The 72,089-nt window shown below is 37.5% G+C and overlaps 1 protein-coding gene across 1 annotated transcript; it reads left to right on the forward strand.

Moving 5' to 3' along the window:
- Positions 1 to 12,122: 12,122 nt before the first annotated feature.
- LOC128661651 (homeobox protein 2-like) lies at positions 12,123 to 40,212 on the forward strand. Its single transcript, XM_053715881.1, has 4 exons — positions 12,123 to 12,315; positions 17,126 to 17,196; positions 30,407 to 30,518; positions 39,425 to 40,212. The coding sequence occupies exons 1-4, from the start codon at positions 12,123 to 12,125 to the stop codon at positions 40,210 to 40,212; spliced, it is 1,164 nt and encodes a 387-aa protein (XP_053571856.1).
- The last annotated feature ends 31,877 nt before the right edge of the window (positions 40,213 to 72,089 follow it).

Here is a 72,089-nt window from a genome sequence, read left to right on the forward strand (position 1 = left end):
TAAAATGTACCCTTTTCTAAATCAGATTTTTTTTTTTTAAATGTATGTATGCGGGTATATCAGGTGGAAAGAGACTGGTTCTTAACCGGTACTCATCGGGTGTAGCGGTTCTTAAGTCTACTAATAAATAACCATATGGTAATCGAGTGGCATCTTCAAAAGCTTCTAAAAAGAAATGTGACTTACCCGGATACATTTGTTTTGCCAAAGTGTTGATTTGTAACTTATCCCGTGGGTTTTTAAAGAGAACCGTTTGTGTTTAGTGTGATAGTTCTGTTTTTTTACCCTGGCAAAGCAGATTTTGTACAAGATACATAATACTCAGATTTCTGTGATGTACGTATTTTATAAAAGCTTTTTCAATTTCACAACTATCACTGGCTACCTCTATCAGATCATCAACAATTGTTAAATTAATTTTACTAGGTGGAAATAAATCATCAACAAATGTATTTGGTAGACCCTCTATAAATTTTATATATGGAAAAGACTTTATTAGTTCACCATACAATCTCTGCCAACAGGCATAAAACCAAACAATATTATCAGGTCTGTGAGACAGAAGCGTGTCAGAGTGATGTAACAGTTGTCTAACAAAATAACTTTTTCCAGAATTTGAAGGACCCGCTAAAATACAGGAAAAGGGATGTTGCAAACGTGTGTCCATGATTCTCAATTAGTAACCAAAAGGTAGTGTTGTAAAGTCCTGTGATAATAGTCTCTTTGTGTAAACACACTTTTGTGTTTTCCTCAGCGGGTGTGTCTCAACTTGCCAGTATTGTTTGTTTCTGACAATAGACTTCTGCTCGATGAAAAGTTTCTTTTGTGTGTCTACTCGAGAATTTGAAGGGTAATCCAACACTAGATCTTTTAAACTCTCAAAATTGATTATGTTGGTGTTAGCAGAGTTTAGAGTTATACCCTTTACTTTTAAATTTGTTTTTCCATTATTAAGTTTGTACCTGTAAGTTTTGGGGCCGGCAGATACAAACTCTGTGATGTCTGTACCTGGTGGTAGTTCGCTAGTTAATTCACCTAGATAGTCACCTAAAGTTGGATTCCTATCACCTTCCTTGCTAACAAAAATGACAGAGTCTGTGTCGTGGTAGAGACACCTCTCCTGCAGTCCATCCAAAACTCTGTACAATTCAAGTCTGGCATAAGCTGTAGTAAAACAAGCGATAAAGATGTTAGTATTGTTGCTAACTGTATAACATTCTTTAGAGTACTTCCAGCTAAGCATAGCTGTTTCATCATCTAGGAAATATAAAGCAGAGACTTCATAATAAGATAGAAAAACATACTTGAATAATTCATCAGGGTCTGTCACTATTCTGGTGTTGGGTAAATTACTCCTTTGACCAAATTTGCCACACAAAGAATTAAGAAACAATTTAGAGATCTGTCTTTTTGCAGGATTTACCGCTATCTGATTGGATCGCAATTCTACATCCTGTTTTTCTTTGTAATCTCTAATGTATTGGCTTTTTTATCATCATCTGTACACCAATCTGGATACCCAGAGGCTTCCTTTTTATTCCTCAGATGTACCTTAATGTAATCTTCAAACAAGTTCATTTTGTAGTTGTCAAAATGCAAAATTTCATAGATTTTAGAAATTTTGTACCCCTTTTCTACAGCTACCTGAATTTCATTCGTACACCATGTATCCGTCAGCACACGCTGTTCATCGCTATGTTCGCATTGCACCGTGTTGTTATCGTGGCGCAGGTCAGACATAGCGGGAACATGAGTTTACAGTTTAATTTCAAAGGTAGAACAGGAAAAAACAAACCTTTGGGCGGAATCATTTGTACTTTAGCAATACCAAAGTAAAAATTAATGTTCCTGAAATTCTCATAAATGATTTGTTTACAAATGGGTATAAACTGGTAAAATCATAGTGCATGCTTTCACCCGGCTCTGTTTTGTGGTACAGTTTAATTGCATTTGTGCACCCACCGTAAAGAGCGTCTCTGGGGTCCAGGGGTTGTGGGAACTGCTTTTTAATGAGAAAAGCATACAGTTCAGTGTCTGAGGATAACATATCTTTCCACTCGTGTTCCCAAAGCTCGCGGACCTCAAAGCCGCATGACAGTAAGAAGTGTTTTTAATGAGTTGTTTGTAATATAATTGTCTGTAGGTGGTACCTGTGACATCGTTTACATCATTTTTGTTGTAACAAACAGGACAACTGTGGTAAAAACATCCCTGAAATTCAAATGCCGTAGGGATGTTGTTTATCATTCTGTACCCGTCCAAATAGTATTTACCCACTTTTCGTTCACCCCTATGTAAAGCGTGTTGTATATTAATATTTTCCTTATGTGAGATGTACATAAGCCACTGTATGGAAGATGTAGATTACCGTTTTTGTGTCTTGTGATAATTATCACAAGGGACTATGGCGATGGTGTTTTCAGGTAAAAAGTTGAACCTGTACATAGTCATGCATACAGATGCTAGTGTAGTGAGTTAGAAAGGGTCAATACAGTTCACAACAAACTCCTGCTCACCATTTTCTTTGTAAATAACATCTTCTTTCAGCGTCATATCCTTGACGCTGTTTCTAAAACATACACAAGCAAATCTTAAAACCTCTACATCCTGCTTACAATATGTTTTAAGCTCATTCTGAAAATCAAATGTTTTATGTTTGTTCTCATCGTACCATTTCAAAAAATCTGATTTCTCTTCAGGCAACATGTATTCAACACCGTACTGATCTACATCGGGCATAGGGCCTGTATAGTTCTGATTCTCAACTGTGTAAAAAAATGAGGAAAATAACCTTTAGATTCTTTAAAACCTAAGACTTTTGGTAGCTTTCTCAGTTTCATTGGCGAAAAATTTAGAGAATCTATAAAACGTATGTGTAAGTCAAACACTGTTACGCACAGCAGTTTACCGCCTTGCGCCAACAACTTGACATCTACTCTCTCTTTTATCAGCTGTTGCACCACAAAATAAGAATCATACCTACCACCGTCATGCGCTATAAACGTGTGTTTAGAAAATTTGCTTCTAATGAAATGTCTGACAAATCTTGCACACAATCAGCACCTTGAAACTCCCACGCTAATGCACCATCTATCGAACTAGCGTAAACATAATTTGGTTTGTGTACACCTGTTTCTTGCGTACATTTAAAATCATAAACTATGGAAGTAGTGTTTGATGTTGGGGGTTTGTAAGGCCTTATGTAACACAGGTGGGTGTCAAGCTCATCAATCTTACAACGGCAAACTTTACAGGTTGGCGGCACACATTTGTGACCATCTTTCCTAACATAACCACAAAATTTCTCACAACATTCTTTGGCAACACAATCTACCTTACCCTCTTTTGCTAATTCAACGTGCAAAGTCAAACACATCTGCGAACGAACAAAAACACGACAACTGGCACAGCGATCTATTTCAGATGTAATGTCAACACAATTCTTTCTGTGACAAGCCCTACAAAAGTATCTACATGTGTGTTTGTTCTTGTGATGAAAAACATAGTGACAATACTGACAGAAGAAATCATGACCGATAAATGATTTAATGTTTTTAATACCGTAGTAATGTTTATCATGGTACAGAATAAATAATACTTTATCGTCACAGTGCTCACTTGTACAAAAATACTGCCAGGAACCCTGATTGTGATAAAGTATTTTTATTGTAACATTCAAATGCTTTTCAAAAGCGTGAATATCACTAAAAGTAACAAGTCTATCATCCGGTATGTGAAGCATTTTGTGCATCTCTCTGGCTTGTTTGATTAGTACGGCGTCAGTAGTGACAGTTTTGTCCTCTAAAAGAGCTTTGAGACTGGCTGCCAGACACAAATTATTGTCATAGTTGTTAAAATTAAACAAATATTGTCTTTTTGTATTTAAGATGGTGCTATAGGTAATGGAACGCAACTTTCTACGTCTCAAAATACCCCCTGCTCTATTTCTAACAATAATGACAACAAGCCTTAAAGGGACAGTCTAGTCAAAATTAAACTTTCATGATTCAGATAGGGCATGCAATTTTAAACAACTTTCCAATTTACTTCTATTATCTAATTTGCTCAATTCTTTAGCTATCCTTTGTTGAAGAAATAGCAATGCACATGTGTGAGCCAATCACACAAGGCCTTTGTGTGCAGCAACCAATCAGCAGCTACTGAGCATATCTAGATATGCTTCTCAGCAAGTGATATCAAGAGAATGAAGTAAATTAGATAATAAAAGTAAATTAGAAAGTTGTTTAAAATGATATGCTCTTTCTAAATCACGAAAGAAAAAAATTAGGTTTCATGTCCCTTTAAACAGTCATTACCGATACACTCGGCATTACTCTTCAACAACCCTGCAACATGACTTAAAAAAGAATCAGCATTTAGACAATCCACATCCCTTCTCAAAGAATACAAAGGTCTCTCCAGTTCATCACCTTCTAACCGCAACTGCACTAGATCACCAGCCCTTATTTCAGTAAGGATCTTACTCATTATATTTTCTACCGCATCATACACAATCTGTACAGCCTCTTCAAATGAATTTAACCTGTCCAGGTTAATAAATCTGAAATGTTCATAAAACATGGTTGTACGAAAATTATTAAGCTGTCTTTCATAGCTGGCTATGTGTTCTAAAAAAACAACATCATGATTCTGTTCAGGGGAGTGTTCAACATCTGGTTCTGTAAGAGCTTGACTATGTACGGATTCTGGCTGAAGCTGTGAATGTGTTTCTAATACTCTATGTGTATTGTGACATTTTGGCTCACCTACAGAATCTTGTTGTATGGGTAATTGATTAGTGTTATTCCTTGATGGTGTAGATCACCGCAGATGGCGCACCCTTCTCAACATCTTTATTGCTTTTTTCATACTTATTACCCTGTATGATCTTTATAGTCTTTTTAGTTGTCTAGCTGTCCTATAGTTCAACCCGTATCCAACCATTGATAGTCACGCGGCCCCGGTCTTATGATCTTCCTCTTTCTGCTGAAAATCTACATCAACATTGTTCATGACATTAAAAGAGGTAAAATAGTGAAAGAAACAATTTATGAAATTGCACTGAAAGTTATCAAAATTATGTTGTAATGTGTTCAAGTCCTTTCTTAAGCCGGCGCAGTTTAAACACTGCTTATCCGTTAAACACTCATCATTTTCTGAATTGTGTGTGGTGTGTGTGAGACTCTGCAAGGGCATTCTACGTTTTGTCACTTTAGAAATGTTATTGTCTGTTCTTGGCTTTTTTCTTGGTCTATTTTCATCTGGACGCTTCATTTTGTCTCTTTGACTCTCAGTTGTTGGCTCTTCACACTCCTCTATTATCACTATTGCATCGGCTGATGAATCTAATAGAGCAAATAAAAATATTTCTAAATATTTGTGTAAATACATAGACATAATTCAAAGTTTTTTTGTTTTTGTTTTTAAAAATCAAACTTACTTTTTAATTTTTTTCGTCTTTTCTTTTACATTTTCTTTGGTCTGTGGTACGTGTACGTCCGCTGTTACAGTGATTTTTTTCGTTCGCTTAGGTGTTTCTGAAAAAAAAAAGGATATTTAGAATAGTATTTTACAGTAATATTAAGAGAGATATTCGCTTAGGTCGCTTTAAACTGACCATTTATTACAAGAGACTGCGTCTCCTCATCATCCCACACTATCTGTTTTATGTTGGTCTTAAAATCCATTTTCCTTTTCATAACATTTTTACGAGGTGCTGGTGGCGGTACACACGCTTTCATATTATTAACATACGGCGTTGTAAACAGGTCTGTATCATCAGAAATGTATGCACCTATTAAAATCAATATAAAGCTATGTATATATAGAGGCTTAACAACATAAACACATGAAAAACTGGTTTGCATAGCTTAAAACATACAGATTAGCAAAACAAATCTTACCTTTACTGTTATAATCATAGGACTGTTTTGATGTCACCACAGCATAAGTAGTAAGGTCTTGTAATTTCTCTGTTTCTTCGACCGCAGCCAAAAATCTTGCATCAGACATAGCTTCTGTAAAGTTAAAACAAGCAGTTTTAAAGTTCTGTTTTTACAATTTACAGAAGTTAAACACATATTTTAGTAGGGTTACCATCTGTACTAAAATATTTTGTGCTGTCTATTTCTCCAGCGATTGCAAGCAGTTCGGCTAAAGCATTTTCATTTGTTATATTCAGGATATGAGACTCTGTCATGTAACCTGTCAACATAAATTATCTTGTCATTTCTTAAATTATTGTAATTAGCTGTACATATAGAAATAAAAGTTTAAAATGACTTACAGGCTTGAGTAAAGGGTTGAACGATAGATTCTTCAAAACTCTGTTGCATGTTGTAAGCCTAAAATCATGGGAAAATAAATAGAATAACAAGATTTAAAGATATGTGTTTTACTGTTAAATCATAATTAATAAGATAAATAAATACACACGCTATGACACAGACATACATATGCTATGACAACATGATAACATATATAAGTAACATTCATTACTTATTCTAGAATTAAATAATAAAAAAAAAAGTTGTTGTTGCATGTATTGCCATACCAGTAGGGTTGATAAAATTAGAAGCTTTTATAAACTAAAGGATAGAAAATATTTTACTAGTAAATCATAATTAATAAGATAAAGAAATGCACACGCTATGACACAGATATGCTATGACAACATGAAAAAAATATATAAGTAACATTCATTACTTAAATAACAATATAGTGATAGGGGAACAGCACCAAAAGCTATAAAATAGTGTACAGGCTCACCCCCAATAAATTTGTACAATTGCCTAAAAAAATTGTACAGAGAGATATAGTAATAAAGAGGTGGGAAGGAGCGCCCAAACCAAGGGCTTAAGTACACAACAGGAAAAAAGCGTGAAAGTGAGTACACGCTTATAATGGGCCTCACACTTATTAGTAGCGCAAAGGACAAGAGAACACAAACAAAACAATAATTAAACAATAATTAACCGCAAAGAGAAAGGCCAAAAGATATTGCTATATAAAGTCTCTCTATAGGGTAACTTTTAGGGTAGATAAGATCCAATAATGGGTAGGTGTAACTGACATGTGGTATATATGATAATCTAGTTGAATGTCAGCATCAACCATTTCACTGTGCCTTTAAGTCAAGTTCTCCTCCCCTCAGGTAGACTATTTAAACACACTTTACCCATAAGACATTGCTTGATTATTAAAGAGTGTTTTGAGACAGCATCTTGTCTCCTTATATCTTAAAGAATAATTAGCCTTGAGCATTCCTTAATATTGGAGGATAATTTCAACCTCTCACTTTCTAAAACTTTGCTCACTTTTTGGCCTTTATTTTGATGGCTTTAACTTTTCGCTATAACTTGATTTACTAAGTTGAATGGGAAATCAATTTCACTTATTCTTTTGCACCTGTGTCAAGCTGCATCTCTCTTCGTTACCAGTATTCAAACGGACGCTCAGACTATTGCTGACGTCACCTCCGACTCTCAGTATTCACTGCGCAGCACGCCGGAGTTGCTCACACGCTGCAGGCATCAGACGCTGCTCTCCTGTCTCCTTAGACCAGGGGTGTCCAAACTTTGCTCTCCAGAGGTTTTGGAACTACATTTCCCATGATGCTCAGCTAGATAAAATGCTGGCTGAGCATCATCGGAAATGTAGTTCCAAAACCTCTGGAGAGCAAAGTTTGGACATCCCTGCCTTAGACATTGAACTAAACACCATATCCAAGTAAGACACGCTGTATCTGAAACTAATTTCACTTATTCAAGGTATGTGCACCATCGATAAAGTATATAAGCATGCTAGGACAACTTTATAAAGGGTAATGCATTACTGAAATTCCTATGTTTATATATTTGGAAATCGTCAGCCTTCACTGCTCAATTTCTATTATGTGTCATATCAAACTTATTACTTATATCGAATCTTCAAATCTTAACCTACTTTCTGAGAAGTTCATTCATAACATTCATATCTCAATATATAAATTATCTTTGTCTATAAATAATTCATATGAGTCAGTCACAACTACAGAGAATCATAGTTGTGTCATTAAATACTAAATCCACCATTAAAACTGAATACACACAGGAACCTTATACCTAAGTAATGGTATTAAGGAGATTGTGTATTCATACAAAACCTTTATCTGGTAAACTTCAATTACTTACTGATAATATTATTAAAAACAAAACTGTATCCTCACAGAATAATCAAGCCTTAAAAATATATTTAAATTCACACACATATTTCTAGGTACAACATGGATCCTATTGAAATGGCTAATCAGATCACCACACTAAATCAAAAGGTGGAAATATTGGCACAAGGACTAACCGAATTGAAAAATGAAAATAGTAGTCTTAAGCAAGTAATAAATGAATTTATTAGTCAAAAAACTAATGAGACACCTGAACCACAGGTTAATCCCCCAACTCCTTTTTCTGGTGATCGCACGAAATTTCGTGAATATAAAAATGCATGTTTATTACTTTTTACCTTAAAACCACGAACCTACAGATCAGAAAAGATTAAAGTATATACAGCAATATCCTACCTAACTGGAGAACCCAGAGCATGGGCAGATAGATTCCTAGAGTCAGAAGATCCTATTTTAAATTCTCTTGAGAATTTCTTCCAAACTATGGCAATACTATACGATGACATTAATAAGCAACAAACTGCAGAAAATAGATTAAGATCCCTTAAACAGGGAAAAAGGCCCGTGGAAGATTACATTTCAGATTTTCAACTATGGGCAACAGACTCAGAGTGGAATACAGTAAGTCTGAAAAATCAATTTCGCCTAGGTTTGTCAGAACACTTGAAGGATGAATTATCTAGAGTGGATTTTCCTGAAAGTTTGGATGCTTTGATTAAGTTATGTATTGCTATGGATAGAAGGTACCGGGAAAGGAAGACTGAAAAACATTTCTTCGAAAGTACTCCCAAAAGAAATTTCCAATCTTATCAAGAAAAAACCCAAATAAATCCCATACCAATGGAAATAGGTACCATACGTGGTCCTCTAAGTTTAGAAGAAAAACAAAGAAGAAGATTAGGCAATCTCTGCCTTTACTGCGGAAATAAAGACCATGATGTTTCCACATGTCCTATACTTTCCCGTCAAAAGAAGGGTAAGTTATTAAATAATTGTTCATGTGAAAAATCTAAAAATATACCCTACCTGTCATTAATATTGTCTTTACAGTGGGACAGCCAACAACTACAGAACGAAGCCATTATTGATTCTGGAGCTGAAGGCTTATTTCTTGTTGAATCTTTAGTTAAACAAAATAAAATACCAATACTGCAGAAATCTTCTCCTGTTTTTGTTAGGGTAATTGACGGATCTCAAATTTTAAAGGGTCCTATCACACACCATACAATACCCTTATTAACCATCACACCTGATGGGCACAAAGAGTTTCTAACATTTGACATTATTCCCACTTCAATTCACCCTATAGTACTAGGTATACCTGGTTACAAAAACATAATCCAACCATAGATTGGTCACAAAATAAAATCACTTTCACATCACAATACTGTCAAAAAACATGTTTCCCATATGTCAATATTGCACATATAAGTTCCACATTACCTCAAGAATATCATGATTTCAATGATGTTTTTAATCTTAAGAATGCTGAAACTCTCCCACCTCATAGGCATTTTGATTGCCCAATTGACACTAAACCAGGAAAAGAGGATACCATCTCCGGTATATAAACCCCGAGATATGGTATGGTTATCAACTAAAAATATCAGGTTACCTGTACCCAGTAAAAAAACTTGCTGATCAATTTATAGGACCTTTCCCTATACTCAGGGTAATAAATGACAATGCGGTGACTTTGAAATTACCGGCCACAATGAGAATACATCCCTCGTTCCATGTGTCCTTGGTGAAACCCTATCTGGGAACAACACCTCCGTCCTCTGATCTTTCCATTCTCCCTATACCTGATCCACTGGATTATGAAGTAGATGGGATTTTGGATTCTAGGTATCGTAGAAGAACCCTTGAATACTTGGTACATTGGAAGGACTATGGGGATGATGAAAATTCCTGGGTCCCTCTCCGTGATTTAAATGCACCTGACTTGCTGAAGGACTTTCATGTTCGCTTTCCCTTTAAGCCGGGCCCTCGGACTGCTGGGAGGCCCTCTTGAATGGGGGGATCTGTCAGCATCAACCATTTCACTGTGCCTTTAAGTCAAGTTCTCCTCCCCTCAGGTAGACTATTTAAACACACTTTACCCATAAGACATTGCTTGATTATTAAAGAGTGTTTTGAGACAGCATCTTGTCTCCTTATATCTTAAAGAATAATTAGCCTTGAGCATTCCTTAATATTGGAGGATAATTTCAACCTCTCACTTTCTAAAACTTTGCTCACTTTTTGGCCTTTATTTTGATGGCTTTAACTTTTCGCTATAACTTGATTTACTAAGTTGAATGGGAAATCAATTTCACTTATTCTTTTGCACCTGTGTCAAGCTGCATCTCTCTTCGTTACCAGTATTCAAACGGACGCTCAGACTATTGCTGACGTCACCTCCGACTCTCAGTATTCACTGCGCAGCACGCCGGAGTTGCTCACACGCTGCAGGCATCAGACGCTGCTCTCCTGTCTCCTTAGACATTGAACTAAACACCATATCCAAGTAAGACACGCTGTATCTGAAACTAATTTCACTTATTCAAGGTATGTGCACCATCGATAAAGTATATAAGCATGCTAGGACAACTTTATAAAGGGTAATGCATTACTGAAATTCCTATGTTTATATATTTGGAAATCGTCAGCCTTCACTGCTCAATTTCTATTATGTGTCATATCAAACTTATTACTTATATCGAATCTCCAAATCTTAACCTACTTTCTGAGAAGTTCATTCATAACATTCATATCTCAATATATAAATTATCTTTGTCTATAAATAATTCATATGAGTCAGTCACAACTACAGAGAATCATAGTTGTGTCATTAAATACTAAATCCACCATTAAAACTGAATACACACAGGAACCTTATACCTAAGTAATGGTATTAAGGAGATTGTGTATTCATACAAAACCTTTATCTGGTAAACTTCAATTACTTACTGATAATATTATTAAAAACAAAACTGTATCCTCACATTGAAACAGTAAAGGAGACTGTGTGACAACTTGCAGGATAAATAGCAACAAATAGTGACGGGTTAAAAGGTGCTATACGAAGCCAAGAATCAAATATCTAAAAATGAATGAATTCTGATAAATTTGGAGCAAGTCGGTAATATCCGATGGAATAAATTTAATGGAATAAATCTTAAACTAATCTCTGTGAGAAATTAAAGCTTAAAAGGAAGCTAAACAATGGGAGAAGCTATGTATAAAAGCTATCTACGTAAAATAGCGACTTCAAAGGGGTGAAGGTAATGTATATAAAATATACAATGAAATATATAGTGAAATAAATGTAGTAAAAAATGTGCACGAGATGTACATGAACAAAAACAAATGCGGAGCAGATGTGAAACAGATATAACGCTGAAGTAGTAAATTAAACAAATAGTGTAAAGAAACAAATTAACGTGTATGTGTGTATATTTCCACTATAATAGAGTGATACAGGGTATCAAAAGTTACGTGCAAGAGAAAAATAAACAAGTACTTGCGTGCAAAGTGTGCGTTCCCAGTGAAACACAGAATCAAGTAGTTGCGTGCGATATGTAAAAGCTCCCATTAAATAGTAATATATATATATATTTATATATAAATGGGGCAGATTATAAATTTTATTTGGGAGTGAATATGCAAAAATTAACAATTGATATGTAAAAATTAACAATTGATATGCAAAAATTAACAATTGATGTTGAGAGAAAAATAAGCAAAAATTATAACATTTAATAATAATTAGACAAATAAAGCACCGGATAAACAAATAAGCAGACTAAAACAAAAAATAGAGGCAAAAAATAGAAAATAGTGTCCGTGGCACAACTAAAGACAGAATTGGCCAATCTGAAAACTTTAAAAAGGAGCATCGCAGTAATTGAATGAAAAAAATATATAAAAGGTATTGGATTAAAAAAATATGTAGAAAAATAAGTCTATAGCTGTCCAAATGAATAGTCCAGTATTAGGGATATATCCAAGTGGGGAAACGAAGGAAACCCAATGTCAACATGGAGATCCTGGTGGAAATCCTAGCGGAAAAAAATCTGTAGGAAAAAGCAAAAAACTGTTGCACAAACCATCTATCAAAAATAGCTCTAAAAGAAATGCGCTCACCGTTAACAAATTGATATTTCGGGCTGGTATGTCGGATAGGAGCAAAGGTCAACGCGTTTCAGCCTACAACAAGGCCTTTATCAAGACTATACCAGCAGAGGAAATACAAGATATTTAAAGGCTGTTTAACCTATCAGAAAAGGGGGGGGGGGTTGTTATGATAGCGAATCACACCCAATCTATTATGTGAAAGTTTATAAATTTATAGGTAAACAATATTTACAGAGTTCTGATTCAGCCATATTGGAAGTGGGCAATCCATTATCTGCTACTGGTTAATGTACTAAACTTATAGTAGGTTATAAAAAAGGATTAGAGATCTAGCAGAGTAGCATTAGCATATTTCTAAGGGTATGTAAAACATTAAATCAAGAAATATGGTGGAAAGTAGTCCTGAAAGTCCAGGTTACACTATTAAATCAAAAAAGGTCTTAACGACTATAGTTGTATTGTTTTATCCTATTGAGAAAATAACAGATTACATTGCAAATTGAACTGGGGAGGATAGGGTAATTGGATACAGATGTTGACAACAAAAAAACTAACATAATATTGTACATAAGTTTGCATAATCAAAATAAAGAAAAATAGTAAAATAGTGAACTAATTATTACAAAAATATTGAGACTATAGTCAATAGTAGATATAAAAAATACGTTATAGCATAAAATACAGTAATAATTAAAATTACAAAGTGGTCTGAAAATGTACATATTAAAAAATAAGTAAAGAATAAATGTCTTAAAATTGTACACTACAGCTAGATGGAGTTTATATTCGAAAATACAATACCTACAAATGACTTAAGTACTAAAAACATAACAGTTAATAAAGCTGTAGGTAGCTTGAATCATTAGATATAAAAGGAATGTGAAATACATAGATAAACCTTATAGGTAATTGTTTGAATATACAAAAATGGGTGTTATATATAAAATCAATAATCAATGGCCTTAAATCCATAATAATAAGCTAAAATATTAAAAGACATAATAAATAAATAATACATGATAAAAATAAACGTTATAAAAATAAACGTTATTAAAATTGTGTAATGACATACCCGCCCAAGATAAGGTGAAACGCATAGATAAAATATAGAGTATATCAAAAGTGGTAGTTATGACTCATTACATAGAGGAGAATGATGGTGACAGATCGATAAAGAATATCATTAGAAAATACGTGTATACATATAGATGTACATATGAGTATAAATATCTACATATATGTAAACCACATTAGAACCAGTTGAGACCATAAAAATAACATAAAATATGTGTCTAAGGTCGTATTTATATCATCTAAAAAGTAAGAGATAATGTGTATAATATGCATAGTGTGTCAATCGTATCTGAGGATGGGCTTAAATAAGATGTGCAATTTCAAAATCAGCATTGAGGCCATTGGGATATATACTGTCAAGCTCAAAGATCCACTTGTATTCGGCACGGAGGAGATTTTTTTCATAATTCCCTCCTCTCCAAACTTTCTGTATTTTTTGTAGGCTCATAAATTTAAGAGTTTTTGGATCTCCCTTGTGTTTTTCTTTAAAATGTTTATACAATGGTGTATCCTCAGCATTTCCTTCTACTTTGAGAAGGTGTTCTCTAATACAATCTTTTATGTGTCTACTTGTTTGACCTACATATTGGAGGCCGCATGTACATTCTAATAGATATATTACACCTTTGTCAATGCATCGGATACATTGATTCACTTTAAACTTTTCTTTGGTGATGTATGATTCAAAAAAATTCTTTTTTTGACCATGTTTACAGGCTTTACACTTAAAGCAAGAAACAACCCTTTTAGTTTATCACCTTGGATTCCTTTTATCCCAGTGGCCCTTCTTTTCAAAACAGTAGGTGCCAGAATGGTCTTAAAGTTCTTTGTCCTTTTATATATGAAATGTGGTTTAACATTCAAATTTTCCCCTATTATATTATCTTCCTTAAGAATATGCCAGTGTCTTCTAATAATTCTTTCGATTTTATGTTTATCTTGGCTATATTCTGTTATAAAGGGAACGTCAATATTCATTTCCAGAGTGGATTTAATTTTAATGTTGTGGTTGAGTAGTGTACTTCTTCAATGTTATTCACTTCTTCGATTGCATTAGTTATAACATTGGTGTTGTAGCCTCTTTCTTTGAAGCGTTCCATAAGTATTTTGGATTGTGTGTCCCATTTTTCTGGTTGGGAACAATTTTTCTTAACCCTCATGAATTGACCCTTAGGTATATTGTTTATCTAATTCTTATGGTGACATCTTTTTTGATGAAGATAGTTATTGCTATCTACTGTCTTGAAGAATGTTGAAGTATTGATAACTCCTTCACGTGAGTCTATCTTGAGATCCAAAAAATGTATTTAATATTTTGAGTATTGATATGTAAATTTTAAATTAACTTTATTGTTATTCATTATGTCTAGAGTATGTTTTAAGTCTTCTAGACTCCCCTTCCATATAGCTAAAATATCATCAATGTATCTATGATAGAGGACCAAGTCCGCACTAGCTGGGCAGGAATCCCAGAATATAGATTCCCATCTGCCCATATATAGATTTGCGTAACTAGGTGCGAACTTGGTCCCCATCGCGGTACCACACTTTTGATTGTAAAATGTTCCATTAAAATTTAAATAATTATGGGTAAGAATATTAATTAGTTAATTCTATCGAGTATAAACTCTTTCTGTGATGGGGGCATGGTAAGATCTTTGTCTAGATAATACTCGACCACTTTTAAGCCTTCAGAGTGAGGGATATATGTATAGAGTGACGTTACGTCACAGGTCACCTGATGTACTCTTTTTTCCAAGTAATTTTGTTTTAAAAAATTATATAATTTTTGCTTATTTTTCTCTCAACATCAATTGTTAATTTTTGCATATCAATTGTTAATTTTTGCATATTCACTCCCAAATAATATTTATAATCTGCCCCATTTATATATAAATATATATATATTACTTTGTCTATTTAATGGGAGCTTTTACACATCGCACGCAACTACTTGATTCTGTGTTTCACTGGGAACGCACACTTTGCACGCAAGTACCTGTTTATTTTTCTCTTGCGCGTAACTTTTGATACCCTGTATCACTCTATTATAGTGGAAATATACACACATACACGTTAATTTGTTTCTTTATACTATTTGTTTAATTTACTACTTCACATCAGTGTTATATCTGTTTCACATCTGCTCTGCATTTGTTTTTGTTCATCTACATCTCGCGTACATTTTTTACTATATTTGTTTCACTACAGTATATATTTCATTGTATATTTTATATACATTATCTTCACCCCTTTGAAGTCGCTATTTTACGTAGATAGCTTTTATACATAGCTTTTTTTTGTTAAATTGCTTCTGAATTCAAATGACATCTCAGAGTAATATGATGATTTTAGTAATTTAACAAATGACTTAGTCAAAAATTTGTATTTAATTGTGTGATCAGCTGTGTAAAGTCATGTGTGAATAAAATAATATGCTGACTTAATGGCAAGATACTTTTTTTAATCAATGACTTAACCTTGTGTAAAAGTTATGTGTGAATGTTTATTTATTTTTAATCAATGACTTAACCTTGTGTAAAGTTATGTGTATTTTTTTTGCTCTGTTGCAAGATAGTATTTTAATCAAATACATTTATAACACTTTATATAGATATATCTTATTTTAATTCTTATGAAAGTTTTTTTTTTTTATAAAAGATAAGAGAGTTTGCTTTACATGATATGATGACTTAACCTTGCAACATATAAGTAGCCTGTTCATACAGTGTGCTGGCATGAAGACAGAGAAGATATGATAATGTGCAATAAATCTTATAACAAATGTTAACAATCATTATCAAAATTATACTTTATCCACTTTTTTATTTTTTTTATTTTTTATAACCTCCTAATAAAAGAAAATATCAAAACAATTGAGTTTTCTACACTCTTATATACTCTTATGCCCCCTTTTAATCCTATTACATTTTATATCCTTTTTCATAGCAAGCCCTGACATGCCTTATTAAACCTGTTGAACATTATAGAGAATATATATTAAGATTTTTATAATTTTAATAGAATACAATATCAAAGTATAATTTACACATTTTTTAATTAAATAACATTAAACATTTATAGTCTTTTATAAATCTCCTAATCAACAATATCAAAATAAGCTTAAGCTTAATACCCCCCTCTTAAAACCTTTTAATCCAAATCCTAATTAAAAAATATGTATATCAATTTGATATCAAATTCGTAATAAAAACACTTTTTTAATATCAATTTAATATCAAATTCATATAAAAAATCCTTTTTACAATTTTATATCAATTTGATATCAAATTCGTATTAAAAACACTTTTTAATATCAATTTAATATCAAATTCATATCAAAAACCCCTTTTTATATCAATTTGATATCAAATTGATATTAAAAAGGGGCGTAAAAGTGGGAATGGAAAGGGGTGGGGTTAGGGGAGGAGAAAGGGGCATGTCCCCCTGTCAAAATGAGTTTGACATAACCTCCATACTCTTACTACTCATGTCAGGTTAGCACACTTGAGTATATGTGATCAGGTTTGAGCGTGAGTAGGGAGTTATAGGGTTTTGTTTTCCACTCTTTTTGCTACATTGACTTCTATGGGGGAATATGTGAATGCAATAATCTAAATTTGGCTTTTTACGCTTGTTGGGTTAGCGCTTATGCAAAAACTTTCAACTATAAACCACAATGTGACATGAGCAAGAAACTTACTTTTAGCGCAGTTAATGCTCAATCTCTTTAATATGAGACCTGTGATGGTGAACATCTGTGTTCTGCAGGTGACATAGTCATGCTTCCTCAGTATCAAGAATATCTACTACTTGTGTTTCCCTTCCCCTCAACTTCCCATGTATGTCCTCTAGAATGCAAGCTCATAAGTCCACTTGTCCTGTTGATCAGATGGTTTATAGCTTACATTGACCTTAGGGCAGAGCACTCTACCCTTATGATTTATTAAAGCACTTCTGATTATTTTACACTATGAGTGTACTTAATACTACAGCGCTACATAATATGTTGGCACTTTATAAATAAACAATATTAATAACCATCACCAAGATTACAAGTTGTGCGCTAAACCCTGTGTGTAAATAACACAAAAAAAATAGCGTTAACGCACTCTCCATAGCACTGATATTACAAGTTACTGAAAAATCTTTTTTTGTTGTGCAGTATGGTGCGATATGCCCCATAACGCACAAAACCCAAGGCCTGACTTGAAGTGCTCGTTCACATTTTCCCCCATAGACATCAATGGAGAGAAAGTGTTAGAAAAAAACGAACACCTGAGATCGCAAAATGCCGATCGCTGTAACTCAATCCTATTGATCTATATGGGGAAAATAAAGTTATATATTTATCTACCACCTTAACATAAACCCCTAGTCTAAATACCCCTAATCCGCCACCCCCCGACATCGCCGACATTAATTAAAGTTATTAACCACTAAATCGCAGCCCTCTGACATCGCAGACACTAAATAAACATTTTAAACCCTAAACCACCGCCCCCACATCACTACTAATAAAATAAAGTTATTAACCCCTAAGCTGCCAGCCCCCCACATCACTACTAATAAAATAAAGTTATTAACCCCTAAGCTGCCAGCCCTCGACATCGCTACTAATAAAATAAAGTTATTAACCCCTAAACTGCCGACCCCCCACATCGCCAACACTAAATAAAGCTATTAACCCCTAAACCGCCAGCCCCCCACACTAAACTAAACTTATTAACCTCTAAACCGCCGGCCCCACACATTGCAAAACACTAAATTAAACTATTAACCCCTAAAGCTAACACCCCCTAACTTTAAATTTAACTTACAATATAACTATCTTAAAATAAATAAAAACTTACCTGTGGAAAAAAAATCCCCGAAGATTAAACTATAAATTAACCTAAAATTACTATTTAAATTTGTTTTTACAAAAAAAAAACTCTCATTACGGAAAATAAAAAAAATCTAAGATTAGAAAAAATAATAAACAAAATTATCCAAAATAATAAAAAATAAACCTAATCTAATAGCCATATAAAAACAAAAAAGCCACCCCAAAATAAAAACACCCCCTAATCTATCAATAAACTACCAATAGCCCTTAAAAGGGCCTTTTGCAGGGCATTTCCCTAAGTTAAACAGCTTTTACCTACAAAAATTATAAAGTCCCCCCTAAAAGTAAACCCCCCCACCCAACCAACCCCCCAAAAATAAAAAACCTAAGTCTAAAAAAAACCTAAGCTACCCATTGCCCCTAAAGGGGCATTTGCATGGGCATTGCCCTTAAAGGGGCAATCAGCTCTTTTGTGCCCATTAAAATAAAAAAATGCCCTAATCTAAAAAAAAAAAACCACCCCCCAAAAAACAACAAAAAACCTAACACTAACACCAGAAAATCTACTCACCGTTCCTGAAATCCTATTGGCTGATTGGATCAGCCAATAGGATGAAAGCTCAATCCTATTGCTGATTGCAACCGCCAATAGTATTTTTTCCCCTTTAATTCCTATTGGCTGATAGAAATATTTCAGCCAATAGGAATGTAAGGGACGCCATCTTGGATGACGTCACTTAAAGGGAAGCTTAAGTTTACGCCGATGACCATAAGAAGAGGATGATCCGTGCCAGATGTCTTGAAGATGGACCCGCTCCGCGCCGGATGGATGAAGATAGAAGATGTCGTCTGGATGAAGACTTCTTTCTGCTTGGATGAAGACTTTGCCGGCTGGATGAAGATCGAAGAGGCCTCCTGGATGAAGACTTCTTTCCACTTGGATAAGGACTTCGCAGGCTGAATGAGGATGGATGTCCAGACTTCAGTAACTGTAAGTGGATCATCGGGGGGTTAGTGTTAGGTTTTTTTAAGGGTTTTTTGGGTGTTTTTTTTTTAGCTTAGGGTTTGGGCAATTCCTAAAAGAGCTGATTGCCTTTTCAGGGCATCGCAAAAGAGCTAAATGCCCTTTTAAGGGCAATGCCCATCCAAATGCCCTTTTTAGGGCAATGGTTAGCTTGGTTTATTTAGATAGGTTTTTATTTGGGGGGTTTGGTTGGGTGGGTGGTGTGTTTTACTGTTGGGGGGTGTTTGTATTTTTTTTACAGGTAAAAAAGCTGACTTCTTTGGGGCAATGCCCGCAAAAGGGCCTTTTAAGGGCCATTGGCAGTTTAGTGTAGGCTAGGGTTTTTTTTATTTTTTGGGGGGGGGTTTATTTTGATAGGGCTATTAGATTAGGAGTAATTCATTTTTATTTTTGATAATTTCGTTTTTTATTTTTTGTAATTTAGTGGGTTTTTTGGAATTTAGAAAATTGTATTTTAATAACTTAATTTATTTTATTGTAAAGTTAGTTCTTATACCCTGTTCCAAATTATTATGCAAATTCTATTTCAATGTCACAAAGATTAATTTTTTTTTTTTTCAGTTTAACTCATGGATGGCATTGTGCCTCAGGGCTCTTTTGATCACTGAAAACAATCTCGGACACCTGTGATAATTAGATTGCCAGGTGAGTCCAATTAAAGGAAAAACTACTAAAGGAGGGTGTTCCACATTATTAAGCAGAGCACCATTTTCAAGCAATATGGGGAAGAAAAAGGATCTCTATGCTGCCGAAAAGAGTGAAAAAGTTCAATGCCTTGGATGAGGTATGAAAACATTAGATATTTCACGAAAACTTAAGCGTGATCATCGCACTATTAAGAGATTTGTGGCTGATTCAGAACACAGACGGGTTTGTGCAGATAAAGGCACATTGAGGAAGATTTCTGCCAGATCCATGCATCGGATTAAGAGAGCAGCTGCTAAAATACCATTACATAGCAGCAAACAGATATTTGAAGCTGCTGGTGCCTCTGGAGTCCCACGGACATCAAGGTGTAGAGTCCTCCAGAGTCTTGCAACTGTGCAAAAACCTTCCATTCGTCCACCACTAACCAATGCTCATAAGCAGAAACAGCTGCATTGTGCAGAAAAATACATGAAGACTAATTTTCAAACAGTCCTGTTCACTGATAAGTGCCGTGCAACCCTGGATTGTCCAGATGGATGGAGTAGTGGATGGTTGGTGGACGGCCACCCTGTTCCAACAAGGCTGCGATGTCAGCAAGGTGGTGGTGGACTCATGTTTTAGGCCGGAATCATGGGAAGAGAGCTGGTCGGCCCCTTTAGGGTCACCGAAGGTGTAAAGATGACCTCTGCAAAGTATGTGGAGTTCCTGACTGACCACTTCCTTCCCTGGTACAGAAGAAAGAACTATGCTTTTCGTAATAAACTCATCTTCATGCATGACAATGCACCATCTCATGCTGCAAAGAATACCTCTGCATCAATGGGTGCTATGGTGATAAAAGGAGAGAAAGTCATGGTGTGGCCTCCATCCTCCCCTGACCTCAATCCTATTGAGAACCTGTGGAGCATCCTCAAGCAAAATATCTATGAGGGTGGGAGGCAGTTTACATCCAAACAGCAGCTCTGGGAGGCTATTCTGACATTTTGCAAACAAATTCAAGCAGAAACTGTCCAAAAACTCACAAGTTCAATGGTTGCAAGACTTGTGAAGCTGCTATCAAATAAGGGGTCCTATGTTAAAATGTAACGTGACCTGAACATTAAAATGTTTAAGAAGTTAAAATGTTGTTAAAAGTTTGATTGAAATAGCTTTTGATTTCAGTAAATATGCTGCAAACACAACAAATGACAATTTTCAGTTATTTACAACCTATAAAGTGTTTTGAAACTTACTGTGCATAATAATTTGGAACAGTGCATTGTAACGGCTAGATTTAGAGTTCTGCGGCCTAAGGGGTGCTTTAGCTACGCATGCTTTTTTTCCCCCGCACCTTTTAAATACCGCTGGTATTTAGAGTTCACAGAATGGCTGCGTTAGGCTCCAAAAAAGGAGCGTAGAGCATAATTTAACGCCACTGCAACTCTCGATACCAGCGGTGCTTACGGACGCGGCCAGCTTCAAAAACGTGCTCGTGCACGATTCCTCCATAGAAAACAATGGGGCAGTTTGAGCTGAAAAAAAACCTAACACCTGCAAAAAAGCAGCGTTAAGCTCCTAACGCAGACCCATTGTTTGCTATGGGGAAACACTTCCTAAGTCTGTACCTAACACCCTAACATGTACCCCGAGTCTAAACACCCCTAACCTTACACTTATTAACCCCTAATCTGCCGCCCCCACTACCGCTGACCCCTGCATATTATTATTAACCCCTAATCTGCTGCTCCGTACACCACCGCAAGCTACATTATAGCTATGTAATTATAGCTATCTAATCTGCTGCCCCTAACACCGCCGACCCCTATATTATATTTATTAACCCCTAATCTGCCCCGCTCAACGTTGCCTCCACCTGTCTACACTTATTAACCCCTAATCTGCCGAGTGGACCGCACCGCTACTATAATAAAGTTATTAACCCCTAATCCGCCTCACTCCCGCCTCAATAACCCTATAATAAATAGTATTAACCCCTAATCTGCCCTCCCTAACATCGCCGAAACCTAACTTCAAGTATTAACCTCTAATCTGCCGATCGAAGCTCACCGCTACTCTAATACATTTTTTAACCCCTAAAGATAATTCTAACCCTAACACCCCCCTAAGTTAAATATAATTTTATTCTAACGAAATAAATTAACTCTTATTAAATAAATTATTCCTATTTAAATCTAAATACTTACCTGTAAAATAAACCCTAATATAGCTACAATATAAATAATAATTGTATTGTAGCTATTTTAGGATTAATATTTATTTTACAGGCAACTTTGTATTTATTTTAACCAGGTACAATAGCTATTAAATAGTTAAGAACTATTTCATAGTTATCTAGTTAAAATAATTACAAAATTACCTGTAAAATAAATCCTAACCTAAGTTACAATTAAACCTAACACTACACTATCAATAAATAAATTAAATAAACTACCTACAATTATCTACAATTAAACCTAACACTACACTATCAATAAATTAATTAAATACAATACCTACAATTACCTACAATTAAACCTAACACTAATCAGCCAATCAGAATATTCCTACCTTAATTCCGATTGGCTGATAGAATCCTATCAGCCAATCAGAATTCGAGGGACGCCATCTTGGATGACGTCATTTAAAGGAACCTTCATTCGGCGAGTAGGCATCGCTTGAAGAGGTTGGATCCGCGTCGGCTGGGAAGAAGATGGCTCCGCTCCGCTCCGGAAGAAAGAAGATTGAAGATGCGGCTTGATAGAAGGCTTCATCCCGATGATGGACTTCCGACTTCAGCCCGATGATGGAGTTCTTCAGCCGCCGCTTGGATCAGGACTTCGGACCCTCTTCTGGACCGATTGCTGAACCCGGTGAGGTGAAGACAAGGTAGGGAGATCTTCAGGGGCTTAGTGTTAGGTTTATTTAAGGGGGGTTTGGGTTAGATTAGGGGTATGTGGGTGGTGGGTTGTAATGTTGGGGGGGGGGTATTGTATGTTTTTTTTTTACAGGCAAAAGAGCTGAATTCTTTGGGGCATGCCCCGCAAAGGGCCCTTTTCAGGGCTGGTAAGGTAAAAAGAGCTTTGAACTTTTTAAATTTAGAATAGGGTAGGGCATTTTTTTATTTTGGGGGTCTTTGTTATTTTATTAGGGGGTTTAGAGTAGGTGTAATTAGTTTAAAATTGTTGTAATATTTTTCTAATGTTTGTAAATATTTTTTTATTTTTTGTAACTTAGTTCTTTTTTATTTTTTGTACTTTAGTTAGCTTATTTCATTTTAGTTATTTGTAGGTATTTTATTTAATTAATTTATTGATAGTGTAGTGTTAGGTTTAATTGTAGGTAATTGTAGGTAGTTTATTTAATTAATTTATTGATAGTGTAGTGTTAGGTTTAATTGTAACTTAGGTTAGGATTTATTTTACAGGTAATTTTGTAATTATTTTAACTAGGTAGCTATTAAATAGTTATGAATTATTTAATAGCTATTGTACCTGGTTAAAATAATTACAAAGTTGCCTGTAAATTAAATATTAATCCTAAAATAGCTACAATATAATTATAATTTATATTGTAGCTATATTATGATTTATTTTACAGGTAAGTATTTAGCTTTAAATAGGAATAATTTATTTAATAAGAGTTAATTTATTTTGTTAGATAAAAATTATATTTAATTTAGGGGGATGTTAGGGTTAGGGTTAGAATTAGCTTTAGGGGTTAAAAAATGTATTATAGTAGCGGTGAGCTCCGGTCGGCAGATTAGGGGTTAATGCTTGAAGTTAGGTGTCGGCGATGTTAGGGAGGGCAGATTAGGGGTTAATACTATTTATTATAGGGTTATTGAGGCGGGAGTGAGGCGGATTAGGGGTTAATAACTTTATTATAGTAGCGGTGCGGTCCGCTCAGCAGATTAGGGGTTAATAAGTGTAGGTAGGTGGCGGCGACGTTGGGGGGGGCAGATTAGGGGTTAATAAATATAATATAGGTGTCGGCGGTATTAGGGGCAGCAGATTAGGGGTACATAGGGATAACTTAGCTGGCGGCGGTGTACGGAGCGGCAGATTAGGGGTTAAAAAATTTAATAGAGTGGCGGCGATGTGGGGGGACCTCGGTTTAGGGGTACATAGGTAGTTTATGGGTGTTAGTGTACTTTAGAGCACAGTAGTTAAGAGCTTTATAAACCGGCGTTAGCCCAGAAAGCTCTTAACTACTGACTTTTTTCTGCAGCTGGAGTTTTGTCGTTAGATTTCTAACGCTCACTTCAGCCACGACTCTAAATACCGGCGTTAGAAAGATCCCATTGAAAAGATAGGATACGCAAATGGCGTAGGGGATCTGCGGTATGGAAAAGTCGCGGCTGTAAAGTGAGCGTTAGACCCTTTCCTGACTGACTCCAAATACCAGAGGGCGGTAAAAACCAGCGTTAGGAGCCTCTAACGCTGGTTTTGACGGCTACCGCCCAACTCTAAATCTAGCCGTAAGTTTTTATTTTGAAAAAATACTGTTATCATTAGGAGGTTCGTTCAATAAAATTTGAATTGTACTCTTAATAGTTGATAACATGAGAATTATGCTGGCTGTTGTTTACATCAATTATTTAGGTAAATGAGAAAGATATCATTGGCATAATAATTTGGAACAGGGTGTAGTGCAAGGCAGGTTAGGTTTTATTTTACAGGTAACTTTGTATTTATTTTAACTAGGTAGTTAGTAAATAGTTAATAACTATTTACTAACTAGTCTACCTAGTTAAAATAAATACAAACTTACCTGTGAAATAAAAATAAAACCTAAGATAGCTACAATATAACTATTAGTTATATTGTAGCAAGCTTAGGCTTTATTTCACACGTAAGTTTGTATTTAGTTTTAAATAGGTTTATTTAGTTAATAATTGTAAGGTTTATTTAGATTTATTTTAATTATATTTAAGTTAGAGGATGTTAGACTTAGGGTTACGTTAGGGTTAAATTTAGGGTTAGGGTTAAGTTAGGGTTAGGATTATGGGTTAATATATTTATTTAGAGTTAGTTATGTGGGAGGTCAGAGGTTTAGGGGTTAATAATTTATTTTAGTATATTTCTTTGTGGGGGCTTGCGGTTTAGTGGTTAATAGGTTTATTAAAGCGGCGGGGTGGGCGGACGGCAGGTTAGGGTTTAATAATATTTAAATAGTGTTTGCGATGCGGGACAGTGGCGTTTTAAGGGTTAATAGGTTTATTATAGTGGTGACGATGTCGGGGAGCAGCGGAATAGGGGTTAATACATTTTAATAGTGGCGGTGAGGTCCGGAGCAGCAGATTAGGGGTTAATACATTTATTATAGTGTTTGTGGTGCGGGAGGGCCTTGGTTTATGGGAAAATAGGTATTTTATGGGTGTTTAGTGTACTTTTTAACACTTTAGCTATGAGTTTTATGTTACAGCTTTGTAACGTAAAACTCATAACTACTGACTTTAGATGGCGGTACAGATCTTGTCAGTTATAGGGTGTACCGCTCACTTTTTGGCCTCCCAGGCAAACTCGTAATATCGGCGCTATGGAAGTCCCATTGAAAAAAGACTTTTAAAAAAGTGCGGTACTGACGTTGCGTGACGGCTAAAAAGGTGTGCGGTACAGCTATACCTACAAGACTTGTAATAGCGGCGTTAGGGAAAAAGCAGCGTTATGAAGCATAACGCTGCTTTTGCACTCATAACGCAAAACTCATAATCTATCTGAATGTAAGGTTAATTTACAGTTTAATCTTAGGTTGTTTTTTTCACAGGTAAGTTTTTAATTATTTTAAGATAGTTATATTGTAAGTTTAATTTAAAGTTAGGGGGTGTTATGTTTAGGGGTTAATAGCTTAATTTAGTGTTTTGCTATGTGGGGGGCCAGGAGTTTAGGTGTTAATAGGTTTAGTTTAGTGTTGACGATGTGGGGGGGCGGCGGTTTAGGGGTTAATAGGTTTTTATAGTATTAGCGATGTGGGGGGCTGGCGGTTTAGGGGTTAATAGGTTTATGTAGTGTTGGCGATGTGGGTGGTCGACAGTTTAGGGGTTAATATGTTTATTTAGTGTTGGCTATATGGGTGAGCGGCGTTTTAGGAGTTAATAAGTTTAATAAAGTATTTTGCGTTGAGGTGGGATGGCGTTTTAGGGGTTAATATTGTAGTTTATGGGGTGTACTATGTAACATTTTTGTTTCGCAAAATCCATAAATACGGCGGTATAAGCTATAACGCTAGTGTTATAGCCGGGCCGCATAACCTGTAATACGGGAGACCTAAAAATTCCACACTCAAAAGTCATTTTTTTGAGTGCGGAATGTAGAGTTGCATAAGGCTAAAATGCTAGCAGTATAGCTGTCCTGCCGCAACTTGTAATACAGGAGACATGCATATTCCACGCGCAATGGCCAATTTTTCAGCGGTATAGCCATAACGCAAAACTTGAAATCTTGCTGAATATCAGCTATGTTAATCATCTTGATATTCTCTTCCCAGCATTAGCAAGAAAGGGCCCAAATATGCGGTGGCCCCACTAATGTTGTGCTTATGCATGCTGGGAATATCTTCAAGACCCTGAAAATCATCATATCTGGGCATGTACAGGGGTCATCAGAATATATCCCGAATACAGAGAAATCCAATACTTCAATTTATTTATTTTTTGCTTTGTTTTATTAAAGGGAAGGATAGATACTGCATTTTGTAGTGCTTAGAGTTTGCAACAGTTGGGGCTATAACATCCAATATATACTGTTTCATGAAGGCATTCTTTGAAGACAACACACAGCTGTTTTGCGTAGCATCTCTTGCTTAAGAGAAAGATTGTTAAATGAGTAATGTGAGGGTAACAGACAGGTTATACGATTGGTGCTTGAATCTCCATGTAATACTAATGTATGAATAATATTTAATTTGATAAAGGTATCCCAAAAATACTGTAGCCTTTCCAATTTAATTCATAGAATAAGTCCTGAAAAAAACAGCAATGTAGATGTAAGTTCTAAAAGGAGAAATAAGCTACGTAACATTTTAAAATGCGACTATTATTATTAAAGGGACACTGAACCCAATTTTTTTCTTTTGTAATTCAGAAAGAGCATGCAATTTTAAGCAACTTTCTAATTTGCTCCTATTATCAAATTTTCTTCATTCTCTTGCTATCTTTATTTGAAAAAGAAGGCATCTAAGCTTTTTTTGGTTTCAGTACTCTGGACAGCACTTTTTTATTGGTGGATGAATTTATCCACCAATCAGCAAGGACATCCAGGATGTTAACCAAAAATGGGCCGGCATCTAAACTTACATTCGTGCATTTCAAATAAAGATACCAAGAGAATGAAGAAAATTTGATAATAGTAAATTAGAAAGTTGCTTAAAATTTCATGCTCAATCTGAATCACGAAAAAAATGTTTTGGGTACAGTGTCCCTTTAATAATAATAATAATAATAATAATAATAATGATACAATCCCAATTTATCATCAAAATTCAGCATCAGAGAAAACAAGATCAGAAATGAACACAATCCCTTAAACCAGAGATCCGTTAAAACTACTTCATATTCCAATAGAGAACAAATAATTAAAGGGACATGAAACCCAAAAACATAATTTACGTAAGAACTTACCTGATAAATTAATTTATTTTGTGGTGGCGAGAGTCCACAAGCTAGTTACTGATGGGATATACATTCCTACCAGGAGGGGGCAAAGTTTCCCAAACCTCAAATGCCTATAAATACACCTCCCACCTCACTCATACATCAGTTTAACGTATAGCCAAGTTAGTGAGGTGTATAAGGAGTAAAAGCATAAAAAATAGGAACAGGATAAATAATGTGCTTTATACAAAAAAATCATAACACCCCAAAAAATGGGTGGGTCTCATGGACTCTCGCCACCATGAAATTCATGAGGTAAATTCTTACATAAATTATGTATTCTTTCATATAGGTGGCGATAGTCCACGAGCTAGTTACTGATTGGATATAATATCCAAGATGTGGAAGTCCACTGTAACTATAGAGGGAAGGATAAAAACATAATTTATGGAGTGGCGGAGCCGGCCATGGACCAGCATGGCCGCAAAAATTTAGTGCTCCGAGTAGCCGACTCCTGCTGCATTATTTAACGGCTCTCCAGGAGTAGAATTACACTTCTAAAGCTGAGTAGGCGAAGGAGGAACAGCTAGGGACCATAATCTTGTCATGAGAGAGACCGACACTTAACCGGAGGCAAGCACATCAGCCCTACATTATTAACACCCGGACTCAGTGACGTCTCGTCTATGGCGCGAATCGCCATTACCGCCGGAGCTGAACAGTAAAGAGGGGAGAAGAGAGGTGCGGGTCCGACCTCACCCGAGACTTAACAGCAGACTGTGTAACATCACGGTTCCGGTGGAGAAGGGTGACTGCTTTGACAGTCTCTAACACACTGCTTTATGAGGTACGGTGAAGGGAGGGGGGAGGCCCACCACTATAAGCTGGCAGACAGACCAGAAGTTATGGCACCGGATACAAAGGAGGCATAAACAGAGTTAGAGGCGAGACCTTTTATTGCAAGTTACTGCTCTGCTCATGGTATACATGGGAATATCAGGTGCCTAAGCTGCGGGCTGCAATACAGAGACGACCACTTCAATATCACATAGTTTAAAATAAAACTTTGCAGCTACGCAGGAGGGAGTAAAGCTATCAGCAGGACAAATGACATTCCCAATAATTACACATTAAAGAATGATGTGCTTGACAACTAAGTAAAGACAGCCCTGGGAATAACCATAGCTGCATACCATTCCTTTGCTCACAGTTTTATCTGGGAATATTGAGAAACTACGCAGTGTGCTGCAACACAGTGTCTATTACATATACATAACCCAGACAAGCTAGCAGTCAATGGTAGTCACACTACACCCTGTCAGAATAGAGAGACACCTACAGCAATTAAGCATCAACGGAAGAGGTGAGGTGTATGCAAACACAATAATAACAGCCTCAGGAAGTACTTTATTTACGATACGAACTCTTATGATCAGAGAGGTGTAATTCATCTAAACAGCTGTACTTAATAAAATAATACATCACTGGTTATTATACCATTCTGAGCATTCACACAAAATGGAGTCCAGAAGAAAGCAAAGAACGGATAAGCCTCAAAAGCCAGCAAACCTAGCAGGCTCCAAGATGAACTCTTTCTTTAAAACGGTAGTCACACCTAGTGTGGCTTCACCGGCCTCTCCCGTCTCTGAAACGGAGGAGGGTAGTGTAGATGATATCTCCCCTGAAGAGGACTCCCCCTCACTAGAGCAGATCTAAGTGCATTACCCTCTAAGGAGGACTTTACAACCTTTATGTAACAGGTCAGCCAAATAATACGGGACGGTCTAGCTGAAGTGAAAAAAGACATAATCAAATTGGGGAACAGAGTGGTACAGCTTGAGGAATATGCCGAAGAAGTGTCGGAATCCACAAATCTTACAACAATGCAACTTCAACACCAAGCCACAGAGATCACACCGCTGCAAAACCAGATTGAAGATCTGGACAACAGGGGCCGCAGACAGAACTTAAGAATAAGGGGAATCCCATAAACCATCCTTCCCGCAGCACTACCACAATACTTGCAAACCTTGTTTAGTTCTCTGCTTGACACAGACCCAGACAAGGAAATATTACTGGACAGAGCCCACAGGGCGCTGAGGCCAAAACCACAGCCCTCGGCACCGCCTAGAGATGTTATCTTAAAATGCCATTATTTTCAAGACAAGGAGAACATTCTGACAGCAGCAAGAAAAAAGTCTCCTGTCTGCCACTTGGACACTGCTCTTCAAATATATGCGGATTTAAGCCCCTTCACCCTATCGAAACGCCGAGAGGTGGGATTTCTAACAACACATCTGAGAGAGTTGGGGATACCATATCGGTGGGGATTCCCCTTCTCCCTGAGAGCATTGAAGGATAATAAGGAAGCCATTAGATCTGGAAGACTTAGACGCCTTCTGTACGAAATTGAACATCGTACAACCAAAAATACCTGAGGAGGGTACTAAAGGGCAGGCAGAAGATCCAGCACAACACCCACCACCGAAAACACAGAGGCAGAAATGGACATTGGTCCAGCGGAAAAATAAGTCGTCGACGATTAAGCATGTTCATAAAGACCCTAAAGGCACAGTTACACCTTGAAGATACTAACAATAATACTTATAGGTTTTACCCTCTGATATAACTGGCCCAATATGACCAGGGACTAGGACAATAGGATACAGAACATTCGTGTCCTATGAAACAGAAATGGTATCAAGCCACTTAATATATATAAATGTTTTATAATTGTCTCCCTTTTTCCCCCTACCCCATTTTCACCTCAAGAGTACAGTCAAAGTACCCAGACATACGTAAATAAACTCTGGACTCACTTGCAATCCATAATCTAAGGCAGGAGCAGCAGCAGCATTGAGACTGCTGTTCCCTCCCATTTGTATTTGTATTAGTATGAGACTTTTTATTGTCTATTGTATTATTAAGTTTATTGTTAAAAAGTTATTAGGTTTTAATGTGTTCCTTTTGTTCCTTTTACAGAAACATTACTATGGAAATAATGGTTATCTCCTGCAATCACCCGGGTTTCTTCCTGGTCCCCCTGGCCGGGAGGAGAGCCAGACACCTCTAGTAGACTGCAACGTTCTGCTAGGTAAGACCGCACACTCACTCTTAGTTAGGCACAATGCATAGAAAAATCTGCATAATATCACAAAACACTAAAGGTCTTAACTCCCCCCCAAAAAGGTCTATAGTGCTAAATTGGTTTGCAAAACAGGAAAGCTCGGTCATATTTATACAGGAAACCCATTTTGCAAAAAACTCAGAACCCAAATTCTCTTCACGAAAGTTTCCCACAGGGTACTTTAACTCCAACGAGAAGAAAAAAAACGGGGTGTGTACCTTGATTCACCGCAATACACCATTTCAGCTGATAAACAAATTGGGAGATAAGGAAGGCAGAATACTCATGGTGATTGGTTTAATACATAACAGACCTGTGACATTAGTTAACATATATGCACCAAACACTAATAGAACACCTTTTTTTAGAAAACTACTTTCATTAGTCCTGGAAAACAGGAAGGGCATATTAATTTTAGGGGGAGACCTCAATGTGACTATGGACCCTCTGTTAGATACGACATCCCATAATACAAGCATAGCTCACAGACCTCCAGACTCAGTATATCGCAGTTTACGACAGCTGGGGTTAGTAGATGTATCGAGGATACAACACCCCCAACAGCGGAATTATACATTTTACTCCCATCCTTGGGCTTCCTACTCACGACTGGACTATCTTTACATAGATCAATCAAACCTATCCCTTGTAGATGACACCGACATCCAACCAACCATGTGGGCTGACCATTCAGCAGTCTCTCTCTCCCTAAATTGGCCAGAAATTCCGGTTAGTCCTTACATTTGGAGACTAGACGATTACCTTCTATGTCACCCCCCAACATGCCAATCCCTAATCACATCTATTACTGAATACTTTCAGTTTAACACTAGCACAGAGGTATCACCACTCAACACATGGGAGGCACATAAAGCGGTGATACGCGGGGAGTGTATAAAGCATAGAGCTTACATTACAAAAACACACAATATGGCAAAGAACTCTCTACTCACCAGGTTACGAAACTTAGAAATAGAACACAAACAACGACCAACAGACTCAAATCTTCTATCCTCAATAACTAACATTAGGACGGACCTTAATAGAATACTCATGAAGGAGACCCAGAGGATGGCACTAAAGCTAAAGAAAACATTCTTTGTTGAGGGAAATAGAACAGGCTCAATGTTAGCTAAGGCTTTGAGGACCAAGACTGGCCAAACACATGTATACAAAATTAAAAAACAGGACGGCACAGAAACCTATGACAGCAAGGATATAGCGGAATGTTTTAAGGACTTTTACGCTAGACTATATAATCTAGAACAACTAGAAACCCAGAAACACATTGAGGGAATGGAACAATATATTAAGGCCGCTGGCCTTAACCCCTTGACAGAAACCCAAAAAAAAAGACTTAGACTCGCCAATAACTCTAAAAGAGGTCCTGCAAGTCATCTCTCATCTCCCGGGGGGGAAGAGTCCGGGCCCAGATGGATTCAACAAATCGTATTATAAAACTTTTAATCATCTCTTGGCCCCTCACCTCCTGATGCTGTTCCAAGCCATAGACAGTGACCTAAAATTCTCACCAGACATGCTATTAGCACACATAGCGGTTATATTAAAACCAGACAAACCACAGGAATTACCGGGTAGTTATAGGCCCATTTCTTTACTTAATTCGGACATAAAGATATTTAGTAAAATCTTAGCAAACCGCATAAACACGGTATTGAACGACATAATACATACTGATCAAGTAGGCTTCACGCCCCGTCGTGAAGCGAGAGACAATACAATACGGACATTATTACTATCTTCATACGCAAAGGTACATGACATTCCGGCGGTGATAATGACGACGGATGCAGAAAAAGCATTCGATAGGACAAATTGGCTTTTTCTCAAAAAAAACATTAGAGATATTTAGTTTCGGACCTAAAATGACCGATAGAGTGAGTAGTCTCTACACATGCCCTGGTGCCAAAGTCAGAGTAAATAATATGCTTTCAGACCCATTCCCCATTCGAAATGGCACACGGCAAGGATGTCCCCTTTCGCCTATCCTGTTTATACTAACAATGGAAGTATTTGCGGCTCACATACGCACAAACACAGAAATACAAGGCATCACAATAGGACCCAACGAATTTAAAATAGCAATGTATGCGGACGATGTCCTCTTTTCAGTAGCTTCCCCCAATAGCACTATACCAGCGATACTAAGTGAGATTGATAGGTTTGGTGCATACTCAAACTTTTTAATAAATCAAACCAAGTCAGAGGTCCTAAACATCTCACTTAGCCCTTCCACATTTCGTAAACTTTCACAAATCTGCCCACTACGTTTACAATCAGAATCGGTCAAATACTTAGGTATCCATCTCTCCCCCAACCCCTCCACTCTTTTTAAGAAAAACTACACTGTGTGCAGAATTATTAGGCAAATGAGTATTTTGACCACATCATCCTCTTTATGCATGTTGTCTTACTCTAAGCTGTATAGGCTCGAAAGCCTACTACCAATTAAGCATATTAGGTGATGTGCATCTCTGTAATGAGAAGGGGTGTGGTCTAATGACATCAACACCCTATATCAGGTGTGCATAATTATTAGGCAACTTCCTTTCCTTTGGCAAAATGGGTCAAAAGAAGGACTTGACAGGCTCAGAAAAGTCAAAAATAGTGAGATATCTTGCAGAGGGATGCAGCACTCTTAAAATTGCAAAGCTTCTGAAGCGTGATCATCGAACAATCAAGCGTTTCATTCAAAATAGTCAACAGGGTCGCAAGAAGCGTGTGGAAAAACAAAGGCGCAAAATAACTGCCCATGAACTGAGAAAAGTCAAGCGTGCAGCTGCCAAGATGCCACTTGCCACCAGTTTGGCCATATTTCAGAGCTGCAACATCACTGGAGTGCCCAAAAGCACAAGGTGTGCAATACTCAGAGACATGGCCAAGGTAAGAAAGGCTGAAAGACGACCACCACTGAACAAGACACACAAGCTGAAACGTCAAGACTGGGCCAAGAAATATCTCAAGACTGATTTTTCTAAGGTTTTATGGACTGATGAAATGAGAGTGAGTCTTGATGGGCCAGATGGATGGGCCCGTGGCTGGATTGGTAAAGGGCAGAGAGCTCCAGTCCGACTCAGACGCCAGCAAGGTGGAGGTGGAGTACTGGTTTGGGCTGGTGTCATGAAAGATGAGCTTTTGGGGCCTTTTCGGGTTGAGGATGGAGTCAAGCTCAACTCCCAGTCCTACTGCCAGTTTCTGGAAGACACCTTCTTCAAGCAGTGGTACAGGAAGAAGTCTGCATCCTTCAAGAAAAACATGATTTTCATGCAGGACAATGCTCCATCACACGCGTCCAAGTACTCCACAGCGTGGCTGGCAAGAAAGGGTATAAAAGAAGAAAATCTAATGACATGGCCTCCTTGTTCACCTGATCTGAACCCCATTGAGAACCTGTGGTCCATCATCAAATGTGAGATTTACAAGGAGGGAAAACAGTACACCTCTCTGAACAGTGTCTGGGAGGCTGTGGTTGCTGCTGCACGCAATGTTGATGGTGAACAGATCAAAACACTGACAGAATCCATGGATGGCAGGCTTTTGAGTGTCCTTGCAAAGAAAGGTGGCTATATTGGTCACTGATTTGTTTTTGTTTTGTTTTTGAATGTCAGAAATGTATATTTGTGAATGTTGAGATGTTATATTGGTTTCACTGGTAAAAATAAATAATTGAAATGGGTATATATATTTTTTTTTAAGTTGCCTAATAATTATGCACAGTAATAGTCACCTGCAAACACAGATATCCCCCTAAAATAGCTATAACTAAAAACAAACTAAAAACTACTTCCAAAACTATTCAGCTTTGATATTAATGAGTTTTTTGGGTTCATTGAGAACATGGTTGTTGTTCAATAATAAAATTAATCCTCAAAAATACAACTTGCCTAATAATTCTGCACTCCCTGTACAAGACCCTACTTAACACCATATCAGAAGACCTTAAAACTTGGGCAACCAAAACGGTTACGTGGTGGGGTAGGATACACTCTATTAAAATGACAATATTACCCAAAATTCTATACTTACTGCAAGCTTTACCAATACACCTCCCCACCTGGTTTTTAACGCGGATACAAAGACAGATAAATAATTATGTTTGGAGAAAGATTAGACCCAGGGTCAATAAACACACTTTATATAGGTCCACGATTACAGGGGGAGTGGGACTGCCCAAAATAGAGGAATACTATCACGCAGTAACGCTCCAGAAGGTACTAGACTGGCACGGATCAGTGACACACAAAGCGTGGGTGTCAATTGACTCCCAGATATTGCAGGTCCCTTTTGTAAGAGCATTATGCTGGGTTCCCCCAGACATAAGACCAAAACAGTGTGGACACCTTGATCTACACAAGCATTTTTTCAAAGAATGGGAGAGAATAAAAAAATTGTACCCTCACATCTCTTCCACCAGATCGCCACTGTTCCCAATATCTCTCAATACAGAGATGGCGGGGGGCCTGGACAGGGGATTTAGGAATGATAGAGAATGGGGATATACTATCCCATTAAACAGATTCTTGGAGGGAGGGAAATTAATGGACAGACTTAGATTAAAGAATATAGCAGATGGACGGTACGCACAATGGCTCAAATATGCACAGCTTCAGCACTTCCTACAGACAACTCCCCACAGGCAGGAGTTCACTCGCCCTTTGACCCCTTTTGAAAGACTATGTGACAGAGAGACAGCTACTCCGGGTTCACTGTCACGTTCTCGCGGTCTCCTATTAGACTCCCAAAACAACACACTACCAAACTTTACAATCAGATGGGAACATGACCTTCATATGGACATTGATAGGGAAGCCTGGCACACCATATTCCAAAGAACAAAAAAAATCATCGTCATCCCCACAAATACTTGAAATGAATTATAAGCTTTTATCCCGCTGGTACCTAACCCGACTAGACTGAACACCATATACCCTGACTCTTCACGTATGTGCTGGAGGGGATGTGGGGAACAGGGGAGCTTGCTACATATGTGGTGGGGTTGCCCCATAATAGAAAGATTATGGAGGGAGGTGGAGGCAGACTTCCAGAGACTAGTAGGAGACGAGTTCAGACTAACAGCTAGAATAGCACTACTAAATGACACTACTCATATTACATGCAAGTTGAGATCCCTCATAATACAAATAGGGCTGAATGGTGCCCGATCCGTAATCGCTAGAGCCTGGAAGACATCACTTCCCCTAACTAGAGAGATGTGGTTAGAGAGAACAACTGAACTCATAGGTTTAGAGGAATACGGGTTCTTAAAGAGGGGCAGGCTCCCATTTTTCCTAGATGCCAAATTCCTGTGGGATGACATACATCCACCATCCCAACATACAGCACATTGATAAGACACTCACAAGTAAAGAAATCACCAAGTGGAGGTCTGGCCCGGTTTTTCCCTCCCTTCCGGCCCAGGGACTGGGGATCACCCAGCGGTGATGCGCCGATAACAGGTAAGATAGCATAGAGGGAGATAATAGATAAGATTGATGACTCTTATGACTTTGAGTAATGTAACAATGATGTGAAATGTCTACTGCATATGGAACACTGAGTTAGTTAAGGTAGTAGTAGTTAAGTTGAATATGTGTTATTGTCTAAACAGTAGATTTGGATATAATGGTCTACTAAAGCGATGTACAACGACTGTTTGACACTGTATGTAAAATGAAAATATAATAAATAATAAAATTCATCTTGGATATCGCTTGAGTGCTTGGTGCACTAAAAAAAAAACAAAAAAAAAAAAAAAAAAACATAATTTGTGTAAGAACTTACCTGATAAATTCATTTCTTTCATATTAGCAAGAGTCCATGAGCTAGTGACGTATGGGATATACAATCCTACCAGGAGGGGCAAAGTTTCCCAAACCTCAAAATTCCTATAAATACACCCCTCACCACACCCACAATTCAGTTTAACGAATAGCCAAGCAGTGGGGTGATAAAGAAAGGAGTAGAAAGCATCAACAAAGGAAATTTGCAAATAATTGTGCTTTATACAAAAAATCATAACCACCATAAAAAGGGTGGGCCTCATGTACTCTTGCCAATATGAAAGAAATGAATTTATCAGGTAAGTTCTTACATAAATTATGTTTTCTTTCATGTAATTAGCAAGAGTCCATGAGCTAGTGACGTATGGGATAATAAATACCCAAGATGTGGAACTTCCACGCAAGAGTCACTAGAGAGGGACGGATAAAATAAAGACAGCCAATTCCGCTGAAAAATTAATCCACTACCCAAATCAAAAAAGTTTCAATTTTATAATGAAAAAAACTGAAATTATAAGCAGAAGAATCAAACTGAGACAGCTGCCTGAAGTACCATTCTACCAAAACTGCTTCTAAAGAAGAGAAAACATCAAAATGGTAGAACATAGTAAAAGTATGCAAAGAAGACCAAGTCATTGCTTTGCAAATCTGATCAACAGAAGCTTCATTCTTAAAAAGCCCAGGAAGTAGAAACTTACCTAGTAGAATGAGCCGTAATCCTCCGAGGCGGGAATCCACCCGACTCCAAATAAGCATGATGAATCAAAAGTTTAAGCAGGATGCCAAATAAATGGCAGAAGCTTTTTGACCTTCCTAAAACCAGAAAAGATAAAAAATAGACTAGAAGCCTATCTGAAATCTGAATAGCTTCAACATAGAATTTCAAAAACTCTTACCATATCCAAAGAAAGTAAGAATCTCACCAAAGAAGTCTTAGGAAAACAATAATTCCTCCCTAATGTTTGTTAGAATTTACAACTTTAGGTAAGAATTGAAATGAGGACAGCAAAAACCACCTTATCCTGATGAAAAAAATCAGAAAAATGAGATTCACAAGAAAGAACAGATAATTCAAAACTGTTCTAGCTGAAGAGAAGTCCAAAAAAAACAATACTTTCCATGAAAGTAATTAAATTCCAGAGCAAGCATATGCTCAAATAGAAGAGCCTGGAAAACCTTCAGAACCCAATTAAGACTCCAAGGAGGAGAAATTGGCTTAATGACAGGTTTGATACAAATCAAAACCTGAACAAAATGATGAATATCAGGAAGTAACACTGCCTTATCCTGATGAAAAATCAGAAAAGGATATTCACAAAAAAGAGCAGATAACTCAAAAACTCTTCTAGCAGAAGAAATAACCAAAAGGAACAATACTTTTCCAAGAAAGTAATTTAATGTTCAGAAAATGCATAGTTTCAAACGGAGGAGTCTGTAAAGCCCTCAGCACCAAATTGAGACTCCAAACAGGAGAGATTGAATTAATGACAGGCTTGATACGGACCGAAGCCTGTACAAAACAATGAATATCAGGATGATTAGCAATCTTTCTGTGAAAAAAGAACAGAAAGAGTAGAGATTTGTCCTAACAAAGAACTGAAGACAAAACCTTATCCAAACCAACCTGAAAAAATAATAAAATTCTATGAATTTTAAAAGAATGCCAAGAAAAGTAGGTCTTCCAGACTCAATAATAAATCTTTCTAGAGACAGATTTACGAGCCTGAAACAGCATTAATCAATGAGTCAGAAAATCCTCTATGACTAAAAACCAAGCGTTCAATCTCCATCCCTTCAAATTTAATGATTTGAGATCCTGATGGAAAAAATGGGACTTGAGAAAGAAGGTCTGGTTTAAACGGAAGTGTCCAAGATTGGCAACTGGCCATCCGAATGAGATCCGCATACCAAAACCTGAGAGGCCATGCTGGAGCCACCAGCATAACAAACAAATACTCCATAAGAATTTTGGAAATCACTTTGGAAGAAGAACTATAGGTGGAAAGAAATAGGCAAAAAGATAATTCCAAAGAAATGTCAATGAATACACTACTTCCGCCTGAAGATCCCCGGACCTGAATAGGCCCCTGGGAAGTTCTTTATTCAGATGAGATGCCAACAGATCTATTTCTAGAAATGCTCACATCTGAAAAATTGAAAAACATATCTGGGTAAGAGAGACCATTCTCCCGGAAGTAAAGCTTGATTAACAGAGATAATTCGCTTCCCAAATATCTATACCTGGGAAAAAAAACACAGAATTTAGATAGGAGCTGGATTTAGCCCAAGCTAATATCCGAGACACTTCTGTCACAGCCTAAGGACTGATAGTCCTACCCTGATGATTGACATACACCATAGTTGTGATATTGTCTGAAAAACAATAAACGTCTCTTTTTCAAAAAGAAACTAACTGAAAAACTCTGAGAAAGCACGGAGTTCTAAAATATCAAATGGTAATCTCGCCTCCTGAGATTTCCAAACCCCTTGTGCTGACAGAGATCCTCAGACAGCCTCCCAACCAAAAATATAGGAAGGCACTCAGATGTGCCTGTAGAGGCAGGCTGGTATTCACAGCACACCAGCTGGCTGTATAAGGCACTCCAGGGGATCGTGTGGTAGAAATCAGATGGTCAGTCCAGCAGTATAAGGCTCAGGAGCTGAGTGCAGAGAAAACAAAAGGGCGCACAAACTGTGTGAATCTGTAAGGACCCAATAGTCAGTTAACAACCAGTGCAGGGTACTCACATTCTGTGGAGACACTCAAGTGTGTCAATAGAGGCAGGCTGGCTTTCACAGCAAACCAGCTGGCTGTGTCAGATAAGCAGCAGGAATAATCCCCAGCAGACAGAATACGGGATGAACAGGTAGCTCAGATAATATAATAGTCAGATAGAAATGAGGATATATGATAAAAATAGGTTTAATAATGATAAAAACAGTTTTAAAATAACATATATCACTCATCTATTATGAGTAACAGCATGCAACGCGTTTCTCGGCATACACCATTTCATCAGGCATGTATTCTGTTCTAAACATACATCTTAAATAGACCTGAGCTACCTGTAGATGAAACTGGGGCAGAAATCGATTCTGTTCAGAAAGAACTAGAAGGGTTCAAAGAACACCCTGATTATGTGAGATTGAACACCCAGACAATCAAAGGGGTAGATGATTTCACTACAGAAATCATAGCCAATAAAAATAAAAAAATGAAAAGGGATGATGATGATTATAACAAGGGAGAAGTATACACATTTAATAGGGATAAACCACAGACCAATACCGACTGGACAGTGGTCAGAAACCATAAAAATAGAAAAGCAAACAATTACAACAGCAATGGAAATAATAGGAGTTATAGGCAAAATCATGGGTATAGACAAAACCATTGGAGTCACAATAATTATCAACCCAACAGAGCCTATGAGGGCCATGATATAGAAAATAGGCCCCACAATAATTATAATGTGAACACGTGGACTCCCAGATATGATACAAATCAGTACAGGAACTCATGGAATCCGCAAACACAAAATGAGAGAACATCCTCCAGTGATAGAGATTATAGGAGAACCCCATCCCATCAGGATTTTGATAATCCAAACTATATACCTATTCATAACAGATACCAACCATTGAACCAGTTTGATGCTAATCAACCTGCATCGGGAGAGATCTCTAATAGGGACAGCTTACCGTCTACCTCTGGCGCTGTTTTTTTAGAGACCCCTCAGTTGGCTCCCCTTTGGAGGAGACCAACATCACAAGCCTCAAACCAGAAAAAAAGACCGTACCCAAACGGGGAAAACGAGGCAGAGGGAAAACCCACAAAAAAGCACAATTACAGAAATTGAGAAGTGGCATTTTTAACTTGTCCTCACACGTCCTTACGGACGATGAGGTAAGAATTTTAGGTAGGGGTCTATCCTATTGTCCCCCTAGCACACACAATCTATTTAATTTGTTTGTGGATCTGAATAGATACACACGAAAGTTGTCACTACAAAGATACTTCGCGCTGATAATAATGAAGAACCGTAACATATCAGGTGTGCCTATAATTCTAGACACACAGAGAGAAAGAGAATCAACTAATCTCCTCTATTGTAATCCTAGTCAAATTACAGATATACTTTTTGAAGAATTTCTACATACGCCCCTTCATCCTCCTTCCACTTGGTCTCCTCCTAAGGACGATGTTTCTTACATTGACCTGTTTCAACAGCTTGTATTGGAAGACTGGGAAAGAATCCCTAATCATATTCCAAAAAATAAAAAAATCTGGCCAAATGAGGCAAGAGCATTACGCAGTCTGAGGATGGATGACAGTCTGGTCATTCGTCAGGCTGACAAGGGGGGTGGGATCGTGTTACAAGACCTATGTGACTATCTTAAGGAAGCCAAACGCATCCTTTGGGACCAAGAATACTACAGAAAGTTGACATCTGACCCCACCTTGGAATTTTCCAAGAAATTGGGTAAAATATTGGAATACGGTCATACCTCTGGTATTCTAAACAAAAAAGAAAAAAGATATTTGATGCCTGATCATCCCGATATACCTTTTTATTACCACCTTCCAAAACTACATAAGGATGACAAGGTCCCTCCGGGTAGACCAATCATTGCTGGTATTAACAGTCTGACTGATAAGTTGTCCGAATATGTAGATTTTTATCTTCAGAGATATGTTTGCAATCTACCATCCTACATCAAGGACACCAAAGACTTGCTGGACAAACTATCACATATCAAACGGAATGAGAATATAAGCACCTTGTGGGTGTCTTGTGATGTAGGATCACTATATTCCAATATTGCCCATGAGATAGGTCTCTATACCACCAGTCTCTATTTAGAGGAAGACATCTATATGCCCAATACGCAAAAAGAATATTTACTCACATTAATAGATTTTATTTTACATCATAATTATTTTCAGTTTCAGGATGAATTTTATTTGCAGATTAAGGGTACGGCCATGGGCACCAGATTTGCCCCCAGCTTTGCTAATCTTTTTATGGGTCATTTCGAAAAGTTATACATCTATGACTCCCAGTGGTGGGGCAATCTGGTGTTCTATGGCCGGTACATAGATGATCTTCTGTTTATTTTTGATGGCTCTCTAGCTGAGGCTAAAAAATTTGTATCACACCTTAATAAGAACAGTATGGGTATTAGTTTTACTTCCAATATCCAACAATCGACAATAGAGTTCCTGGATTTAAATCTAGCATGGGATACTGAGGGCAATGTCTGCACTGCTACTTATTTTAAACAGGTAGACTGCAACAATTTTTTACATTTTGGCAGTAACCATTTATTGAACTGGAAGAAAAACATACCTTTTAGCCAGTTCTGTAGAATAAGACGCAATTGCTCCTCTATAGATAAATACGATGAACAATCTGAGACATTAAAGTCAAGATTTTTAGAGAAAGGCTATCCATCACAGCTAGTGACCAATAGTTATAATAGGGCCAGGAGGCTTGATCGCACTAAACTTCTTATGCCAACAAAGGATAATAAGGAGAAAAATAATTTGGATTCATACAAAGAGATTCCTCTTTTTGTGACGCAATATAATTCCAATTACAAAGCTATAGGAAAAACATTAGAAAAACATTGGCCTCTCCTTATGAGAGACCCTATTCTGAAAAAAACACTACCTGGGCGACCTAGAATTGTATATCGAAGGGCATCAACCTTAAAACAAAGACTAGCTCCGAGTAAAGTGGTAATGTTGTCTAAAGGTGTAAGACACAAGAACGCTGAAAAGAAATCTGATCTTGCAGCTGCCCGACACTTATTGAAAGGCAGTTTTAGGTGTGGAAAGACCCGTTGTTCGATGTGTGATTACATCACTCATAGAGCCACTAGTGTCAAATCAAACACCACAGGAGAACAATATCAGATAATCTCCAGAATTTCTTGTGACTCTTCATATGTGATATATGTACTTACCTGTGAGTGTGGGCTTCAATACATTGGGAGGACCTGCAGAAAAATAAGGACCAGGTGGAGCGAACATCTTAGAAACATTAAAAACAAATCTTTGAAACATAGTGTACCAAGGCATGTTTGCCAGGAACATATTGCAGGGAGATGTAATTTTAAGATCACCCCAATAGAAAGTATTCCCTCTAGCCGCTCATTCAATAGGTTCTCACGACTCAGACAAAGAGAGACCTATTGGATTTACAAATTTAAAACTTTGTTTCCATTAGGTCTAAATGAAGTGTTAGATACTGCTAGCTTTGTGTGAGGATCACAGTTCCAGCTTTGGGTCAAGTCTTTTAGTATAATGATGTGTAGGGCTCTGTGAATGGGGGGACCTCTAGGCTCTTACTAAGTCTGGTTGTGAACGGTCATCTTTATATCATTACCAACCTGCTTATTACGAGTGGTTCCAGGGAGGATATGTATGATCACATACACACTATTGTGAACTGGAGTTTAATTGGTAGTTGCCACTGGTCCACATCTCCTAATAAATATATTTATTTTTTCTAGCAATGGTTAGTGCAATTAGCTATATCATCATATATATATATATTTATATTGTTTTTTATTGTATTATTATGGATACACACATGGTCATTATTTACTGGTTGTTCACTTTTATTATGGAGAGTATCCAATACACTATAGGTATTCAATTTAGCACTTAGTATAGCATTCATGCTTATAGGGAGATACCAATATTTTTGGTGTTGTTGTGATAATATTATTTTAGATCATTTATGAAGTATTATGGGAATCATATTATTTAGATTAATACCATTATGGTATGTAGGACAATAAGTTATTTGGTATAAAGAGGGGTCTAACTATTCCCCTGATTAACTCACGAATTTGTTAGTAGGTTAAATTCCACTAGGGTGATAAATCACGTTGAGCACATATATACATATTTTGAGTATAATATTAACATAATGTGTTTTATAGGCCGTCTATAGATTTGGGGTGTCATAGTAATATTATTTAGGGAGGGTGAGAAATCACAGAGTTGTAATTCACAATACTAAATACAATGGATATAGACACATAGAAAGTGGACCTGTGGCAGTAAAAAATTACCCATGTTGGTAATGAGTATAAAAAATCTTTTTTGGTACTGCTCCGGATACGGAGAACTATGCAGAATGTAGATGGTTTAAATAAATATGCAAAGTACGGTGTTACTAAAGCTCTCCTTTGAGGGAGCTTGTTAAATAGTCATTTGTGAGACGCCGATTAAAATTAATATGGTAATGTTAATATAGATGAAGGCTGCTGTCGGGGGTCCCTGTTTGGGGGATCGGCTTCCCACGATCAGACTGGGACATGTACGTTTTTTACTGCTGTAGCTTGGCCTGACAGCTTGGTGGTGTGGGGAGGAGGTTTGTGCTGCAGGTGACGTATTGGGGATGGGAGTGGCATCCCTTCGGTGCTGTCGGGATGGTAGGGCTCCGGACCTTGGTGGATCTGGGTCCCTGATGGCACAGATGCATTGGGACTCTGGGTGAATGTTGTTCCATAGTGGTGAGTTCTGGGGAGACATTGATTTTCTGGGGTGTTACCGTAAGCCGATTGAGACAAGGGCGTAACCATAGACAGAGGTGTGTAGCTGTTGTCGATATTTGATTGGCCGGGAGGTGGGGGCAAACCAGCCTATCGCTTACTCCCACGTCAGACGCCATACAATTAGGGTATCTGCCGCTCTAGCACGATCTGTCTGGGGCTTGTTAATAGTACAGGTATAAGATTTGACTAATACTATTGGGACAATGTGTAAGGATCCATATTTAAACACCCGACATGAAGTAGAGAGACTTAGCTACGAATATAGGAATACATCATTTACGTTAACTGTGCTATATAACAGACATAGCAGAAAGATAGTTTTGAATTTCTTGTGGGAATTGGTGGCGAACGCCAGAATAAGTGTGGTCATATATAGGTAGATTTACACAGTGGATCTAGTGTGCATTTATAATAATATAATAATAACAATACTCTACCTATTAATCCAGCCTTCCCCAATGTGTTTTACTATTAATATATCCATCGCTCTGGTTTATCACCCTTTGAGGTATAGTATAACATTTTATTAACAATAACCATACTTTATGTATAATGAATCTCACATATTGGGGAGGGCCATGAGATGTGTCCAGGTGCTACAACTTTTGAGCAATTAAACAAAGGGCTTATGCAATTGGCTCTTATGGTTCTGTGGGGAGGGGGGAGTTACAGGTAGCTCAGGTCTATTTAAGATGTATGTTTAGAACAGAATACATGCCTGATGAAACGGTGTATGCCGAGAAACGCGTTGCATGCTGTTACTCATAATAGATGAGTGATATATGTTATTTTAAAACTGTTTTTATCATTATTAAACCTATTTTTATCATATATCCTCATTTCTATCTGACTATTATATTATCTGAGCTACCTGTTCATCCCGTATTCTGTCTGCTGGGGATTATTCCTGCTGCTTATCTGACACAGCCAGCTGGTTTGCTGTGAAAGCCAGCCTGCCTCTATTGACACACTTGAGTGTCTCCACAGAATGTGAGTACCCTGCACTGGTTGTTAACTGACTATTGGGTCCTTACAGATTCACACAGTTTGTGCGCCCTTTTGTTTTCTCTGCACTCAGCTCCTGAGCCTTATACTGCTGGACTGACCATCTGATTTCTACCACACGATCCCCTGGAGTGCCTTATACAGCCAGCTGGTGTGCTGTGAATACCAGCCTGCCTCTACAGGCACATCTGAGTGCCTTCCTATATTGTGAGTACCCTGCACTTGTCCTTTCTTTGATGCTTGTGGTTATGGATTCACACATACGGCGCCTCTTTCCTTGTTTTTTATTCTAGATTTTGCTGACCTGTGGAGGGTGAAGCTAGAGTGCGGCCTCAAAGGGTTTTTTTCAGAACACACACTACAGGATCATATTGGACTGTTATCCATCTGGGTGTGATCCACCTACGGTTTGGGACTTTGATATATGTACCTTATTAATGGTACAATACATCATTTGCTGATTATTATAGGCAATTATAATAATATATATATAGGTGTGTTTATATATATGTCTATGTATTGTACCTAGCAATTAGATTGCAATTGTTTATTGTAGTACAGCTGCTAACTACATATCACATACTATAGCGCCCCCTATTGGGTTCCATTACCCTAGTAGTACTCCCAACCAAAAAGACTCACATCTGTAGAGATCATGGTCCAGGTTGAAAGAAACGAAGAGACCTGTAGAACTAAATGATGGTGATCTTAACCACCAAATCAAGAGAGATAAATATTAGGATTCGAAGATTTAAAATGCGAAATCCTAGAATCCCTACACCATAATTCAGCATAAAAGACTGGAAAAGGTTCTTTCTATTAAAATGAGCAAAGGGAATTGAATCCAATGCTGTGGCCATAAGACCTAAAACATCTATGCATATATAGCAACTGAAGGAAATAATAGAGACTAAAGGTACCGACAGACGGAACACAATAAAATTGTCCCTTGTCTGATAGAGACAAAGACAGTGACACAAACTATCTGGAAACCTAAAAAAGGTGACCCTTGTGTGAGGAATCAAGAGCTTTTGAAAAAAAGATCCTCTAACTATGTCCTGGAAGAACAAAGTGAATCATATGAGATTCCGCATCCTCAGAAAATAATCTGAATGAAAACAGAAAAATGAAAATATGCATTTATTGTATCTAATGAAAACAAATAATGCTATCACTGACCAAAAAAAGGCAAAATAGTTTGAATAAAACTCCAAAACCCAGTTCCTAAAAATGGAACTGGAAGAAATACCCCAGAAGATTCCAGGTCTGAGCTGATAGAATCGTATCAGCCAATCGGAATTCGACGGGCGCCATCTTGGATGACGTCATTTAAAGGAACCGTCATTCGGCGAGTAGGCGTCTGTAGAAGAGGATGGATCCGCGTCGGCTGGAAGATGATGGCTCCGGAAGAAAGAAGATTGAAGATGCCGTTGATAGAAGACTTCAGCCGGATCATGGACCTCTTCAGCTCCCGCTTGGATGAAGACTTCAGCCGGATCATGGACATCTTCAGCCCCCCGCTTGGGCTTGGATCAAGACATCAGAGCCAGGACGGATCGGTGTGATACCCGACGAGGTGAAGATAAGGTAGGAAGATCTTCAGGGGCTTAGTGTTAGGTTTATTTAAGGGGGGTTTGGGTTGGATTAGGGGTATGTGGGTGGTGGGTTGTAATGTTGGTGGGGGGGTATTGTATGTGTTTTTTTTACAGGCAAAAGAGCTGAATTCTTTGGGGCATGCCCCGCAAAGGGCCCTTTTCAGGGCTGGTAAGGTAAAAGAGCTTTGAACTTTTTTAATTTAGAATAGGGTAGGGCATTTTTTTATTTTGGGGGTCTTTGTTATTTTATTAGGGGGCTTAGAGTAGGTGTAATTAGTTTAAAATTGTTGTAATATTTTTCTAATGTTTGTAAATATTTTTTTATTTTTTGTAACTTAGCTTTTTTTTATTTTTTGTACTTTAGTTAGTTTATTTCATTGTATTTATTTGTAGGTATTTTATTTAATTTATTTATTGATAGTGTAGTGTTAGGTTTAATTGTATTTATTTGTAGGTATTTTATTTAATTTATTTATTGATAGTGTAGTGTTAGGTTTAATTGTATTTATTTGTAGGTATTTTATTTAATTTATTTATTGATAGTGTAGTGTTAGATTTAATTGTAGATAATTGTAGGTATTGTATTTAATTTATTTATTGATAGTGTAGTGTTAGGTTTAATTGTAACTTAGGTTAGGATTTATTTTACAGGTAATTTTGTAATTATTTTAACTAGGTAACTATTAAATAGTAAATAACTATTTAATAGCTATTGTACCTGGTTGAAATAAATACAAAGTTGCCTGTAAAATAAATATTAATCCTAAAATAGCTCCAATATAATTATAATTTATATTATAGCTATATTAGGATTTATTTTACAGGTAAGTATTTAGCTTTAAATAGGAATAATTTATATAATAAGAGTTAATTTATTTCATTAGATTTAAATTATATTTAACTTAGGGGGGTGTTAGTGTTAGGGTTAGACTTAGCTTTAGGGGTTAATACATTTATTATAGTAGCGGTGTGGTCGGTCGGCAGATTAGGGGTTAATAATTGTAGGTAGCTGGCGGCGACGTCGTGGGGGGCAGATTAGGGGTTAATAAATATAATATAGGGGTCGGTGGTGTTAGGGGCAGCAGATTAGGGGTACATAGGTATAATGTAGGTTGCGGCGGAGTACGGAGCGGCAGATTAGGGGTTAATAATAATATGCAGGGGTCAGCAATAGCGGGGGCGGCAGATTAGGGGTTAATAAGTGTAAGGTTAGGGGTGTTTAGACTCGGGGTACATGTTAGAGTGTTAGGTGCAGACGTAGGAAGTGTTTCCCCATAGAAAACAATGGGGCTGCGTTAGGAGCTGAACGCTGCTTTTTTGCAGGTGTTAGGTTTTTTTTCAGCTCAAACAGCCCCATTGTTTTCTATGGGGGAATCGTGCACGAGCACGTTTTTGAAGCTGGCCGCGTCCGTAAGCAACGCTGGTATCTAGAGTTGCAGTGGCGGTAAATATGCTCTACGCTCCCTTTTTTGGAGCCTAACGCAGCCATTCTGTGAACTCTAAATACCAGCGGTATTTAAAAGGTGCGGGGGAAAAAAGCACGCGTAGCTAACTCACCCCTTTGGCCGCAGAACTCTAAATCTAGCCGTTAGTGTTTTCTGAGAGCACTGAATGAGCTGGGGGCGTAGCTTATAACAGCAAATTTGGCGGGAAATTTTTGGCGCTAAATAAACAGCGCAAAATGATGGCATCATAAATAGCATCATCACATGCGCGTTTGCTCTTGTTGCAAGGCCAAACGAAAAAAAACAAACAGATAAGAATCTAGTTTGTAAATACAAAAAAACTAAATGTACCTAAATAAAGCCTAATGGATACTTATATTATACTGCATACAAATGTAACTGACTCAATACAAACAATATTTAACAACTTTACTTAAAAAGTGCCCAATCCATAGCTGAGAGTGTCTTATATAATAAAAGTATACACTTACCATGTAAGATACCCATTCACATATAGCAGACATCCAAACCAGTACTGAAACATATCAGCAGAGGTAATGGTACAAGAGTATATTGTCGATCTATAAACGGAGGCAGCAGATTAATCCCTGCGACCGATTTACAGAGAGCCATATGAAAAGCTTTCCCATAGGCGAAAACATGGCATCATCAGGCAATCCTCCCTTCACATCCCTCATACAAACACTGCACTTAGAGAGGAACTGGGCTTTAATATGCTAAGAAGCGCCTTTCACTGAAGAAATCAAGCACATCATGCTTCACCACCTGAACACATGGGTGAGCCAATGATAATCGGTATAAATAAATACAGCCACCAATCACCAGCTAGAACCTAGGTTCTTTGCTGCTCCTGAGCTTACCTAGATAAACCTTTTAGCAAAGGATAACAAGAGAAGGAAGCAAATTAAATAATATAATTAAATTGGAAAGTTGTTTAAAATTGTATGCTCTGTCTAAATCATAAATGTCTAATTAGGACTTTACTGTCCCTTTAAGAGGTCTTCAAATTCCATGTTATTTTTAAAAAAACCTAAATTTATGCTTACCTGATAAATTACTTTCTTTAACGATATGACGAGTCCACGGATTTCATCCTTACTTGTGGGATATTAACCTACTGCTAACAGGAAGTGGCAAATAGCACCACAGCAGAGCTGTATATATAGCCCCTCCCCTTCCCCTGCACCCTCAGTCATTCGACCGAAGGTATAGAAAGAGAAAAAGGAAAGGCTAAAAGGTGCAGAGGTGACTGAAGTTTACAAAAAATATAAAGAAAAAAACTGTCTTAAAAAGAACAGGGTGGGCCGTGGACTCGTCATATCGTAAAAGAAAGTAATTTATCAGGTAAGCATAAATTTAGTTTTCTTTTACAAAGATATGACGAGTCCACGGATTTCATCCTTTCTTGTGGGAATCCAATACCAAAGCAATAGGACACGGATAAACGGAAGGCACCACTTCTTGAAGAACCTTTCTCCCAAAGATAGCCTCAGAAGAAGCAAAAGTTTCAAATGTGTAAAATTTCGAAAATGTGTGAAGGGACGACCAAGTCACAGCCTTACAAATCTGTTCAACAGGTGCATCGTTTTTAAAGGCCCATGTGGAAGCCCCAGCCCCAGTAGAATGAGCCGTAATTCTTTCAGGAGGCTGCTGTCCAGCAGTCTCATATGCCAGGCGGATGATACTTCTCAGTCAAAAAGAAAGAGAGGTAGCCGTAGCTTTCTGACCCCTACGCTTTCCAGAATAAACAATGAATAATGAAGATGATTGACGGAAATCCTTAGTTGCCTGTAAGTAAAACTTTAAGGAACGGACCACGTCCAAGTTATGTAACAGACGCTCCTTCTTAGAAGAAGGATTAGGACACAAGGAAGGAACAACAATTTCCTGATTAATATTCTTATTCGAAACAACCTTAGGAAGGAACCCAGGTTTGGTACGTAAAACCACCTTATCAGAATGAAATATCAGATAAGGCGAATCACACTGTAATGCTGAAAGCTCAGAAACTCTTTGAGCAGAAGAAATAGCAACCAAAAACAGAACTTTCCAAGATAATAGTTTAATATCTATGGAATGCATAGGTTCAAACGGAACCCCTTGTAGAATTCAAAGAACTAAATTCAAACTCCAGGGAGGAGTAATAGGTCTAAATACAGGCTTAATTCTAGATAGAGCCTGACAAAAAGACTGAACATCTGATACATTTGCCAAACGTTTGTGAAACAGAATTGACAAAGCTGAAATTTGTCCCTTTAAGGAACTTGCTGATAACCCTTTCTCCAATCCTTCTTGGGGAAAAAACAAAATCCTAGGAATACCAACTTTACTCCATGAGTAACCCTTGGATTCACACCAATAAAGAAATTTACGCCATATCTTATGATAGATTTTTCTAGTCACAGGCTTTCTAGCCTGTATCAAAGTATTGATTACTGAATCAGAGAATCCTCGCTTCCATAAAATCAAGTGTTCAATCTCCACGCAGTCAGTTGCAGAGAAATTAGATTTGAATGTTGGAAAGGACCTTGAATGAGAAGGTCCTGTCTCAACGGAAGTTTCCACGGTGGCAGAGAGGACATGTCCACTAGATCCGCATACCAAGTCCTGCATGGCCACGCAGGCGCTATCAGGATCACTGAAGCTCTCTCCTGTTTGATTCGAGCAATTACGCGTGGGAGGAGAGGAAACGACAGAAACACATAAGCTAGGCAGAACAACCAAGGTACTGCCAAGGCATCTATCAGTTCGGCCTGAGGATCCCTTGACCGGGATCCGTATCTTGGAAGCTTGGTATTCTGACAAGATGCCATCAAATCCAATTCCGGTCTGCCCCATCTGAGAATCAATGAGGCAAATATCTCCGGGTGAAGTTCTCACTCCCCCGGATGAAAAGTCTTTTGACTTAGAAAATCTGCTTCCCAGTTCTCTACCCCTGGGATGTAGATCGATGACAGATGACAAGAGTGGGCCTCTGCCCAACTGATTATCTTGGATACTTCTATCATCGCTAAGGAACTCCTTGTTCCCCCCTGATGATTGACATATGCCACAGTCGTTATGTTGTCCGACTGGAATCTGATGAATTTGGCTGAAGCTAACTGAGGCCACGCCTGAAGCGCATTGAATATTGCCCTCAGTTCCAAAATATTGATTGGAAGTAGAGACTCCACTTGAGCCCAAACACTCTAAGCCTTCAGGGAATTCCAAACTGCACCCCAGCCCAGAAGGCTGGCATCTGTTGTCACTATCACCCATGAGGGTCTGCGGACAGATGATCCAGTGACAACCACCAAAGAAGAGAGTTTCTGGTCTCTTGATCCAGATTTATCTTTGGAGATAAATCTGCATAATCCCCATTCCACTGACCGAGCATGCACAGTTGCAGTGGTCTGAGAGGAAAGCGAGCAAACGGAACGATGTCCATTGCCGCTACCATTAATCCGATTACCTCCATACACTGAGCCACTGATGGCCGAGTATTCAAAATCTTTGATTTTCTGACTTCCGTCAGAAATACTTTCATGGCTACCGAGTCTATCAGAGTTCCCAAGAAAGGAACCCTTGCCTGTGGAACAAGTGAACTCTTCTCTATGTTCCCCTTCCAGCCGTGAGTTCTCAGAAAAGACAACACTGTGTCCGTGTGAGATTTTGTCAGATGATATGTTGATGCCTGAATCAGAATATCATCTAGATAAGGCACCACCGCTATCCCTTGCGGTCTGAGAACCACCAAAAGAGACCCTAGAACCTTTGTGAGGATTCTGGGTGCTGTGGCCAATCCGAAAGGAAGAGCCACGGACTGATAATGTTTGTCCAAGAAGGCAAACCTTAGAAACCGATGAAGATCTTTGTGGATTGGAATATGAAGGTAAGCATCCTTCAAATCCACAGTAGTCCTATATTGACCCTCCTGGATCATTGGCAAAATCGTTCAAATTGTCTCCATCTTGAATGATTTGTTTAGACACTTGAGGTCCAAAATGGGTCTGAACGTTCCCTCTTTTTTGGGGACCACAAATAGGTTTGAGTAAAACCCCTGTCCCTGTTCCAATTTTGGAACAGGACAGATTACTCCCATAGTAAAAAGGTCTTTTACACAGCGTAAGAACGCCTCTCTCTTTATCTGGTTTGCAGATAATTTTGAAAGATGAAATCTCCCTCTTGGGAGAAAATCCTTGAATTCCAATAATGATCTCCTTCAATTCTGGCCCAAAAAGGGTCTTACCTTTAAAGGGAATAGCTAAAAGCTTATGTTTTGATGACACCAATAATGACCAAGATTTGAGCCACAATGCTCTATGTGCTAAAATAGCAAATCCTGCATTTTTTGCCGCTAATTTAGCAATTTGAAAAGTGGCATCAGTAATAAAAGAATTAGCTAGCTTAAGAGCCTTAATTCTATCTAGAATGTCATCTAATGGAGTCTCAACCTTAAGAGACTCTTCTAGAGCCTCAAACCAAAAAGCTGCTGCAGTAGTTACTGGAATAATGCAAGCCGTAGGATTTACCCCAATTCAAAAGGGAGTGGCCTTTCAAATGCCACTCACAGGCCTTTGGGAGTGTCCCACCTAGACAGACACTAGACAAAAGAACTACTTGAATAAACCAGCTATGTGAATAGCCAGTTATAAAATCTGTGAGCTATATTCCAACATTCCTGTGTGTCAGGACTACGTGTATATACCTTTAAATGCACACACTACTCCCTATAAAAGGCTCCTCCTCTAGCAACTCATTGCTAGGTAATTTGCTCAGTTAGACTATTAGTCTTCAGTGTATTGTGTCTAGCCGTCTCACTTGTGAACTTATTTCACATTTACAGGATTATTTCTAATCAACTACAGCCTTACATTATATCCTCCTTCCTTGATATAGCTCAATCAGGAATCTACTAACTATCAGTTCCCTCTGTTAAATCTCTACCTTTTACACTTCTACAGAGTACCTCAATTTCACCAAGAACCGGAGCTTCTCTGTTCTCTCAGCATACAGCTACGCCAGCCTGCAGCGCTGCACATCTCCCTGATCAGTGTGAGTGTTTCCACACAGCGCCCGGTGCCTGTGACGTCATCAGACGCAGTCAGCCTCAGACAAACTCGTGAAGCACACGGAGTAACGGTACCCTCTTGTCTATTTCTAAAATCATATCTGCCTGTGTTTGGATATTTCATCAGACCACTTAAGGGTAATTACTGATACATAGTAAGCTTGCTAAAGACTGTAATGTTTAAACTGCCTCATTGAAGTTTCGCTTACTGCATATCATTACCTAAGCCTAAGGACTGTAATTAAATATATAGATCACATTGAAACTACGAAGTCACTATTTAAATCTGCATATGAATGGACTGTTTATTCTGATACCTGTCTTTGGAAGGAATGCTCTGGCTTATTTAAATTGCTTGACTAACAGCTTTGCTTGCATTCATCTGCTTCTTACTAATTTGAACATTCACTGTTTCATCACCCTTGACATGTGCTTTTACTATTTGATCTAATACTACTTATCCAAGGAATTACTCTTACTTTAGTCATTGCATATTCAGTTCAATATCAGATTAGTACTATTGCTGTAGTGATGTATACTATTACCTATTACTAACAACATTTATATTGCTACAACTACTCTAGAGAATATAGGGATCTTAATTTGTGGTTCAATTCTCAGATATCCCTATTTAGGCCTTATGACTAAATAGTCATCCCCCAGTCAGTGAGCAAAACAAGACTCCTAAGATCATCTAAGAGTCTAAGATTTGGTGTGAGACTGGGTGGTTTAAAGATATATATATAAATATATATATATATATATATATATATATATATATATATTTTTTTTTTTTATTAGATTGTACACTCAATCCATATTGTATATAAGAAAATCCTTACATATTACCTAGCCTTAAAAAAGATACAAAACTACCTAAGCACTCCTATGGATCTTACAGAGTTATCAAACAGAGTGGGTGCTATGGCCCAGAATATGGAATTAATGCCCCAGGGTCTTAGAGATATACAGACAGAGCATGAGCATCTAAGGAAGTTTATTAATAATCATATGTCTCAAAAAGACACCCCAGTGGACAATTACCCTGAACCACAGGTTGCACCTCCAGACAAATTTTCGGGTATAAGAGCAAACTTCAGAGACTTTCATGTACTTTGTTATTCTCACTAAAGCCTAGAACTTATCCTAATGAAAAAATAAAAGTTCTGACTGTGATATCCTATTTATCTGGTGAACCAAGGAAATGGGCAAATTCCTTTTATGAAAAGAATGACCCCATACTGAACTCGCTGGACTCATTTTTTGATGCAATGTCTGTCCTGTATGAAGACAGAGACAAACAAAATACAGCTGAATCCTCCATTAGAGCACTCCGTCAGGGTAAGAGGCCTGTGGAGGAGTATATTACGGATTTCAAGGGTTGGGCACCCGACACAGTATGGAATAGTGCTGCCCTGAGGAACCAGTTTTGACTTGGGTTGTCAGACCAATTAAAGGATGAATTGGCACGTACTGAGATACCAACAGATTTGGAGGCTTTGATACTACTATGCATATCCATTGATAGACGCTTGAGAGAGAGAAGGTCAGAAAAGACATCCACGGATCATGTTGTTAAAAGATCTTACTCCTATATCTCCACACCTGTTAACAGGAGTTCTGAGGAGCCGATGGAAGTTGCCTTTGTCAGGGGCCCATTAAAGGCCAAAGAAAAGGCTAGACATCGTCTCCAAAATCTCTGTCTCTACTGCCCTGCAAAGGACCATTGTGTAAAGGACTGTCCTAATCTTCTAAGATCTAAGAAGGGTAAGATAACAAGTCCATTACCTCTTGTTAGGTCTAAATCCTAATTTTCTTCACATTTATCTTTTTCTATCTCCCTACAGTGGGACCGGCAACTTGTAACCTCCCGAGCAGTGATTGATTCTGGAGCAACAGGAAACTTTATTGATTTTGATTTTGTGCACTTTAATCGTATTCCTTTAATAAAGAAAGATTTTTCACTTGCAATTACTGTAGTTGATGGTTCATTAATAAAATCCGGTCCTATAACTCACAACACTGTACCCCTTACATTTACAGTAGCTTCTAAACATATTGAGTCATGTGTTTTTGATGTTATCTCCACTCTGCTTTTTCCTGTAATTTTAGGATTACCCTGGTTAAGATCCCACCAACCAACTATTCATTGGTCTAATAATTCCATAAACTTTGACTCCAAACATTGTTCAGAAGTGTGTACACGTAACTTAACTCGTAGTGTTATGCAAATTTCCAAGGCTGACATCCCATCGTGTTATTCTGACTACTTGGATGTATTCGATAAGAAAGAGGCACAGAATCTACCACCCCATAGACCCTATGATTGCCCCATTGACCTGCTTCCTGGATCCTCTATTCCCTATGGACGTATATATCCTATGTCAGAACCTGAGCTCAAGAATCTGAAGGAATACCTCGACAAAAATTTAAAGAAAGGATTTATCAGACCTTCAAAATCACCCGCTGGAGCGGCTATGTTTTTCGTCAGGAACAAAGATCAAAGTCTCAGACCAATTATTGATTATAGAGAACTAATAACCGTACTAAGAAGAACTGGTACCCCCTACCGCTCATACCTGAGCTCATAGAGAGGCTCAGAGGTGCTACAATATACACCAAGTTAGATCTGAGGGGCGCATATAACCTCGTCAGGATGAGGAAGGGGGACGAATGGCTAACCGCCTTTCGTACAAGGTACGGCTTATTCGAATATAGGGTGATGCCCTTTGGGCTATGTAATGCCCCCACCACCTTTCAGTGTTTTATGAACGACATTTTCCATGATCTACTAGATGTCTCAATGGTAGTATACTTAGATGACATCCTAATATATTCTGAGACCCCACAGCAACATGTGAAGGATGTTAGTGAGGTTTTCTCCAGATTAAGAACAAACTCTCTATATGCAAAAGCAGAAAAGTGTATTTTTAATACTGACACCATCTCCTTCTTGGGATATAAGATTTCCCCATCTGGTATCTGCATGGAGAATGACAAAGTCAAGGCCATTATTGATTGGCCAATACCGGAGTCAAAGAAGGAAGTTCAGAAATTCCTTGGCTTTGCTAATTTTTACAGTCGTTTCATCCAAGGTTTTTCAGCTATAGTTAAACCCCTTACATCTCTTACCAAGAAGGATTGTAAATACTCCTGGAATCCACAAGCAGATCAAGCTTTTATTTCATTGAAGGAAAGTTTCATCACAGCACCTATTTTGCAATTCCAAGACCCGGCACTTCAATACATACTGGAGGTGGATGCTTCGGACTATGCCATTGGGGCTGTTCTATCTCAAAGACGCACTTCCTCAGATACCTTGCATCCAGTTTCATACTTCTCAAGGCTCATGAATAATGCTGAATGTAATTATGCCATAGGGGAGAAGGAGCTACTCGCCATTAAAGCATCGTTAGAGTTTTGGAGGCATTAATTAGAAGGTACGGAAGCACCTATAATCATATACACAGACCACAGAAACCTACAGTTTCTAAAATCCAATAAAACATTGAGTTCTAGGCAGGTTCGTTGGAGTCTATTTCTCTCCAGATTTAACTATGTGATCACATACAGACCAGGTACTAAGAACTTGAAGGTGGATACCCTATCCAGACGAGATCCAAGACCTGCACAGAGTGACTCTCCTCGCCCCATCATACCTCTGGAACAATTTATTGCTCTCACTACATACGGTTTCAAACATTTAAAGTCTCATCAAGCTAGTGATTCTTCCAATAAAACTTTACCCTTAAGAACCTCTACAGAAGGTCTCCTGTATCATAATGAAAAACTCTATATACCTCCTAATCTTAGAAATGAAATACTTAAATCAGCTCATGACTCTCTTCTTTCAGGAAAACCTGGTATACGGAAAACCCTACGCCTCTTACAGAGGGATTTTTGGTGGCCAAATATGGAAAAAACAGTGTGTGAATACATCAAATCTTGCGCTATATGTTGTACTTTAAAATATTCAAAGAACCGTCCTTATGGGTTACTAATGTCCATGGGGCTGAATTGATTTTGGAGTGCGCCTGAGATAGCTCTAGAAGAGATGTACTCAGACTTAATTTGCTTTATGGTTAGGTTTTTTGATTTAAGTTAATCTTATTTTGGCTGTGTTCTTAATTCGACTCTATTATATATATACCAAAGTGTAGTAAATGTCTGTATAATTTATAATACAAAAGACATATTTCTGGATATTAAAATGAATTCATTTACTTAATAATTGCATTAGATAAAATAAACTTTTGTGCATAAAAGATTTTTCAATAGCTTAAAAACTGATATTTGTACAATAGCATAGATGAAGGTAAATTCAATTTCAATTCATAAATGTATGTCGTCTTTGTAAAGTAACCCGGATCCGGTGAGCGACTATTAATTCATTTAAAACTAAAAAATGTATGTCTTAAAAGTATCTGTTTCTAAAATTTTATTAAAACACTTGTGTACAATTTATTAAAACACTTGTGTACAATTTACGTTCTGTATAGTATGAGATAATCTTGCCGATCAATAGATTTGAGCTTAATTAGAGTTAGGCTTTAGTTAGATCAATTTACATAGACAAACAGTTTATACAGCATGTTATTTGATCTTTTGAGTTTGAATATTGTTTTGCCTGGGACTTTTATGATATAGAAAATTCCTTTGGTGTTTGCAGACAGAATGAATCTGTGTACTATACCGGTATAGATTTTTATGAAGTCCGTGTGTTGTCTCCGTTTGAAGAATCCTGTTCTTGTTTAACCTTTGTTGGAAGTGACCCGCCAGGGGTATGTTGAGTTTTCACAGAGGTACTTGAATGCCAGAGTACAATAAACTCTGTGTGTGGTATCCGTATGTATCCGTATGTCAGATGTTTAACCTTGTTCTTGTATGACCTTTGTTGGAAGACCCACCAGGGGGTAATTTCGAGTTTCACAGTAAACTCTTTATTGTTTGAGCTTGTATTTCTTATTTCTTATACCTCTGATGTCCGGCTCTGTTGCGGGCAGTTATGTGGAATGAAGAATGTCTGGGGATCCATACCGGACAAACTTTTTCCAGCTCCTTGTAGTTATCGATCCTTTTTGGAGGCAGTACTTTTGTAATACTCTCAATGTCTTTGCAGTGCAGAGCTGCTGGTACTGAAGTTAGATTGTTGAGAAAACTTGTAGCAATAAATATTAGTTTCAAAGATAGTGGAGCAATACGTTGACGCGTTTCAGCTGTCACCTGCAGCCTTTTTCATACATAATGCTCCATTGTGGTTTGGCGGTCTTATTTAAACCTCCAAACCGCTTGCATATTGGCTGATTCCTTTGGTCTCTCTAGTTGTCAATTATACATCGAAAAATAGATACAATTGTATTACCGGGGAAATATGTTTGACACTTCCAGAAAGTTGTCTTTTGTCTGTGCCAACTATAATTGGTTACAATCTACTTATTTGCAGCAAATTTAAAAGTAATTTTAAACGGTTATGTTAACCTCGATTATATATAAACCGTTAGTTCGTTAGTATATAAACTTATAGTTAAATTTATAAAATATAATAGAACTGTACAAATCACACAACCCAAAAAACTTTCTATATGTTGGCTTTGTTAATAGTTGATATTTGTCAATTGTATGCTTCAATTGTTTGTTTAACCTTTGTTGGAAGTGACCCACCAGGGGTATGTTGAGTTTTCACAGAGGTACTTGAATGGCAGAGTACAATAAACTCTGTGTGTGGTATCCGTATGTCAGATGTTTAACCTTGTTCTTGTATGACCTTTGTTGGAAGACCCACCAGGGGGTAATTTCGAGTTTCACAGTAAACTCTTTATTGTTTGAGCTTGTATTTCTTATTTCTTATACCTCTGATGTCCGGCTCTGTTGCGGGCAGTTATGTGGAATGAAGAACGTCTGGGGATCCACACCGGACAAACTTTTTCCAGCTCCTTGTAGTTATCGATCCTTTTTGGAGGCAGTACTTTTGTAATACTCGATTATATATAAACCGTTAGTTCGTTAGTATATAAACTTATAGTTAAATTGATAAAATATAATAGAACTGTACAAATCACACAACCCAAAAAACTTTCTATATGTTGGCTTTGTTAATAGTTGATATTTGTCAATTGTATGTTTCAATTGTTAATATGGTGAACAATATTTGATGATCTATAAGAAAATAGAGGGTTTTATTATTTAAATTATTTTAATCTATTATTTTACTGTAAAATATTATTTGATTATATAAAAAAAAATTTGGTAGAATACTTTATGTTACATTTCTGGAATATAATTTTATTATTCCATGATATTTTATGCTCAAGAAGGCATATTGGAGTATGCTACAAAATAAATTATAAATTATTAGTCACAAAATGAATTATATGATGATAGTTATTGGATATATTAAATAAATACACCAATTTAAGGACAGAAGTTATTTATAAATAATATAGATATCTGATATTTATTAGTATTTTAAGAACGGTGTAATACTAAATTCGATATTTAATCCATTGGGGGTTTTTGTTTCTAGTTCGTAAATCCATTTATATTCTAATTTCAATAATTCATTTTCCACATCACCTCCTCTCCAGTCTTGATTTAGTTTATCTATTGCAACATATTTAAATTTCTTTAAGTTGCAATTGTTGTACTTTAAAAAATGTTGTGGAACGGGGAGGTCTTTTTTCTACCTTCTTCTGCGTTCTCTATAGACAGTATATGTTCCCTTACTCTCTCTCTAACAGGTCTGGTTGATTCTCCTATGTATTGTTTTCCGCAAAAACATTCTAATAGGTAAATTATATTTTTGTCTGTGCAGCAAATTTGTTGTTTTCTCTCATATTCTTTTCCAGTCACATTAGATTTAAATTTCTTTCTTTTCTCTGAGTGTCTGCACGACTTACATGCAAAACAAGGAAAGAAACCTTTTATTTCATTTCCTTTAAGATCTCTATCTAGCTTCTTTTTCTTTTTCAGGTCCGTGGGGGCTAGTTTGGTTTTTCTATATCATAAAAGCCCCGGGCAAAACAATATTCAAACTCAAAAGATCAAACAACATGCTGTATAAACTGTTTGTCTATGGAAATTGATCTAACTAAAGCATAACTCTAATTAAGCTCAAATCTATTGATCTGCAAGATTATCTCATACTATACAGAACGTAAATTGTACACAAGTGTTTTAATAAATTGTACACAAGTGTTTTAATAAAATTTTAGAAACAGATACTTTTAAGACATACATTTTTTAGATTTAAATGAATTAATAGACGCTCACCGGATCCGGGTTACTTTACAAAGGCGACATACATTTATGAATTGAAATTGAATTTACCTTCATCTATGCTGTTGTACAAATATCAGTTTTTAAGCTATTGAAAAATCTGTTATGCACAAAAGTTTATTTTATCTAATGCAATTATTAAATAAATGAATTCATTTTAATATCCAGAAATATGTCTTTAGTATTATAAATTATACAGAAATTTACTACACTTTGGTATATATATAATAGAGTCGAATTAAGAACACAGCCAAAATAAGATTAACTTAAATCAAAAAACCTAACCATAAAGCAAATTAAGACTGAGTACATCTCTTCTAGAGCTATCTCAGGCGCATTCCAAAATCAATTCAGCCCCAAATTTTATAACTATTCCTAGTTTACAGGTGGTTATTACTGATGTAAACCACCATTTTAGAGTGTTTTTTGCTTTGGAAAATTAACACCATCCTCTGGGGTACACTTGATAGTTCCTCTTTTTAAGAGTATCTATCATACCTGTCCACTACTAATGTACATGCCCATTGCAGACAGACCATGGCAAGCCATTGCGATGGACTTTATTGTCGATTTGCCTTCATCTTCAAACTATAATACAATTCTCGTTGTGAACGACCTGTTCTCCAAGATGGTTCATTTCATACCTTTCTCAGGCTTACCAACAGCCCAGGAAACTGCTCAAGTATTTTTAAACAACATTGTCAAGCTTCATGGTCTACCTGATTCTGTTACCACCAACAGAGGTTCACAATTCACCTCTAAATTTTGGTCACAACTCTGTAACACCCTACAAATTGATAGGCGCTTATCTAGTGCTTATCACCCCCAGACAAATGGACAGACAGAACGTACCAATCAAACCTTGGAGCAATACTTACAATGTTTCTGTACTGTCCAACAGAACAATTGGAGTTCTTTATTACCCACTGCAGAGTTCGCCTTTAACAATACCATTAATAACTCCAGTAAACTCACCCCATTCTATGTGAATTATGGTTTTCACCCATCATATCATTTGTCAAAAAGATCCGAAATCACTTCTCCTCTTGTAAATACCATAAATGTTATAGCACAGGGGTTTTCTGTTCTTAAGGGCATTCTACAACAAGCTCAAGATAAACAAAAATGTTATTATGACCTCAGAAGAACACCTGCACCAGAATACAAAACTGGTGATAAGGTTTGGCTATCAACTAAGTACTTGAGACTCCAGGTTCCCAGCAAAAAACTCAGCAGTTTATTCGTTGGACCATTTCCGATATCCAAAGTCATAAACCGCAATGCTGTCACTTTACAGTTACCATCTTCCTACAAATGTCACCCTACTTTTCATGTATCTTTGTTGAAGCCATATCATCCAGTAAGAGGACAAACTCGGTCATTTGACAACATAGTGGTACCTCCAGATGACACACTGTACGAAGTTGAGACCATCCTTGACTCCCGTTATTCCAAAGGGAATTTGCAATATCTCGTAAGATGGAAGGGTCCAGATGAGGATTCATGGGAACCTTCCATTATTCTGGCAGCTCCTCGTCTTGTCTCTCTTTTCCATAGACGTTGTCCCGAATGCCCAAAGCCTTGATCCGCTGAGCGGCTCTTTTTGAGGGGGTGTACTGTCAGGACTACGTGTATATACCTTTAAATGCACACACTACTCCCTATAAAAGGCTCCTCCTCTAGCAACTCATTGCTAGGTAATTTGTTCAGTTAGACTATTAGTCTTCAGTGTATTGTGTCTAGCCGTCTCACTTGTGAACTTATTTTACATTTACAGGATTATTTCTAATCAACTACAGCCTAACATTATATCCTACTTCCTTGATATAGCTCAATCAGGAATCTACTAACTAACAGTTCCCTCTGTTAAATCTCTACCTTTTACACTTCTACAGCGTACCTCAATTTCACCAGGAACCGGAGCTTCTCTGTTCTCTCAGCATACAGCTATGCCAGCTTGCAGCGCTGCACATCTCCCTGATTAGTGTGAGTGTTTCCACACAGCGCCTGGCGCCTGTGACGTCATCAGACGCAGTCAGCCTCAGACAAACTCGTGAAGCACACAGAGTAACGGTACCCTCTTGTCTATTTCTAAAATCATATCTGCCTGTGTTTGGATATTTCATCAGACCACTTAAGGGTAATTACTGATACATAGTAAGCTTGCTAAAGACTGTAATGTTTAAACTGCCTCATTGAAGTTTCGCTTACTGCATATCATTACCTAAGCCTAAGGACTGTAATTATATATATATATATATAGATCACATTGAAACTACGAAGTCACTATTTAAATCTGCATATGAATGGACTGTTTATTCTGATACCTGTCTTTGGAAGGAACGCTCTGGCTTATTTAAATTGCTTGACTAACAGCTTTGCTTGCATTCATCTGCTTCTTACTAATTTGAACATTAACTGTTTCATCACCCTTGACATGTGCTTTTACTATTTGATCTAATACCACTTATCCAAGGAATTACTCTTACTTTAGTCATTGCATATTCAGTTCAATATCAGATTGGTACTATTGCTGTAGTGATGTATACTATAACCTATTACTAACAACATTTATATTGCTACAACTACTCTAGAGAATATAGGGATCTTAATTTGGGGTTCAATTCTCAGATATCCCTATTTAGGCCTTATGACTAAATAGTCATCCCCCAGTCAGTGAGCAAAACAAGACTCCTAAGATCATCTAAGAGTCTAAGGTTTGGTGTGAGACTGGGTGGTTTAAAGATATATATATATATATATATATATATATATATATATATATATATATACTATTAGATTGTACACTCAATCCATATTGTATATAAGAAAATCCTTACACTGTGATAAAAACATAATTTATGTAAGAACTTACCTGATAAATTCATTTCTTTCATATTAGCAAGAGTCCATGAGCTAGTGACGTATGGGATATACATTCCTACCAGGAGGGGTAAAGTTTCCCAAACCTCAAAATGCCTATAAATACACCCCTCACCACACCCACAAATCAGTTTAACGCATAGCCAAGAAGTGGGGTGAAAAGACAAAAGTGCGAAAGCATAAAAAATAAGGAATTGGAATAATTGTGCTTTATACAAAAAAATCATAACCACCACAAAAAGGGTGGGCCTCATGGACTCTTGCTAATATGAAAGAAATGAATTTATCAGGTAAGTTCTTACATAAATTATGTTTTCTTTCATGTAATTAGCAAGAGTCCATGAGCTAGTGACGTATGGGATAATGAATACCCAAGATGTGGATCTTCCACGCAAGAGTCACTAGAGAGGGAGGGATAAAATAAAGACAGCCAATTCCGCTGAAAATAATCCACACCCAAAATAAAGTTTAAATCTTATAATGAAAAAAAATGAAATTATAAGCAGAAGAATCAAACTGAAACAGCTGCCTGAAGAACTTTTCTACCAAAAACTGCTTCAGAAGAAGAAAACACATCAAAATGGTAGAATTTAGTAAATGTATGCAAAGAAGACCAAGTTGCTGCTTTGCAAATCTGATCAACCGAAGCTTAATTCCTTAACGCCCAGGAAGTAGAAACTGACCTAGTAGAATGTGCTGTAATCCTTTGAGGCAGAGTTTTACCCGACTCGACATAAGCATGATGAATTAAAGATTTCAACCAAGACGCCAAAGAAATGGCAGAGGCCTTCTGACCTTTCTTGGAACCGGAAAAGATAACAAATAGACTAGAAGTCTTTCGGAAATTCTTAGTAGCTTCAACATAATATTTCAAAGCTCTAACTACATCCAAAGAATGCAATGATCTCTCCTTAGAATTCTTAGGATTAGGACACAAAGAAGGAACCACAATTTATCTACTAATGTTGTTAGAATTCACAACCTTAGGTAAAAATTTAAAAGAAGTTTGCAACACCGCCTTATCCTGATGAAAAATCAGAAAAGGAGACTCACAAGAAAGAGCAGATAATTCAGAAACTCTTCTAGCCGAAGAGATGGCCAAAAGAAACAAAACTTTCCAAGAAAGTAATTTAATGTCCAGTGAATGCATAGGTTCAAACGGAGGAGCTTGAAGAGCCCCCAGAACCAAATTCAAACTCCAAGGAGGAGAAATTGACTTAATAACAGGTTTTATATGAACCAAAGCTTGTAGAAAACAATGAATATCAGGAAGATTAGCAATCTTTCTGTGAAAAAGAACAGAAAGAGCAGAGATTTGTCCTTTCAAGGAACTTGCAGACAAACCTTTATCCAAACCATCCTGAAGAAACTGTAAAATTCTCGGAATTCTAAAAGAATGCCAGGAAAAATGATGAGAAAGACACCAAGAAATGTAAATCTTCCAGACTCGATAATATATCTTCCTAGATACAGATTTACGAGCCTGTAACATAGTATTAATCACAGAGTCAGAGAAACCTCTTTGACTGAGAATCAAGCGTTCAATCTCCATACCTTCAAATTTAAGGATTTGAGATCCTGAAGGAAAAAAGGACCTTGCGACAGAAGGTCTGGTCTTAACGGAAGAGCCCACGGTTGGCAAGTGGCCATCCGGACAAGATCCGCATACCAAAACCTGTGAGGCCATGCTGGAGCCACCAGCAGAACAAACGAGCATTCCTTCAGAATCTTGGAAATTACTCTTGGAAGAAGAACTAGAGGCGGAAAGATATAGGCAGGATGATACTTCCAAGGAAGTGACAATGCATCCACTGCTTCCGCCTGAGGATCCCTGGATCTGGACAGATACCTGGGAAGCTTCTTGTTTAGATGAGAAGCCATCAGATCTATTTCTGGAAGTCCCCACATTTGAACAATCTGAAGAAATACCTCTGGGTGAAGAGACCATTCTCCCGGATGTAACGTTTGGCGACTGAGATAATCCGCTTCCCAATTGTCTATACCTGGGATATGAACCGCAGAAATTAGACAGGAGCTGGATTCCGCCCATACCAGTATTCGAGATACTTCTTTCACAGCCAGAGGACTGTGAGTCCCTCCTTGATGATTGATATATGCCACAGTTGTGACATTGTCCATCTAAAAACAAATGAACGACTCTCTCTTTAGAAGAGGCCACGACTGAAGAGCTCTGAAAATTGCACGGAGTTCCAAAATATTGATTGGTAATCTCACCTCCTGAGATTCCCAAACCCCTTGTGCTGTCAGAGACCCCCAAACAGCTCCCCAACCTGTCAGACTTGCATCTGTTGAAATCACAGTCCAGGTTGGAAGAACAAAAGAAGCCCCCTGAACTAAACGATGGTGATCTGTCCACCACGTCAGAGAGTGTCGTACAATCGGTTTTAAAGATATCAATTGCGATATCTTTGTATAATCCCTGCACCACTGGTTCAGCATACAAAGCTGAAGAGGTCGCATGTGAAAACGAGCAAAGGGGATCGCGTCCGATGCAGCAGTCATAAGACCTAGAATTTCCATGCATAAGGCTACCGAAGGGAATGATTCAGACTGAAGGTTTCGACAAGCTGAAACCAATTTTAGACGTCTCTTGTCTGTCTGAGACAGAGTCATGGACACTGAATCTATCTGGAAACCTAAAAAGGTTACCCTTGTCTGAGGAATCAATGAACTTTTCGGTAAATTGATCCTCCAACCATGATCTCGAAGAAACAATACAAGTCGATTCGTATGAGATTCTGCTAAATGTGAAGACTGAGCAAGTACCAAGATATCGTCCAAATAAGGAAATACCACAATACCCTGTTCTCTGATATTCCTAAACGCCCCTTCAGAAATAGCATCAGGGACAGGAAAAACTTCTGGAATAACTACAGGAGATTTAAAAACCTTATTTAAACGTTTAGATTTAGTATCAAGAGGACCAGAATCCTCTATTTCTAATGCAATTAAGACTTCTTTAAGTAAAGAACGAATAAATTCCATTTTGAACAAAAATAAAGATTTATCAGCATCAACCTCTGAAACAGAATCCTCTGAACCAGAGAAATCATTATCAGAATCAGAATGATTATGTTAATTTAAAAATTCATCTGAAAAATGAGAAGTTTTAAAAGACCTTTTATGTTTACTAGAAGGAGGAATAACAGACAAAGCCTTCTTAATGGATTTAGAAACAAAATCTCTTATGTTAACAGGAACACTCTGAGTATTAGATGTTGATGGAACAACAACAGGTAATGTAACATTACTAAAGGAAATATTATCTGCATTAACAAGTTTGTCATGGCATTCATTACAAACAACAGCTGGAGGAACAGATACCACAAGTTTACAGCAAATACACTTAACTTTGGTAGATCCAGCATCAGGCAGCGATTTTCCAGAAGTATCTTCTGATTCAGGGTCAATCTGGGACATCTTGGAATATGTAATAGAAAAAACAACATATAAAGCAAAATTGATCAAATTCCTTAAATGACAGTTTCAGGAATGGGAAAAAATGCCAGTGAACAAGCTTCTAGCAACCAGAAGCAATAAACAATGAGACTTAAATAATGTGGAGACAATAATGACGCCACATCCGGTAACGCCGACACTTTTGGCGCAAAAAACGTCAAAAAATGACGCAACTTCCGGTGACAAGTATGACGCCGGAAATAACAAAGAAATTTTTTGCGCCAAAAAAGTCCGCGCCAAGAATGACGCAATAAAATGAAGCATTTTCAGCCCCCGCAAGCCTAACAGCCCACAGGGAAAAAAGTCAAATTTTAAAGTAAGAAAAAAATTGATTATTCAAATGCATTATCAAAAATAATGAAACTGACTGTCTGAAATAAGGAATATTGAACATCCTGAATCAAGGCAAATAAATGTTTAAACACAAATATTTAGAACTTTATATAAAAGTGCCCAACCATAGCTTAGAGTGTCACAAAAATAAGACTTACTTACCCCAGGACACTCATCTACATGTAGTAGAAAGCCAAACCAGTACTGAAACGAGAATCAGTAGAGGTAATGGTATATATAAGAGTATATCGTCGATCTGAAAAGGGAGGTAAGAGATGAATCTCTACGACCGATAACAGAGAACCTATGAAATAGACCCCGTAGAAGGAGATCATTGAATTCAAATAGGCAATACTCTCTTCACATCCCTCTGACATTCACTGCACGCTGAGAGGAAAACCGGGCTCCAACCTGCTGCGGAGCGCATATCAACGTAGAATCTAGCACAAACTTACTTCACCACCTCCACGGGAGGCAAAGTTTGTAAAACTGATTTGTGGGTGTGGTGAGGGGTGTATTTATAGGCATTTTGAGGTTTGGGAAACTTTGCCCCTCCTGGTAGGAATGTATATCCCATACGTCACTAGCTCATGGGCTCATTGCTAATTACATGAAAGAAATGTCACCACAGAAGGTTGTAAAAGAAATGCCTGATTAACAAATAATTTCTTAAGTAGACCCCCTAATTTTGTATCCATAGGGTCCTTGAAAGCACAACTATCCTATATGGGTATAGCAGTACGCTTAGCTAGGGAAGAAATAGCTCCCTCTACCTTAGGGACCATATGCCATGAGTCCCGAATGGTATCTGATATAGGAAACATTTTCTTAAAATTAGGAGAGGGAGAAAACGGTATACCTGGTCTATCCCATTCCTTACTAATAATTTCCGAAATTCTCTTAGGAACCGGAAAAACATCAGTGTAAGTAGGAACTTCCAAATATTTATCCATTTTACACAATTTCTCTGGAGGAATCACAATAGGATCACAATCATCCAGAGTCACTAAAACCTCCCTAAGCAACAGGCAGAGGTGTTCAAGCTTAATTTTAAATGACATAGCATCCGAATCTGTCTGAGGCAAAACATTCCCTGAATCAGAAATTTCACCCTCAGACAGTAATTCCCTGATCCCCAACTCAGAGCACTATGAGGGAACATCGGAAATAGCTAATAAAGCATCAGAGGATTCAGTATTTACATTAATACTTGACCTACTGCATTTACCCTGCAACAGTTGACAGTTAGTAGTTGACATAACTGCAGCCATCTCCTGCAGAGTAAAGGAATTAGATGCACTAGAAGTACTAGGCTTTAAAGGTTGTGACACGTTAAAGGAATTAGACACACTAGAAGTACTAGGCGTTAAAGGTTGTGGAGAATTGGATGGCATATCCTGATTCTCTTCAGACTGAGAATCATCCTTAGGCACACTTATTTTATTTAAAATATGCTTTTTACATTATAAAGCCCTTTCAGTACAAAAGTTACACAATGTTAGAGGGGGTTGCACAATAGCTTCTAAACACATAGAACAATGAGAAACCTCAATGTCAGACATGTTGAACAGACTAGTAATACAACAAAAGTCATTTAAACACTTATTTATAGCATTAAATAAACATTAGAAAAAACGTGTACTGTGCCTTTAAGAAAAGAAAAAGTGAACAATTTTTCCAAAATGCCCAAAAAACGTTAAATTATTCCCAAATTTAACTTAATATCGTTGGTTAATCCAAAAATTACTGCACCCAGAAGCAAGGGCAGAAAACATAATTTATGTAAGAACTTACCTGATAAATTAATTTCTTTCATATTAGCAAGAGTCCATGATCTAGTGACATATGGGATATACAATCCTACCAGGAGGGGCAAAGTTTCCCAAACCTCAAAATTCCTATAAATACACCCCTCACCACACCCACAATTCAGTTTAACGAATAGCCAAGCAGTGGGGTGATAAAGAAAGGAGTAGAAAGCATCAACAAAGGAAATTTGGAAATAATTGTGCTTTATACAAAAAATCATAACCACCACAAAAAGGGTGGGCCTCATGTACTCTTGCCAATATGAAATAAATGAATTTATCAGGTAAGTTCTTACATAAATTATGTTTTCTTTCATGTAATTGGCAAGAGTCCATGAGCTAGTGACATATGGGATATCAATACCCAAGATGTGGATCTCCACTCAAGAGTCACTAGAGAGGGAGGGAATAAAATATAAACAGCCATAATCTGCTGAAAAAAATTAATCCACAACCCAAAAATATAAGTTTATTTCATTTGAAAGAAAAAAACTTAAATCAAAAGCAGAAGAATCAAACTGAAACAGCTGCCTGAAGAACTTTTCTACCAAAAACTGCTTCCGAAGAAGCAAATACATCAAAATGGTAGAATTTAGTAAATGAATGCAAAGAGGACCAAGTTGCCGCTTTGCAAATCTGATCAACTGAAGCTTCATTTTTTAAAGGCCATGAAGTGGAGACTGATCTAGTAGAATGAGCTGTAATTCTCTGAGGCGGGGCCTGAGCCGACTCAAAATAAACTTGATGAATCAAAAGTTTCAACCAAGAAGCCAAGGAAATAGCAGAAGCCTTCTGACCTTTCCTAGGACCAGAAAATAAAACAAATAGACTGGAAGTCTACTTGAAATCTTTAGTAGCTTTCACATAATATTTCAAAGCTCTTACCACATCCAAAGAATGTAAGGAACTTTCCAAAGAATTCTTAGGATTAGGACACAAGGAAGGGACAACAATTTCTCTACTAATGTTGTTAGAATTCACAACCTTAGGTAAAAATTAAAAAGAAGTCCGCAAAACTGCCTTATCCTGATGAAAACATCAGAAAAGGAGACTCACAAGAAAGAGCAGATAACTCAGAAACTTTTCTAGCAGAAGAGATGGCCAAAAGGAACAACACTTTCCAAGAAAGTAGTTTAATGTCCAACAAATGCATAGGTTCAAATGGAAGAACCTGTAAAGCCGTCAGAACCAAATTAAGACTCCAAGAAGGAGAAATTGATTAAATAACAGACTTAATAAGAACTAAAGCCTGTACAAAACAGTGTATATCAGGAAGTATAGCAATCTTTCTGTGAAATAAAACAGAAAGAGCGGAGATTTGTCCTTTCAAGGAACTTGCAGACAAACCCTTATCCAAACTGTCCTGAAGAAACTGTAAAATTCTAGGAATTCTAAAAGAATGCCAGGAGAATTTATGAGAACACTATGAAATGTAAGTCTTCCAAACTCTATAATAAATCTTTCTAGAAACAGATTTACGAGCTTGTAACATAGTATTAATCACTGAGTCAGAGAAACCTCTATGACTTAGTACTAAGCGTTCAATTTCCATACCTTCAAATTTAATGATTTGAGATCCTGATGGAAAAACGGACCTTGAGATAGTAGGTCTGGCCGAACGGAAGTGGCCAAAGCGGGCAACTGGACATCCAAACCAGATCCGCATACCAAAACCTGTGTGGCCATGCTGGAGCCACCAGCAACACAAATGATTGTTCCATGATGATTGTGGAGATCACTCTTGGAAGGAGAACTAGAGGCGGGAAAATGTAAGCAGGATGATAACACCAAGGAAGTGTCAGCGCATCCCCTGCTTCCGCCTGAACATCCCTGGACCTGGACAGGTATCTGGGAAGTTTCTTGTTTAGATGAGAGGCCATGAGATCTATCTCTGGAAGACCCCATAACTGAACAATCTAAGAAAACACATCTGGATGGAGAGACCACTCCTCTGGATGTAAAGTATGGCGGCTGAGATAATCCGCCTCCCAATTGTCTACACCTGGGATAAGCACCGCAGAGATTAGACAAGAGCTGGATTCCGCCCAAACAAGTATCCAAGATACTTTTTTCATAGCTTGGGGACTGTGAGTCCCACCCTGATGATTGACATATGCCACTGTTGTGATATTGTCTGTCTGAAAACAAATGAACGGTTCTCTTTTTAGCAGAGGCCAAAACTGAAGAGCTCTGAGAATTGCAAGGAGTTCTAAAATATTTATTGGTAATCTCGCCTCTTGAGATTTCCAAACCCCTTGTGCTGTCAGAGATCCCCAAACAGCTCCCCAACCTGAAAGACTCGCATCTGTTGTGATCACAGTCCAGGTTGGCCGAACAAAAGAAGCCCCTCGAACTAAACAATGGTGATCTATCCACCATGTCAGAGAGTGTCGTACATTGATTCAGCATACAAAGCTGTAGAGGTCTCATGTGAAAATGAGCAAAGGGGATCGCGTCCGATGCTGCAGTCATGAGACCTAAAACTTCCATGCACATAGCCACTGAAGAGAATGACTGAGACTGAAGGTGCCGGCATGCTGCAACCAATTTTAAACGTCTCTTGTCTGTTAGAGACAGAGTCATGGACACTGAATCTATCTGGAAGCCTAAAAAGGTGACCCTTGTCTGAGGAATCAAGAAACTTTTGGTAAATTGATCCTCCAACCATGTTTCCAAAGAAACAACACTAGTAGATTCGTGTGAGATTCTGCAATACGCAAAGACTGAGCTAGTACCAAGATATAATCCAAATAAGGAAACACTGCAATACCCTGTTCTCTGATTACAGAGAGTAGGACACCCAGAACCTTTGAAAAGATTATTGGAGCTGTTGCTAGGCCAAATGGAAGAGCAACAAATTGGTAATGCTTGTTTAGAAAAGAGAATCTCAAAAACTGATAATGTTCTGGATGAATCGGAATATGAAGGTATGCATCTTGCAAGTCTATTGTGGACATATAATGTCCTGGCTGAACAAAAGGCAGAATAGTCCTTATAGTCACTATCTTGAAAGTTGGTACTTTTACATAACGATTCAAAAAATTTTAGATCCAGAACTGGTCTGAATAAATTTTCCTTCTTTAGTACAATGAATAGATTTGAATAAAAACCCCAAACCTTGTTCCTGAGGAGGAACTGGCATGATTACCCCTGAAGACTCCAGGTCTGAAACACACTTCAGGAAAGCCTGAGCTTTTACTGGATTTACTGGGATACGTGAGAGAAAAAAATCTTCTCACAGGAGGTCTTACTCTGAATCCTATTCGATAC

The sequence above is a fragment of the Bombina bombina genome, chromosome 5 (genome assembly GCF_027579735.1).
Source record: "Bombina bombina isolate aBomBom1 chromosome 5, aBomBom1.pri, whole genome shotgun sequence".
NCBI lineage: Eukaryota > Metazoa > Chordata > Amphibia > Anura > Bombinatoridae > Bombina > Bombina bombina.

Excerpts from the sequence above, each read along its gene's own strand:
- LOC128661651 (XM_053715881.1), top strand. The coding sequence starts at position 12,123 with ATGAATAGTCCAGTATTAGGGATATATCCAAGTGGGGAAACGAAGGAA. Across the intron at positions 12,316-17,125 it reads CAAATTGATATTTCGGGCTG|GTGACATAGTCATGCTTCCT; the intron begins GTATGTCGGATA and ends TGTGTTCTGCAG. Across the intron at positions 17,197-30,406 it reads CCTTCCCCTCAACTTCCCAT|AAACATTACTATGGAAATAA; the intron begins GTATGTCCTCTA and ends TTCCTTTTACAG.